Source organism: Arvicola amphibius, chromosome 10, assembly GCF_903992535.2.
Source record: "Arvicola amphibius chromosome 10, mArvAmp1.2, whole genome shotgun sequence".
NCBI lineage: Eukaryota > Metazoa > Chordata > Mammalia > Rodentia > Cricetidae > Arvicola > Arvicola amphibius.
The window spans coordinates 76,252,148-76,323,450 of NC_052056.1; the positions used below are offsets into that span (position 1 = coordinate 76,252,148).

At 52.4% G+C, this 71,303-nt stretch overlaps 1 protein-coding gene across 1 annotated transcript; it reads right to left on the bottom strand.

The window, feature by feature from the left end:
* Positions 1–12,854: 12,854 nt before the first annotated feature.
* On the bottom strand, positions 12,855–38,761 carry Rtn4r (reticulon 4 receptor). Its single transcript, XM_038346685.1, has 2 exons — positions 38,726–38,761; positions 12,855–14,451 (listed from the first exon to the last, which is right to left on the bottom strand). Exons 1-2 carry the CDS (start codon positions 38,745–38,747, stop codon positions 13,052–13,054), a joined length of 1,422 nt encoding a protein of 473 aa, XP_038202613.1. The 5' UTR covers positions 38,748–38,761; the 3' UTR covers positions 12,855–13,051.
* Between the last annotated feature and the right edge of the window lie 32,542 nt (positions 38,762–71,303).

Below are 71,303 nucleotides of genomic sequence, written 5' to 3' on the forward strand. Positions count from 1 at the left end.
CATCCCTCAACACGCTATGGATTTCCTGTCTTGCTGAGGCTGCTGCGCCAGCCAGGCGAAGGAGCTGAGGTACTGGCAAGGCCCGGGTGGGAGTGGAGGCTGCATGGACCCCCCCACCCCACCGACTCCTGTTGGTGGTGTGTTATATGTGGTCTGCTCTACTGCATGGGCATCTGTCTAGCCCAGACCCCACCTTTCACCACAGGCTAGGGTCCTCTATCATCTGCAGGACAGGAGATCGGAGGCCCAGCACCACCTCAGAGCCCTTTCCAAGGCTAGACAAGAAAGTAATCTCTGAGCTGAACTGGTGCGTTAAGCCTGAGTGTCCTCTTTTGGCAGACAGTAGGACAGACATTGAATGCTGGTCATACAGCCAAGTGAGAGGTACACACACTGCTGCTACGGCTTTCCCTGGTATTAACTCAGATGAAGACAGCTGTGTGATTCTCTGGGTGGGAAAGGGGAAGATGCTGGACAAAGAGGGAACGTCGAGACCAGAGACCAATATGGAGACGAAGGTGCTTATGTGAGCTCAGAAGGGTAGACACACGGAATGGCAGGCAATTATGTACACACATGCTCACATGCACACGCACTTACACATTTGAATACAAGGGCAGCATGCTCACGGACACATAAGCAACAAAGAAGTATACATAGTTATGTGTGTGCATACACATATATAAAAGCACTTGTTCACAGATACACTGTATATATGTAAAGTCAAAGCACACACAGGCATGCTATAGTCAGTACACTCACAGACACATACACGCTTAGAACATGCTGTGGCGCCCACAGCAAGGATGGCAGAGCTTTTAGGTGGGGAGCGCTGGCTGTGGAATACTAACAAATTGGTTCCTGGTAGATGACCTGACTCATCTTGTCTGGAGTCAAAGGGCGGCTGCTAGTTCCTGGCTCTGGGAAGGGGTCTGTGAGGTGCCATACCTATGGTGTAGTGGCAGGATCTGTAAGACACAGTGAGGCTCTGCAGCCTGGACCTCAAGGCAGAGCTTGGCTGGGTGAACCCAGATTCTGAAAGCACCCCCACATCCTACAGTGCTGAGACATGGGGCCAGATCCTTGAACCACAAATAGAAGATGGGCCTAAGTGCCCCAGGCCTGGCTGGGGTTCCAGTAAGGGGTTGGGTGGGACCTGTCATGTCCTGGAGGAAATGTGACTCTCTATTTTAAGACTATTACTTCTATGGTCTGGGATCTCTGCAGCTGTCCAGGCTGGCGCAGCTTAGGGCCTTCCAGCATGGTGTGGGAGCTCCTGGGGTGCAGCCTCTAGCTGTACTGAGAATGAAACTGCTCTGCTGTTAAAACAATTTATTTTACTCTTCACGAAGCCACTAGCTGTTTACAGTCAGCATGGGGGAGCTGCCTCTCGGGTTATGGATGCATCTAGCCCTCTGTTGCCAATGAGGAAGGGCTGTCTTGGGCCAGTGTAGGACAAGCAGAGCAGGCTACCGAGGCAGGGCCACAGCCCTCCTAGCCCCCTCCGTGTCCCATCAGCCTCTATGGCTGGTGCTCTGGGAGAGAGCAGCAGTCTTTAGCAGCATTTGCAATAGGTGAGGTTGTGGCAGAGTGAGCGGGGCGGCAGGGTCAGGCCCAGTCAGGAGGAACTGGGTGTGGAGAAGAAGGAGGTTGAGGAGGCCTTGTGGGGATGGACTCAGGGAGCAGGTAGAAAGGTCAGGGAGGAACTAGCAGACGGAGACCCAGAGGGGTGCTGGGGATGCCAAGGGAGGCAGTATTTGGATGCCCTGACCCACCTGGGCCCAGCTCTGTCCTGAGAAGGCAGTATAAAGTCTTCCTCAACTGAATGCATATGCTGTAAGGGCTAAACACTTGCACTGGGGCCGGCAAGATGGATCTGCTAACAGCACTGTTGCAAAGCCTGGCAACCTGGGTTTGATCCCCAGGGCCAACAGGGTGGCAAAAGAGAACCAATTACTGCAAGTTGTCCCCTGACCACACACACACTGTGGCACTTGAGAGACCTGTGAGATTCTCTGTGAGCTCCCACCATTGAGAACTCTCCAGCCACCATGCCGCCTAGAACAGTGGTTCTCAATCAGGGATCGAATGATCCCTTCACAGGGGTTGCCTGAAACCATCAGAAAACACAGACACTTATACTACAATCCGTAACAGTAGCAAAACTACAGTTATGAAGTAGCAATAAACATGATTTCACGGTTGGGGATCACTACAACATGAGGAACTGTGTTAAAGGGTCGCAGCACTAGGAAGGTTGAGAAGCGCTGCTCTAGAAGTCCTGGCCAGGCGATCAAGATGACTTTTAAAGGTTCTAGGGCCTGAACCTGGAGGTTGGAATGACCGAATCAGGGCCTTTAGCTACTCACTGCCTCAGGACCCAACTTTCTGGTAAAAAGAATTCAGGTACTTGTTTTGATGGGAGAAGTCAATACTATGCCAGGCAGGCTGCTGCGGCTCCCTGGCTTGACATCCTCCCTTGTGCATGTGTATGTTATCCCCAGGATGCCCACAGGGTGAGACAGAAGATGGCTGGACTTCTGAAAGGCCATGCTGTCCCCTATACAAGCACCAGACACCTTGTTGATGCTTCTGATGACCACAGCTGGCCCCTTCTGGCCACATCACAAGGTGCCTGTCACCAGGATGACTGTTTCTGGGTGATTTGTGTCCTAATCCTAGCAGGAGTCTTAGCTCTGGGACAGGAGCCTTGCATCTAAACTTTCTCACTGTGTTGTGGGGCTAGCCTGGGGTCACTGCCCACTTCCAGAATCTGACTTGATGTAGATCCTTCTCCAGGCCAGGCCTGCACTCCTCTAAAGTCCACAGCTTGAGGAAGGTCCTGTTCTGTGGGCTGGGACTTGCCGGTTTCAGCAGCAGCTTCTAATTCTAATGTTAGCAGTAACAATCGTCATGCAGTAGGAAAGATATCTGAGGCTGGGGGTGCAGAGATTCTGCTGCCAGAGCCTGGTAACAGGGGACTCCAAGAACAGGCTGTATACTGCCAGAGAAGAAGGCTGAAGTAGCTGAACGCTGCCATGCCTTAGGATGGCTTCCTCATCAGAGCACAACAGGCTGCCAGGATGAAACTGACCCATGTCCCTGTAGATGGGATGCTTCAAAGTGGGCTCTATCATTTCCATCTTTATGACTCAGAGTTGTGAAGGCCAGCAGTATCTAGAAAGGACAGAAATTCTGGCACAAGGTTGCTTTCTGGAACTGGCATGTCAGAGGAGGGCCTTCTCAAGCTGGACCCATGCTGAAAGCTGGGGTCCTAGGGATTGGAACCCATCATAGGGACCCCAGCCAGGAGCTGTGCCTAAGTGAGGGTCCTGGGTTGATGGAGTCTAAGCTGGGTTTAGGACAGGCTGCTTAGCAACAGAAGGAAGTTGTATATTAAGAGGCCTAGATAATAATCAGGTCTGGCCAGGGTACACATGCCAGGGAAAGCCCAAAATATATCAAGTGTGTTGAAATCAAGCTGGTTAGATGGCTTAGTGATTTGCGTGTACTGCTCTCCCAGGGAACATGGGTTAATTTCCCAGCATCCACATCATGTGGCTTAGGACTACTTGTAACTTCTGGCATTCTTGGCCACCTATATTTATGTGTACATAAATACATACATACAGAGAGAGAGAGAGAAAGAGAGAGAGAGAGACATAGAAACATGCACACTGACACAGATACATAGACACAGATATACACACAGACACAGATATACACATATGCACACAGATACACAAATAAAAAAATCTTTAAAACTGTTGAAATCTCAGCCCCAAGATATGGGAAACTTGGCAACAGGAGGCTGGTGCTAGAATTGCCCAAACATGGCATGTGCCTGGCCTTGGCCCAGTCTCCTGGCACTGTGGACACAGGGCCTTAGCATCTAAGTAAGTATATGAGTTTCTCAACCCCGGTGCTTCTATCCTTGTTGATTTCACTGAGACTGTCACTATTACCTCATGTTAAAAGGTAAGAACCAAGTCTCAAGGAGGGGACATGACCATCCAGAATGCCAGCAGCAGATTGCCAGCCAGATGTACCTGTCTATCTGGACTGCACCTCTCCTCTTGGCCTTGACAGTCTCTCTGAGTACTGTTGACTTTGTCTGAAGTCGATGTTCCAATTGTACCCAGCATAGGAGCACCCAGGGCACCAGCTGAGCTCCAGCCTGCTAGCAAAGTCCACTGGACTCGTGTTAACAGGGGACTGACTGTGTGGACCGGGTAGGCAAAGTTGGGAGAAGGCAGTTCTAGAGCAGGAAACCCTCTGGAGCCCAAAGATAGGTTATCTGCGCCCTTCTGATCCCATCACCCAGGCTGGCCCAGTCTGTGTCGACAACACACATGGCTTAGTCTTATGTTGACTAACTAGGGCTGGACTCTGAGTCTGGGGAACTAGAGGGCCTGGCTAAGCCTTGGCCTGAGCTAGTGAGGCCATATCCATCTGCCACCCCATCTGCCTAGAAGCAATCCTTACTGTACCTACTGGAGGGCCCCCAGGGGCTGGGAGCTATTTCAGCTGCTCCAGCCTCTCTATAACCGCTAGGATTCAAAGAGTAGATTGTGCCAACGTCAACAGAATGAGAATGAGAACAAGACAGCCGTGTGGCACTCTGTCAGGGAGAATGCCCAATTAGGAGGGTAGCTGTGGGGGCAGGGCACGCTGGGCCTATGACACAGGGAATTCTTGAGACTAGGAAGGTTGCACATAGCTTGGGTTCACAGCACTGCACAGTGGTGACAATGAGGGGTGGCCCAGGAGGTTCACCTGCAGACATGCTGGTTGCGGAACTCAGCACTTAGAAAGCCTGCCGCCAGCATCCTCAGAGTCACCGGAAGTACTCACTGGAAGCCAGGCCTTACCGCAGGTTCTGAGGAGAAGTACGCGGGAGAGTGTAAGAGAAGACCCACGCAGCGCAGATCATGAAGGCTCTGCCATAGTCCAGGTGACCATGGGGTTCTAACACACAATTTTATCACCTCGAGATTTAGGGCTGGATGCTGTATATGATGTCCTAGGCGAGACCTGGGAGTTCCTCAATTCACAAACCCCAATTACAGGTGCATTTCATTCTCTTTTCAGGCTGAGTGTGCAGAGGAGGGACATATACATCATGCACCTTGGGACCTAGAAGGGAGACTTCAAGGCATCTCTCTCAGTGACTAATCGTCACTTCTGCAAATTCAGGTCTCCAGAACTATCTGGAGATATACAGTAGTGAGCTGCTCAGTCATTGCTTGACCCCAGACTCCGCCTTTCCCTGACAGAGCTTGGTCCCTAGGGTCTGAGAATCTGGCAAGGGTCCCAGGAAGCAGGCTGTGGGGTCCCAACTAACAGGCCAGACCATAGGACCTTGTGGACTTCCTCTTCCCAATGGATTAACATCTGGCCTGGGCCCAGTGTCCCCACGGTGCTAGCACATAGCCAGCTGCTGGGGAGTGGGTTCCTGGAGGACATGGCATATCCCACAGGTGGCGGCTGAGGGCCCATGCAAAGGTCTAACTGTTGAGTGTATGCCTGGGTCTGTCTAGATTGCAGACATATGCAGCGGTGGCGAGCAGGGACAAGGATCAAAGCTAGCATTTATGGACAATAGGGTCTGAGGGGCGGAGGTTTCTGCTGCTCCCAGTCATGGGTCAGGTCTGCGGGTAAGAGCCTGGTGGACACCAGCCTCCTGGGCACTGGGAAGCACCTCCTCAGGTTATCTGCCAGACAGCGTCAGAGAGCTGGGGCTTCCTGCCTCAGAGTAGATGGTAACAGCCTCCAGTCTGAGCTCAGGAGGAAGCACAGGCAGGACACTCGGCTAGGTTCTGCTGACCCCGAGACACAGATGAGCAGAAACAGAAGGAAGAGGGTGGCTGAGACCTCAGGCCAACAAATGTAGACTTCGTTGGTTGTAGGGGGCTGGCTACTCACACAGGTAGACTTATACAGAGGAGACCCCCTCTCAGGAGGGGTCACCTCTACCGTCTTCAGAAGGGCTGGTCCTCACTACCATCTATGTCCCATTGCAGGGTCTGCCCAATGAACTGCGCCCACTCCACTCTTAATGTGACATCCTTTCCATACAATGCCACCCTTGGGCTACCTTACTCCGGAAGTAAGTCCAGCTCCTCCTAGTCCCAGAGTCCTTAGCTGTTTCTGGAGCTTGGGCTACCCTAAGGAGGTGAGGGACTGAAGACCAGCAAAACTTGGAGTCCCTGTAGTCAGGGATAGCCAAGGCAGGAGGGTATGGAAGACAAGGTGGCATTGGTGAGGGTCCAGGTGCCATGAAGGTACACGGGAGGATAGGTGGAACTTTCGAGATTGTCCTAGGCACCCCCATAGCTCTGTGCACTCTCTCAAGGTAAGTGGGGAGGTACCAGGGCCCACGGTGACAGGGTGAGGGTCTCTGAGCACTTTCTCCTTTACTCCTCTTCGTAGAGACCAGCCCAGGTTGTTCTCCCTCCCCAGCGCTGACACAGCTCTACCCCAGCCCTTAGGAGCTGTCCTCAATAGTACCACTGGTTCCCATTGGCTTTGTAAGGCAAATCCTGCATCTCTGAGCTGTTTTTGCTTCATATGTGGTGAGCCAGGGTCAGTGGGAGGTAGAGATGGTGCTATGATGCTGCTGGGGAGGGAGACTCTGAGCCATGGGCATGCAGGATCCTGCCTTTTGGCCCGGCCTAGCACCTGCTTGATGGACAGGTCTTGCTCTGTTCCGCTCTCACCAAGGGCCCACTGGGCTGAGAGTGAATGGTGTCACCATTTGCTCTCCCAGCATGTACAAGGTGCTCTGCCTGATCTACCTCTTGGATCCTCTCCAGTGATGGCCTAGATGCAAAGATTCCCGGTCCCAGCACCTTGGCCTGGCAAGCCTTGCCTTGAAGGCTCAGCTCTCGCAGTACTGAGCCAAGTGATCTAGGACAGCCTCACTCTACCAGCCCTGGGGTGGGGGTGAGCGATCTGCGTCGGCTAAGTACAGCAGCTCCAAGGGAGGCGGCTTGACCTGTCTACTTCCCTCATAGTTGTCTGTCCCTGTAGCCTCTGAGCCAGCTGTGTTTCTGTCCTTCCACTGGCCTAGGAGGGCCTGTGCCTACTATGGGTAGGGAAAGGGGTTAGTGAAGGACCCCTTTAGTTCCTAGGTGGAGATGGGGGTGGGGTGGGGATGATGACCCTGGGTCGGGTCTGCATTGACTCTTCTGAGTTGGCCAAGGTGCCAGGCTGCCTCTGTGTTAGGTGGCAGGCACACTAGGCACGGCCTACTTCTGCTGTGTAGTGCTGGAGTCCAGGGTTTTGTCCCCGAGACTAGCCAGGACAGAGTAAACCAACTGCATTGGTGACAGCTGTCGAGTCAGTCGCTGACCTGAGGTCTTGGAGTGGGCTGGGGGTAACTTCTTCCTCTTGTCCAATCTCCAAGTGCAGCTGCCCTGACTCACCTAGGCAGGTGGGGTGACACCGTCCATGGATCGCATGTGGGTCTCTGAACAGGCCAGACCCAGTGCTGGGGTCAAGAGGGACCCAAGGAGCTACTCTCATAGGCTTTCTGGAGGGTGGCCGTAGGGACCACAGGACACCTTCCTAGGCTGGAGTCCCTACTGTGGTCAAGGACTTACAGCCAACTGTCCCTCTGCAGGTCTGAAGGGCTTCTTGTAAGGGACTGGGAAAGACAGGGTCCTGGAAGGTACTGGCTAGGGATGAGATGGCACAAAGGCCATGGTCACCCCGAGAGTGGAACAGGAAGTGCTGGTGAGTGCAATAAGTGACGGACGGACAGATGGATGAGCCATGATTTACGCACGCTAGTTAGAGGGCCAGCGAGCACAGCTGTAAGCAGGCTGACCGGTGACAGCAGTGACATGGATCCCGGGTGGAGAGGATGGGACAGGAGCTGGGGATGGCTGGCTAGAGACCCTCAAGATAAGGCCACCCCACGGAGGACACCTAAGCGGGTCCCTGTGCACCTGCTGCCCAAACCTTATACCCCCCTGCCTCGCAGCAACCGACTGCTACCCAGAAGCCCACACCTTGCCCAGATGCACAAGGTCTGTCCTCCTACCCATCCCCTCTTCCCTCCCTCCCTTTCTCCTCCATCATTTTTCAAGAATAATTATGAGGCAACTGTAACAGACAGTGGCTGGGCCCTGCCCCAGAACCTGGGCCCCCAATCACTGGCTCAATTCGGTGTCCCCAGCTCCTCCCAGGGTGGCCTGGCTGGCAGCTGGGTGTACAGAGTTTGCCCTGAGAGGTCTTTCTCCTTCTCTAATTGTCCATGTTTACAGCTATCCTTTGTCAGCAGTGCTGCAAAGCCTTGGCGGCATCATTAATGCAACTCTGGTGTGAAGAGGGGGCTGCCTGTCTGCCGCTCCTCTTCCCGCCCTGAGATGGATGTTCCTTTATTGCCCATAAATCTCTGCACAGTTCTCTGTGAAGACAAATCGGAGGCCTCCTAGTCCCTCATGTTTGTTGGGCCGGTCGGTGGTGGGTTTAATTAGGCCTCAGCGCTCACAGGAGCAGCTCTGGAGACTTGAGGGGCAGACCACGCCATGCTGTGTCTGCAAGGGAGCAGTCCTCTGCCCTCTTGCTTTGTCTAGAGGAATCGAGACTGGACCACATGAGAAAATAATATGCTACTCCTCTTCACACACCTGTCTGTGTGGGGACTACATGCTGGACCCTGTAATGTGGCCTGCTCTTGCCCAGGTCCATGCTTGCCTGGGCCACCTCAAGCACTGCCTGTCAGCCCTCAAAAGGCCTTCGTTTCTGTGCTTCTGTTGGAACGTAGTAGGTACCTAATAGATGCATGAACCAGCTAGATGCCTGGGTGAATGGGGCCCTGCCTCTCCCTGCCTGTGCCGAAGCATGAAGGGTATTGCTCCAGGCCCAGCCTCAGTACTGGCCAAGAGGGCAGGGCCCAAATGGGAGTTGGGTGTCTCCTGATGCTGTGCGGCCTGCCAACCCTCATGTGTAATGTCCTATTTGATCCAGGGAGGTAGGTGGGTAGGTGTAGATGTGTGTGTGTGTGTGTGTGTGTGTGTGTGTGTGTGTGTGTGTGTGTGTCAGAATGTCAAGTGCATTGCCCTGCTGGTGTGCCCACAGAAGCCAGCTGGGCCCAGTCCGATTCCCTTCTACCATTCGCTACATGACCTTGGGGACCCTTTGCCCCACCCAAACATAGAGTGTAAGGGCCAAGAAGACAGGCCATGGGTGACTGTGTGGAGAGGGTGCAGGCAGCAGGGAGATGCTGATTTTAAGGCTAAAGTCACAGGGGCTTGAGATGACTTTGGGACCATATAACCAGACCAATAATTATAGGGGTCACTAGTCACCATGGCCTAAAGTGTTGTCTTCCCTCCGAAATGACATCCCAGGCTGCCCGGCACAAAGAGAGAGGCTGATACCTAGAATTTTGTGACATGTCTGTATTCCAAAGTGTCCTGGGGCAAGCTTTAATTCATAGCCAGCTATGCAGATAAGTGTGATCTCAGGTCCATCCCTTTTCAGGCACGTCTCTCCATTCCTCCGGTCTTCACACCAGGGAGAGTACCAGCGTTCCTGTGGAGCCTTGAGTGGAAGGTTCCCACCCACTCCACGCTGAGGAGGCAGAGACCTGGGGTACGGCCTCTGGCTAAGGCACACATCCCACCCCCCAACTATGAGGAGGGGCTCCCCACCTTGCTGCAGCTCTCCTCTGTGCTCAGACGACCTGACACATTCTCTCTTCTCTGCACACCTATCTGGCATGTTCTCAGCCTCACTGGACACTAAGTAGACATTGACTGCTGCATATTCTGCTGTTTATGTTATTTCAGAACTAATTTCAGGATTGCAAAATAATTCTCCCAATTACTGTGCAAAGTTCCACCAGCGAGATAAATGGGGCAGATGCTTCTCTAAGTCTGGCTGTGCAGCCCTGGAGCAGTTTCTGGGATACCTCAGTCTTCTGAGGACCTGTGAGCATGCCTCACCCCCTCTGAGGGTCCTGAGTGACCTTAGGAGATCCCAGCTCTGAGCCCAGCGCCTCAAGGGTGACACACTCTAGATCCATTTCCCAGGGTAGCTGTAGCCCCTGTGAGCCAGGCTCCAGACACCAATCTCCAGAAATGATGCTCAGTGGTGTGGCCTTGGCTTGGCTTGTGAACAGGGTAGGATTCTGTCACAGGGAGCCCTGTGGTTGGCCTAGAAACCTTGGAAGGGGGCCAGGTGTGTCCATGGTAAAGCAGTGGGCACCCAAGGGGGGCTGACACTCTCCATAGTGCTTCACATGACTTTAATTAGGTTCCTGCACCAACCTCAGGGACCCAGAGACCCAGGCTGGACACTAGCCAGTGGCCCAATTGCTGCCCAGAATCTTACCTAAGGGAGCCAGCTGAGCCAAGACTGGGTCGGTAGGGATAAAGAGAAGTTAGGGTGGGCCAGAGTGGAGTCCTGGGGCTTTGGCCCAACCCCCTTCCTTTGTAGGTCCCTCCCCATCACCGGCCGGTGATCTCATCCATTCCTGGGCTGTAAATATCACCCAAATGCTCACGACTCCCAAATGTGTCCTCCAGCCGGGCCCCTCTCCTGAGCTCAGCCTGCACAGCCCACGCGACACCCCCGCCCAGATGTCTCCTGGGCCTCAGCAAGCCGCTCCTCCTGGAACCCCCTCCTCGGGGACAGGCGCCCCTTGCCGGCTGCTTAGGGCAGACGCCTGGGAGCCCTGCCCACCGCCTCCAACCATCCTGTCAAGTCCAACTTAAAACACATCCCCTGCCTTCTGGATCACCCAACCCTCAGGTCTGGCCCCTTCCTGTGTGCAGGCACCACAGTGTATTCCATGGCCAGAAGAGCTGTCTCGGAAAATCAGACACTGCCCACTCCCCCTTGAGACAGTCGAAAGGATGCATGCTGTCACAGATGCACACACCTCTGACCATTGCCTCGCACCCTGTCCCCTGACTTACCCTTAGCCCCCATACCACCATCACTGACAGCCTGGCTAGACCATTGTCCCCACTCCACAACATGTCCCAGATTCCTTCCTCTGGGGAAGGGGAGTGTACAGAACCTCCAGGGACAGCAGGGTCTGTAGAGACAGGACCCAGTGATGCATCTTAGGCTGCTGGCCTGGTTACAATATAGCATGTGGCCCTGTACCCTTCTTTGCCATCACTGGGGGCTGGTTTCTAATGCCCACCTGTGGGCCAGCTGTTGGTAACAGAAACAAAAAAATGGCTTCAGGCCAGATAGCGCCTGTCAGTGCGGAGTGAGCTCAGCATAGGTAGTGAACTGAGATGGGACCCTCTGTCCTGTAAGCCACTGACAGTGCCAATATCTGCTGCAGGTGGCCACCTCAGGGCCCTAAGGTTCTTTGCCAATGGAAGCTTTTTGGTCCTGGCTTACATTTCAGAAAGCATAGCCTTACCTCCCAGCTCTGCCCCTCCCCTGGACTCAGCAGGCTGGGTTGGTCTTCTCAAACAGGCAGGAGCTCCTTTGGGGTGGAGGGAGTCGATGAAGACCCCTCTCCACCAGGTGCAGGCCAGCAGCCTCCCAGGGTACTGGGGAGTGCTGATGGAACCGCCTGGCCGGGGCTGTGTTGGAGGGTGTCAGCTAAGGGGGAGGGGCTAGCAGACCCTAGGCAAGCAGTGATCTCACCTGAGAACCTGCTCAGGTTGCAGCATCCCCAGCCTTGGGGCAATGAGTGATTCCCCTGGGCCTGGAGGTCAGGCCAGAGTGCACTGTGCAGAAGGACAAACTGCAGGTGTAAATGTGGGCACCCTTGTGCTTATGTGTGGTAGCACCAGCAGGCCCAGGCTGAGGGGTTTCTGGAAGAGGCTCCCTGCTGAGGAAGGGCAAAGCCAGACAGGGTCTCAGCACCCCACCTTTGCCCCTAGTCCCTTCTCCGATGGTGACTGCTGAGCACATTTCCCCCACCTCAGCCTCCTCCCCGAGTTTCTGGATGCTTGGCCGCCCCCATGGCCATCTGGTTCCCCCAGTTCTCTCTCCCAGTCCCTGCATTCTTCTCCTCCCTTTCTCCCAGCTCTTGCCCTGTGGGGGAGGCAGACCCCCTTCCTGTTCCCCCCCACCACTACTACTTCGACCCACAGTTTTCTGGCCAGTGCCTCCTTCCCTTTTGTCTCTGAGGCCTTTCCAGTCCAGGTCTCAGGGAGTCACACATGCATCTTGTTGTCTGCGCTGTTTCTAAGCACATGCAGACACACGTGTGTCTGCGTGGCTCTGCTTTGCCATGTGTGTCTGTTATGTGCTCACGTGTATTCACAGGCACGTGGATCCTCAAGGGCTGTGGGGTGATGTGAGGCCCCCGGGCAGGAGGGCTGGGACCTGGGGCAGCGACATGAAGGTGCACAGAGCCCTCGCATGATCTCGAGCTCGCCTTTGGGGCCACTCCATTCCTGGTCATTCTCCAGCAATTGGAGCATGGGCTTTTCATGCCACTCCCAGCCTCCTCCTGGGCTGGACAATCCCAGAGTAGATGTCCCCACAAAGATAGCTTGTTCAGAACCAGAGAGCGGCGAGCAGTGTGAGCCCAGCCTCAGAGAAGTTAGCGGAGACCAAGGATGTCAGCTATGGGACAAACTCACTGGGGCAGCTAGAGGATGGCAAGAATCTCACTTCACTCCTGTAAGTGAGCCTCCCCGTCCCACTTCAGCCCAAACTGCCCCAGCAGCGAGGGTGGGCAGTTCTATCTCCTCTCAGGCCTTCTGTGTTAGTGTCTGAAGGAGATGCTATGCTGGGACCCACCCTCGTTTCTCACCGCCCACAGTACCGCAGCCCAAGAGGCCACAGCTTAAGAAAAAGCTCTTTATTCCACGTCATCCAATATTTTACACAAGTAAAATAAAATTCATATCTCTATATACCGCGATCCGGGTGGGAGGCGGCGTTCTGGAACAAACGCCACCCCCGGAACCCTGTAAACATGATGGGGTGGAGATGGGGGTGGGCTGGTGGGGAGGCATCTGTCAGGGAGGGCCTGGCCTGCCCCACGGAACCTGTCCCTGGCTCTGGCTGGCGGCATGGAGGGAGACCCCATATGTACACACACCTGATGGCCGGTGGCTGGTCAGCAGGGTCCGAGCACTGTCCAAAGTACCAGTGCAAGGCCCAGAGGAGCAAGGCTGCAGGCCATAGCAGGCAGGGCGCCTGAACCCTCTGCTTCCCCAGCTCCGCTGCTTCCACTTCCGGCCTGGCCCAGACGGCAGTGGCTGCGGGTGCGATTCTTTCGGGAACAACCTGGCCTCCTGCGAGGACCAGTGGTGGGCAGTCCCGGTGTCTCAGAACCCCCAGGTCGCAGAGCCGTCAGTGGGGGCTCTGCGGAGCTGGGCAAAGTCCCAAACGGAGAGTCATTGATGTGCCGTGGGCCAGAACCATTGCCTGGTGGAGTGTCACCAGGAGGTACCCGTCCCTTGAGGGCATTTCCAGCAGAAGCTGGCCGCCCGGGTTCCAGCACTGAGGCTTTGTCTGCACCATCTGGCTGGCAGCACTTGGGGAGGCCCAGCAGCTCCTCGTCAGTGAGTTGGGTGGTCTGGATGGGACGGAAGGGCCCTGGAGCCACAACACAGCCCTCTAGGTCACTGGCAGCCAGGCGCTTAAGATCACGACCGGCCAGGCGTGGGGGCAGGCTGCAGGGCACCTCTGATGAGGACCCTCGGAACTTCTGCAGCCAGGCCCAGAGCTGACGTGCTCGGCAGTCACACACCCAAGGGTTGTCATTGAGTCGCAAGTACTGCAGAGACCTCAGGGGCACTAGGACCTCTGCGGGTAGCATGGAGAGGTTGTTGGCAAACAGGTAGAGGGTCATGAGGCGGCCAAGGTCCTGGAAGGCATGTGGATGCACACGAGTCACATGATTCTGGTGTAAGAGGAGGCGGTCAAGACTGTGCAGGCCACGGAAAGCGTGCTCAGGCACGCTGGGGATACGGTTGCCGTGCAGAAAGAGGTGTGTGAGGTTGCCCAGGTCACGGAAGGCATTGTCAGGCAGCGCCTGCAGACTGTTGTCTTGTAGGTAGAGATACTGCAGAGCCGTCAGTCCACGGAACAGGCCGGAACCCAACTCCTGCAGGCCGCATCGGTCTAGGTGCAGCGTGTGCAGGTGGCCCAGGCCGTGGAAGGTGGTGGGGTCCACGGCACGGAGCTGTGCATTGTCACTGAGGTCTAGCTGCTCCAGGAGGGTCAGGCCAGCGAAGGCAGTGGCATCAATGTGGGCCAGGGCGTTAGAGTGCAGCCACAGGATAGTGAGATTTCGGCATGAGTGGAAGCTGGCAGCCGGCACGTGAGAGATGCGGTTGCCGTGCAGGAAGATTCGCTGGCTGGAGGCTGGGATGCCTGTGGGCACAGCCTGCAGGCCCTGTTGGGGGCAGCTTGTTGTCACCTTGGGCTCATTGTAGCACACACAAGCACCAGGACATGGTGCTGCTACCCGCCAAGCTTGTAGCCATAACACCCATACCAGCAGCCGGCTTCCTGTAGGCAGAGGAAAAGGTGATCAGAGATGGGCCCTAAGAAGTGGAGGTTGATGATGAAACCATTTCTTTTTGGGTAGACGTCAGGGAACTGGGCAGTGCCCAAAGGCTGCCAACCCTGGGAATGGGGCTATTGGACCTCTCGGCCTTCCATGGCATACAGACAATATTGGGCTGTAAGTTGCCCTTGGAGGTACATATTCCACACTGGTGGCCATGTCTGCACCCCTAACTGTCACGCCACCCTCACACACCTGCAGGCATGACTGGTGCACTGTAGCTCACCCCCACAGTGTTAGCCCAGCTGGTCATCAAATCATATATCTGAAGGCCTTCTGGGGTAGCTGCACACACCATCTCTGAACTCCAGAGCATACAGCCCCTGGGACCTGGCTGTTGTTTGTCTTCATTGGTCTTAGCTTTATCCTTGGTCTGCTCAAATCAGTCCCACCAGGCTACAGGCTAAGGAAGAAGGAGAATCTGAGAAACTCCACAGGAGCAGTCTGAGACCCATCCGTAGGCCTGCCAGGTCCCTTGGCCCAGGCCGCTGAGGAGGGGCTGAGGCTAGCAACCCATGCCTGCCCAGGCCCCTACAGCTTTTGATAACCTCTGGCAGCTGGAATTATAGGGACCCCAGTCATGCCAAAATGGGAGCTATGCTTGAGTCCCTGAAGGGCTTTGTCTGTAGGGGTCTCCTGAGGCCTGGGGTAGGTCTCCTCACTAGCACCCCTGCTGTCTGAGGAAGAGGAGCCTGATGTGGGGCAGGTGGGGAGAGAGGGCCTCCCCCAGGCCCCCAGGGCAGGCTGCTCCCTCCTCCACATCACCTCCCTTTTAAGCACTTCCTGACTTGGCTCTGAACACCTTCTGCAGCCTCCTCCACCGGCCTCATTCTCCGCTCCATCCCTTCCCAGCCTCCCTGCCCATCCCTGTTGGTTGCCACCCCTACTTCTCTCGGTGGCCCCAAGGCATCAGGCCCCATCCTAGGTCCCTGGGTACATATACCTGGGTGTGGCCAAGGACCTACAAACTGGCAGCAGACGCTAGGGTTGGGGCGCCACATTCCTGGGAGAAAGCTCCTTGGATTGTCACCGGAGCCCATCCCTTTTGAATGCCGAAGGCTCATTCAGGAGTGAGTCTATTAAAATGTGAATACCCCTGGGAGGGTTGTGGCTTATCAGCTAACACCGTCAATGACAGCTAACACCTGTGTTGACAGCTAACACCTTTCTTGGCAGCTAGCTAAGAGCAGGATTCTGCAGCCAGGAGGCCGAAGCTGGCAAACTGCTCGGAGTTGGGAAAAGACCAGGATCCAGCCTTCCCTACCCAGCCTTGACCTCTGAGGACTTCTACTTCACACTGGGCCCTACCACAGAGGGTCCTCTTCTGCATGGTGCAGTCTGTTGCTCAACTCTAGACCCCTCAGGCCAGGCATGCCCAACAGCTGGGCAAGCTTCCAGGCTCTGGGGCCCTCTTCTCAGTGACTTCATTCAGTGAGCGGGTTTGCTGGGCCTGGGGTCATTTGTTGGCAGCTATGGTGGCAAGCCAGGCCCAGGAATCCCTGATCCATGGATGCCTGCCCCTGCCCCTGCCCTGCCCCAGGCTGGACATATGTGGGCTGTACTTGGGCCTGAGGCTCTGTCTAAGCAGCTTCTCACATTCTCTTCTTACATGCTGTTCCTGAGACAGTGGGGTGCAGCTGTATCAGCAGCCCTGATGCCTTAACTGCTCTCACAAAGGCTGGGTAAGTGGGAGGCCTTCATGCACCCAGGGCCAGGCTAGAGATTTTACTGTCATGGATGACTGGGGGGCACATTATCAGCCCTGCCATACCAAAGACCACCTATTACCCACAATACCATGCTGCCAACTGGACCTCACATACACTGAAGGAACCACCAATCTCTGTGCCATCCACCACACCAGCGGTAGACTGTAGCTCCCAGTACTGAGGCTGCCCATTGACAGTTCAGCTGGGGTCACTGGGGGTCCAGGGCTGAGCCACAATAGGGAGGTGGGCAATTGGAGGAGCGGCCATGTGCTCAGTCTTGTCAGGCAGAAGGTAAAAGACACAGCTGTGCTCCTGTTGGAAATCAACTTCTGAGAGGCGGCCCTTCTCACCCACCCTGTCAGCACAGGGGCTGGGGTAGGCTCTTCTGCCGTAGCCACAGTAATTGGCTCCAGCCTGGCCCCCCTTGGGGCCTGCCCGCTGGTCTCCATGGCAACCCCTGCGCTGAGCAAGCATGAGGGGGCATCTTTTTATGAGATAATCAAACCCAACTTTGCAGCATGGCTTGTGTTCACAGCAGGGGTTTGGGGAAACACCGGACACCTGACCAGGCAGCGAGGATGTTCCCTGACCCCACCCCAGGGCTGCCATACTCAGTGTCTCTCCGTCTGCCACCTTACACGGCCTGCTTTGGCTCATTCTTGTGGCTTCCGTGGTGCTTTGAGCCGCAAGATCTGTGAACTTTAGGTCTGGACCCCTCCATACTCACTTTGTTCTCACTCCAAACGTGCCCACATATTCTCATCTGAGACTTCCTTCTGGGGAGCAGCCTGGCCCTCTTGCCTCCCTGTAGCCTCCACCTGCCACCCAGCCAGTCTCTTCCATGTTACCGTCCTCAGAAGGCGCCCAGCATGCACACATGAGCAGAAAGTGGTCCTGGGGGCAGGTCCATCCATCTCACATGGAATCCACATCAAGACCTCTTAGGACCCTGCATCCACTTGAGTCAGCCTTACAAGCTATGTACGAAGTGGTATGTCTCCAGCTATACCCAAGTCAATTTTCATCGGACTTGTGTGTGGATCTCCTCCAGGGCTTTTCCAAGGGGAACACACTGGCTGTTGGAACTGGGTCATGGCTAGTGGCTTCTGGCTTAGCTTAGGTCATCGGTGGGGGGGGGGGCGCACAAGGATATGGGGGAAAGGGAACATGGCTCAGAGATTCCTCAGGGAGGGCAATAACTGAGTACAGACCCTGGGGTCCTCCTCCACCTGGGGCAGCCTGATCAGGCAGGACACAACCACTGGGCTACACTGGGCACTTGGCGTCTGCGCCAACAGCTCTTTGGAGTCAAGAGTGCAGAATCGCATTCACTGAGGAGGAAGTAGGGGAGAGAGATGGGAGAGATGGAAGGAAAGAGGAGCCGGGAGAAAGGAGGCAGAAAGAGGCAGGGGCAGAGGGAAAGAAGCCAGGGAACCAGAGGGTGTGAAGAGGGAAAAAAGGAAAGGGAGGGGCCAGGTGGGTAGAGGCTTCTGGGGCCTTGCCCAGCAGCCACTTGAGCCAGCAGGCAGGCACTGCTGAGGTCAGCAGCTCACCTCAGCAGCCCAGTGAGCTGCTGAGCTGAGATTGCCTTCTTTAGCATCTTCCCAGCCCGCTGCATTCTTGCATTCTCTCCATCACCATCCTAGCCTAGCCTGACATCCCATGGGCACGTCCTCTTGTCCTCACCTGATGAGGTCGAGCACAGTGCAGGCTGACAGCCTCGCACACCCAGGGCATTGACTTTCGTCCTTCTACCAGCTGGGTGCCCTTGGGTCCCAGTGTCTCTCTCAAAGACTACCCCCCACAGACTTTGGAAAAAGCCTCCCGCCGGTACCAGTCAGTGCCACGGAGAATCACATTCTCTTTCTATCACCAGCATCTATTCACAGACGAGGAAACTGAGGCAGTGAGTAGCAAAGCCCAGCTCCTACACTGCAGCAATTTAAAAGTAAGGGGAGGTAAGCATGGGGGTGCGTGCTACCTGGAGAGTTGTCAAGGAAAGTCTAGCCGGCTCATGAGGGACAACTGCTATGTGGCCAGGGCAGCCAGTAGGGGCTGGATAGGCCCTGGGGCACAGGCATCTCCCATGCTATCTGTGGCTGGGAAGACACCTCCATGGGTATACTGAGCTGGGGTCAGAAGGCTGTAGAGAGGCTGGCCTGCTGAGGCAGCCCAGAAGGGACCACAGTTACACGGCAGAACAGCTCAGCATACAAGCCCAGAAATAGCTCTGGGAGAGGGTGGAGGGACCGATGTCATCCCCACTCTGCAGAAAGTCAAGGTACTTTTCCCCGGGCCCCCTCGCGACTCCTGCCAACTCTGTCACTACCAACCCCAACCCATCCGTACCCTCATCTTCACTCAGTGCTCACACACACACTGCCCACCTTCCGCCCATCCTTGGGCCCACAGGCAGGTACAGTGACAGCTTACATACGCACTGTCCCTCCTGGGTCCTCCAGAAAGGGGTAGGGGCAGGAAGACGGCAGTGACTTTCACAGAGGACAGACCACCCTGAGTCCCTGAGGTGTGGCCACCAGCATCTGCAGCCCTGCCCTGGCCCCTTGAGGCCTTGTTCCTTATTGATTTTGACTATAGAGCAAACAAACAGGCCAGGTCAATAATTGGTAAGGTCACTTACCACAGTCGGCAGAGACAAGACCAAAGCTGATATGCCTCAGGCCCAGCCATAAGCTGTGGGGAAACTGAGGCCTTGCGAGTGTACTGGCTGCTTGGCATCACATTGCAACTAGAGCAGAGCTGTTAGAAACGGCTTTCGATTGAGTTAGGTCATCCTCTTGTCCTCAAAGAACTCAGAGACATCCGCCTGCCTCTGCCTTCCAAGTGCTGCAGTTAAAGGCGCTCACCACCATGCCCCATTCTTTCATTTTTATTGAGACACATGGACAAGAAGGCCCATGCCGTCTTTTAACTTGTGATACTTTTATCTCAAGTCTCCCAAGTAACTGGGATTACAGGTGTGTGCTGCCAGTCTCTCCCAGGAATTCAGTTTTGGTCACAGTCCCATTACCTAAAGGGCTTCAGAGTCTCCCCAGGTCCAGCAATATATTCTACTCGTATACTTACCTCCCTGCCCCCTCCCTGTGAACTCTGCTCTGTAGGCCTATGGTGCCCAGCACCTCAAGAGTTTGTCTGGCTGAAGCCTATCCAACCTGGACACTCAGTGTCCCTTCCCTGACAAGAGGCTAGTGGCTCCCATCAGGTGGGAGCCTAATTACCTGCCTCCCACCCCCGGGCCTTTGTGGTCCTGCTGCTAATTTAATCCATCTTTCGGTATAGGCTTCAGTCCTCAGGGACACTAATGAGGAACCAACCAATGACTGCATATCCCTACCATAGGTATCCTATGAAGGAGACCTCCTTAGGCCATAGTCTAAGCCCCAGAACTGTCACACAAATGCCACCCCCCTCCTGTCCATCCCGGTGCTGCCCTGGATGGAGTGCTCAGCTTGGTGAGTCTATAGTTCTGCCTTCTGCCTTCTGTGCCTCATGTCTATTTCTGGGACAAGCATCCCAAACTGAGCCCTGGGTCCCCCACCCTATCTCTGAATCTGTTGCTGACCTGTAAGGCCCAGAATGTCAGCACATGGGGTAAACATGAGACTAGGGTTGCATGTGGTGGTTATTTATACTTGGTCTCAACTGGGAGATAAGAACATATGCTAGGGGACAAGCGGTAGGGGTGGGCAGGGCAGACACAGAAATGTGTTGTGAGCACACGTGGCATGCAAAACAGGATGGATGGCTTATAGAAGCCAGGATCCCTTGGGTGTGGGGCGAAACTGGGTTTGTACGAGGGGGCTGTGTAGACCTCAGCACCTAGACAGGGGTCTGCTACTCTGCCATGGAGGAGGTAGGTGATACCTCCCACACGTTCTTGTACTTGTAAAACATAATCAACCAAGCAGGGAGGTGGCCCTTGCCCAGGCTGAACTTACTTTGCTATTAAAAAAAAGCACATACAGGTCTTGAGATCATCCTCAGCCTGCACCTTCTGGGACAAACCCTCTGGGACCCACCTATTGTGACTCTTGGCCACTCATCAGGAAAGAAGCAGGCAGATAGGATCCACTGGAGAAGGTCGGTGAATGGGCACACCCTCCTAAGCTGGGCTAACCCAGAGACCTCTGTCACAGAGTCAGTGGCAGCAGCAAGAGCGGCAGGGAGTGCCAGCGGAAGAAGGGATCCAAGAGGGAGCATATAACCCTCTTCAGCTAGATGTTCCCACTAGAATTACCCTCCAAAGCCAGAGCACCGAGTCCATGGAGTTAGAAGAAAGGCTGATGGGCCCCAGGCAACCCGGCCCAAGAACTGGCTGCTCCATTAACTGTGTTTTGGCATGCAGCCACATCTATGTGTTCATCCACGATCCGTGGCTGCTTCCTGTCCAGTGACGCCGGCACAGTGCATGGGTGGTCCACGATGCTGGGCCGGCCCTCTTACAGGGCATGCTTTGTGACTGAACGCCTGCTATGTGCAGAGTTGCTATCCCACTCATGGGGGCCCAGCCAAGGCCACTCAACCTCCTGACTAAGGAAAAGGAAGCTGAGGGTCAAAGGACCATTCACTGGTCCTGCCAAGCACACATGGGTGCGCTGAGTGCAGTGTTCTCACACCTTAGTACAGGAGAGCATAGAGGAACACCGGGCAAGATCAGCGTTTGAGGGGACCAGAGGCAGAGTGTGAAAGGGAAGCAGTGAATACTGAAATCCTGTGCAGGACATGGAAAACCAAGTATCTTGCTGAGGACACTGTCAGCAGGCAAGAAATTAAGCATGCATAATAGACTACAACTTAGAAATCAAATAGGGAAGCAGAGGCAGGGGGATCAGGAGTTCAAGATCAATCTGGGCTACAAAGCAAGACCCTGTCTCAAAAACTCTCCAAACAAGAGGGATGTAGTAGGGAACACCTTAATCTTGCAATTGGGAGTTGGAATCAGGAAAATCAGAAGTTCAAGGCCAGCTTCAGCTACATAGTGAGTTCAAGGCTATCCTGTCTTTTCTTTCTTATTTTTTGTTCCAAGACAGAGTTTTCTTGTGTAGCTTTGGAGCCTTTCCTAGAACTCACTCTGTAGACCAGGCTAGCCTCAAACTCACAAAGACCCTCCTGCCTCTGCTGGGATTAAAGACGTGCCTGTTACAACCACTGGAAGGCCACCCTGCCTTAAAAGATTCAAGCAAACGGGCTGGAGAGGTGGCTCAGCAGTTCCCAGCACTTGCTGCCCATTAGAAGTGCCACTTTGGTTCCCAGCACTCACAGAGCAGCCCACAATCATTTTTAAGTCTAGTTTCCAGTGACCTCATGCCCTCTTCTGACCTCTGAGGGCAAGAAGCATGCATATGGTTCACACACATACATGCAGGCAAAACACTCATACACTTCAATTTTCAAAAACTTTTAAAAAAGAACAAGACAAAGGGCCAAAACTGTTCATAAGACAGATCAGCAGCTGTCTCAGGTATCAGGAGGAAGTAGTAATGGTCAGTCCCCATTTGCAAGGGAAGGAATTGGGCAACAAATCTAGGAGAGGTGGGTTTGGGGTTGGCAGTGGCTTAGTTTAGGTGGGGGTCTGCTGGGGTGTTGGTTCTGCTATGCCAGGGCTCTGATGACCTCTTTGCTGCAAACTACCCCCAAAGTTCTGGCCATGTCCAACTGAGGCTTCCCCAACCCACTAACATCAGTCCTTGGACTGGGCAGGACCTGGGAGCTTGAACTTCCAAGACATGAGCACATCAGCACTAATATACTGCCCAAGATATTAGGAGTCTAGCCTTGGCTAACAGACATTCACAGTTAAGAACAAAGGTTTTAGTATGGGTGAGAATACTCATCCCAGGAAAGGTGAAAGCAGTATTTTTGATAAGCAGGAAGGTGTAGACCACTTCTGAAGACCTACCCATGGATCACAAACTGAAAGTGGGCCTCAGGTATCTTCTGTCATCACCATCGTTAGCGTATCCACCACCATCACCTCTATGATCGTCACCACCAGCACCAGTACTGTCACGAACATCACTGCCATCGAAATCGCCATCATCACCGTGCCACGATCATCGCTGTCATTACCACACATCATTATCATCATCGTGGTGTTAGTCAGCTCTCTGTCACTGCCACAAAATCTGAGTCAACTTTTTAAGGACCTAAGGCTTATTTTGGTTCACAGTTTTAGAAGCTGGGCCCACGGCAAGGCAGAACATGGCAGAAGTGCATCGCAGAAGAAGTTGATCATTTCATAGCATCCAGGAAACAGAAAGAACAAGAAGGGGATGGGGTCTTATACACCTTCAAGGGCACACATTCAATAACTTAACTTCTTCCTCTAGGGCCAACCTTCTAAATATTTTACCACTTCCCACCACGGATTAGGGCTAGGTAGTCAGTACAAGAACCTCTGGGGGACATTTAGGATCTAGGCTGTGGAAATTACCACCATCACCACCATCAACAGCAGTATTATCATCACTGCCATCACCACCATGAGCACCATCAGTACAACCATCACCACCATCAGTACCACCATCACCACCATCACTACCATCAGCACCACCATTACTACCATCACCACCATCAGTACCACCATCACCACCATCACTACCACCATCACCACCATCACTACCATCAGCACCACCATTACTACCATCACCACCATCAGTACCACCATCACCACCATCAGTACCACCATCACCACCATCACTTCCATCAGCACCACTATCAGCACCATCAGCACCACTATCACCACCATCACCTCCATCAGCACCACCATTACTACCATCAGCACCACTATCACCGCCATCACCACCATCAGTACCACCATCACCACCATCAGTACCACCATCAGTACCACCATCACTACCATCAGCACCACTATCAGCATCATCAGCACCACTATCAGCACCATCAGCACGACTATCACCGCCATCAGTACCACCATCACTACTATCAGCACCACCATCACCATCAGTACCACCATCACTACTATCAGCACCACCATCACCATCAGTACCACCATCACTGCCATCACTTCCATCACCACCATCGCTACCATTAGCACCACTATCAGAACTACTATCATCAGCACCATCAGCACCATCAGCACCATCAGCACCACCATCAACACCATCAGCACCACTATCAGCATCACCATTATCACTATAAGCACTATACCAGCTACAAAGAACTTGTGTAGAAAACAGCCTGAGACAAGCTTGGAGCACACATGGAGAGCAGCCAGCTTCACACAAAGGCAGGGAACAGTGGCTTTGTCCCAAGGAGGTTCCATTCCAGCATCAGAGGTTTGAAATCATTCAGGAGTGTCTTTGTTGAACAACTGTTTCCTAGAAAGGCACTGTCTTTGCCACCATAACTCCAACCTGGCTGGAGGCTCAGGACAGAAGGATGAAGGGAAGAAGGGAACATTCTTGAACAGCTCTCTCCTGAGGGTTTCCTGACCTCTCTATGGTACAACCCCCATGTGGTGGTTTGAAGAAGAATGACCCCCATAGGCTCATATATTTGAATGCTTGGTAACCAGGGAGAGGCACTATTTGAAAAGATTAGAAGGATTAGGAAGGGTGACCTTGTTGGAGGAAGTGTGTCACTGGGGGTTGACTCTGAGGTTTCAAAAGTCCAACCCAGACTCAGACTCAGTCTCTCTCTCTCTCTCTCTCTCTCTCTCTCTCTCTCTCTCTCTCTCTCTCTCTCTCTCTCTCCCTCCCCCTCCCCTTCCCCCTCCCTCCCTCCCTCCCTGGGAATCAGAATGTAGGTCTCAAATACTTCTTCAGCACCTTTCTGCCTGATGCCATGTTCCCTGCCATAATGATAATGTAATGAAATTGTAATCAAGCCCCCAATTAATTTTTTATACAAGTTGTTTTGTTCATAGTGTCTCTTCATAGTGATAGAACAGTGACCAAGACATCCACTGTACAGTGAGTAGGTGGTCATTACTTCTATTCCATACATAAAGACCCTGAGGCATAACAAAATCCAATAGGGTGCTAGTGAAGCCAGGGGACAAGGCACATAATTTGGGCTTCAGGATCCCTGCAACCTTACCCAAACCCCCAGGGATCACAGGGTAGAAATGGATAGCTACTCTGGCTTCCTTGATCCCCTGCAGCAGATCACTCTTGGCCCAAGCCTTTTCCCTTGGGCTGGTGAGGGTTGAGGCTCAGATGTAGGCTCCACCCACCTTCAGAGTAGCTGGAAAAGAGACCAGGTCCCCTGAGCCTGTCACCACTCCAGCAATGTGAAGATCATGCTGGGCCAGCACCACCTCTCCAGAACCCAGTGCTGCCTCTAGCCTGGAATCCCCACTGAGGTGTCCCTAGCCAGGCCTAGACTGAGGCTAGCCTAGGGTCTGACACCCAAGGGTGTAGCCAGCCTGTATGTCTGGCCCGGGTCACTGTGAGTCAGGTAAGGAACTGGAAAGGTGAGGCATGGTTCAGCACAGGTGTCTTGGAGCCACAGAACCACTTTGGCTTGGCTGAACTGTTGTCCCTGCTGTGTGCAGAGAATGCTGGGTCTGTACCGAAGGACAGCCCAGCAGCAAAGCTATATCTAACACACACCCGGAGTTACCTGTTACCTCTACAACCATCTTAGCAGACGTGTGTCCTCTATAGCCTGCCACACCTTCCAAGAGACCTGCACTCAGGTAGCATCAGCTGCTGCTGCTTCATCTCCAGGGACCACCGTCCTCCCTGCTCTGTCCACATAGCAGACTCAGTGAGCCATATACAGACACGTGTTCACCCCCCTCCAGAATGTTAGTGAGTGAGGGGCACATCCTATGGAAAGCATGGTGCAGAGAAACATCCAGAGAAAGGGTTCTATGCTTGGCATATGGGGAGGCCCAGGGCAGCTCCTGCTTGATGATTCGGAACCTGCCAGTTGGCATGTGCCATCTCAGCAGAACGCTGGACCTGCTTCCCTCGAAAAGGTGACCAGCAGTCATCACACGGGTGAAGATGGCACCAGTTCAGACAACAAAGAAGGTTAATTCAAGAAGCAGCAGACAGAGGGTCACGGATTGCCAGAAAAAATTGGGGAAATTCTAATCAGTGCACCCAGGGATAGAAGAGATTTCAAACAAGAGCAGGGTGCTATGACCAAGGAGTCACCAGAGAACAAGAAAGAGTGTCTAGAAATTAAAAATAGAATTGCTAAAATTAAAAGAATCAATAGAAGGGTTGGAAAACAAGGTCAAGGAAATCTTGCAGAAAGAAAAACAAAAAGAAAAACTGAATGAGAGTCAATGGGCAAATATAGGTCGAATGTGTTTTATGGCAATTCTGTGAAGAGAAAATAAAAAATGGAGGATAAAAAAATTACCCAAGGAATAACACCAGAAAATTTCCTAGAGCCAAGGACCTGGACCTTTGCTGGGTATTCACAGCAAACTTCAGGCTCCCAGTGACCAAAGACAGCTCCATTCCAGGAGGAAGAAGCTGGTCATAAGCAATGCAAGGTAGCACTAGAGCTCCCTAGAGCACGCTGGTGCCAGTCTGCAATGCTGCGAGACTCAGAAGAAACACTTTGGGAACTCTGGTCCCAGCCAGTCCAGCTTGAACACATCTGCAAACAAGGGAGGGCGCGGGTGGCCTTCACAATACCTTCCTTACAGGGGCATCAGCCAAAACAAAAACACACTCTCACAGAAGCTAATGTGCACCCCATGAAAGAAGAAAGTCATGGGGCAGCAAGATAAGGGCCAAGGATGGGACTCTGGAGGAAAATCAAAGACCTTCAACCTTGACCTGCTCTCCTAGAAGATGGAGCAAGAGGAGAAACAAACAACGAAATCAACTGCAACTCGAGGAACAAAGGAAGACGCGTGAGAGTGGAGAGACAGTGCCTCTTCCTGAGCAGAGTCAAACAGATTAGAAAGTAGAGCTGGAGGGGCACGGAGTGCTGGCATCCTGAGCAGGGCCATGCCGATCACTGGTGCAGGCCCCTGCTTAGCAGAGGGTGGCCAAGAATGTGTCTGTGTCTTTGACCCGCTCTACACTCTTTATTATGGGGGCTTTAAGGGGTCCTCACAGGTCCAGCTCTGTAGCCACTCTTCCCCGATGACCCGGATGTCCCCAACAGCCACTGTACTCCGGTTCCACCCAGACACGTCACACGTGCCAGTTTCTTCTCACTGTCACGGTGCTACCTCCCTATGCAGGCTGCAGTCCCCATCTCAGGCTGTCGCGGGGAGTAGGGAGGCAGCCGAAAGTCTGCAAGGGCCACGTTGTGTTGGAAGCAGGACTGCAGCCGTTAGGCCTCATCCTGAACCTGAGCTTCTCTAGTTTTCAGATCCTAAACCTGCAACGAAGCCCACAGCACACAGACAGGGGCAATGTGAATAAGTAATTGCTCTTTTATTAACGAGTGATAAATTATTCCTATATGATTGTGTGTGATAACGCTTGCTTATTTGAAATCAATTTGGGATGAAAATTGTTGGCGGCTTCTCACCTGCGCGGGTGGAAGCCAGGCACTCTTGCCTCCCACAGAAAAGGAGGTCACTGTATTTTGGCTACATCCTGATGCCGCTGAATTTAGGGTGCTGTGCCAGGCATCAGGGGGGAGGGTAGTGGCCCTGAGGCTGTGACATCAGGGAGACCAGGTACCTCTAACCTCACTTCTGGGCAGCACCTCTGTCCGGGGTGCAACACAGGTCAGCTCAGACTCTCGCTTGGGGTGGCTTTCCTGCGGCCTCTGTCTGCAGCTCTAAAAAGCACAAAGCTCTGTTGGTAAAGTGATTGCTGGACAAATGTAAGGACCCGAGTTCGGATGCCCAGCACCCACAGAATAGCCAGACAGCCAGACATGTAGTGTGAACCCGTAAGTCACTTCCCAGTGCTGGGAAGACAGGGACTGGAGGTCCCTGGAGCTCACTGGCCAGCCTGTCTAGACAAATTAGCAGGCTATAGGTTTGTTGAGAGACCCTGTCTAAAAAGTAAGGTGAAAAAAACTCCCGTACTAGTCCAGAACCCAGTCTCCCTTTGGGCTAAGAAAGGACCAGGCTGGGAGAGTCCCCTCCCCAACAGGCCCTAGGCCCTACTGGGGACCTCTCTAGTGACCATAGCATGACCTGCAGTGTCAGTGGTCATCCCCAGACTAGCTGCATCCATCTCTCCCATGTAATCCTTAGGATTACATGTCACCTCACATAGGTCACACCCAGAGCCCAGTGCCCAGCTATAGCATTGCTCAGACCACTCATGGCTATCACTATCAAGCCTCAAAAACCACTTAACTTACCTTTTTCCTGGTCGTTTCCTAATGATTCCACAAAACATGCTTCTATTCCGTTCCCTCCCTGAAGCCCAAGGCAAGAGCATCTGAGATCCTCCGCCTCTGGTGCTCCTATTCTGACATGGAGGCCTATAACCAGGTTCTACTTCAGCACATCTCCCTGGGAATGCATATTTACAACTCAGCATTCACAAGCCAACCACATCCTCCCTCCACGGAGGCCCCACCCACTCCTCAGCTCTTCTGGGTGGTTGCAGCAGACACCAGTGATCATGAGTTGGCCAGTAGGTGTCAGGGGTTAGTCCAGGTCTGACTACACTCATCTCTCCCATGTGACCAGTAAGGATTTGGAAGGCAGCAGTGAGACCAGGTCACCCTTAAGTCCAGTTTGGTCATCACTGATGCCTCCTGAGCTGGGCTTCTTACCTGAGAGGCAGGAGAGCTGGACCCAGGGTGGCACACCCGTAAACCACACTCCAGGGTCCCTACCATCTACCCAGTGCCAAGGTTCCCACTTTGCTCCACAGGCTGACACAGGGCTGGACAGACCTAGCTAGTCTCTATGCGCTCTGTCACCCAGTGCCAAGGTTCCCACTTTGCTCCATGGGCTGACACAGGGCTGGACAGACCTGGACAGACCTAGCTAGTCTCTGTGCACTCTCTTTTTGTCACTGGACCATGGGCACCAAGGAGGCAGAACCATGGCTTGTGACAAGCATGCAGTAGGAGCTCATGTATGTTTGCCAGATGCAGTCACCTGCTCACTACGGGCAAGTGGCAGACTCTGTGTAGTTGTAGAGACAATATTCCCCGAGGATGGCCTGGGCTGGAGGGGTACTGATCCTCTCCTGACTGGGGAGGCTCACGCACCTAAGTACTGAGGTTCTGAGTGGCCCTCAAGAGTGGTTTTACTTCCACTATGGAGAGATGGTTGCACTGTCCCTCCTCACCATCACTTTTATTGATTTATTTATTTTGAGATATTGTATTGCACTGTAGGACATATTAGTTTAGAATTTATGTAACCGAGGCTGGCCTCAAACTCGTGGTAACTCCCTGCCTCAGCCTTCCAAGTAGTGGGATTGTAGCATGAGCTACTATGCTCATCTTCCCCCAAACATATGCTGAAGTCCCAGTCCCCATGTGACTTTGTTTGCTTGCTTGCTTGCTTATTTTGAGAGCACCAGAAGCCTAGGTTCTCAGATGCTCTTGCAAAGGGCTTCAGGGAGGGAACAGAAAGGGGCCATGTTTTGTGGAATCATTAGCATATGACCAGGAAAAGGTAAGTGGCTTTTAAGGCTTCATAGTGACAGCCATGATAGGTTCGAGCCGGGCATTGGGTGTGACCTGTATGAGGTGACAGCCTACAATAGCCTGGGGCTCTTTATTTTATTTTCTTTTTTTAAATGTTTGTGTTTGAGGGTATTTTGCCTACATGTATGTCTGCCTACCACATGGGTACAGTGCCCCTAGAGGCCAGAAGGGGGCGTCAGACCTCCTGGGACCAGAGTTACAGGTGGTTATAAGATGTTATGTGAGTGGGGACCCAAATGTGGGTCCCCTGGAAGAGCAGCCCAGGCCCTTAACTACTGAACATCTCTCCGGCCCCAGCCTGGAACTCTCAATCTTTCTGCCTTGCTTAAAATGTGGGCGCTTTAGGAGCATAACCAGTATTCCCTACCCGTGATGTGATGGTGTTTGAGGAGGTTAGTGGGAGGTGGTTAGGGCTGACACCTCAGGATGAGGTCTGAAGGGCAAGGCTTTGAGATGGATTAGTGGCCTAGAAGAGACCCCCAAAGAGGTCATTGGCTGCGTAAGAAAACCATCAGCCAGTCAGGAGCAAGCAGCTCACTAGAATCTGACAGCGCTGACACTCTGATCTTGGAGTCGTAGCCTCTAGAACTGAGAGAAAATTAATTTCTGCCATTTGTGATGCCCAGTTCACGGTATTTAGTTACGGCAGTATGAGCTAATACAACCTCCTTCTCAAAACTTTGGAGTATCTTTTCAGATTTTCAGCCATGACTGTGATCTGGCAAATCCAAAATGTTCCTGGCATACTCTGTTTGGTCTCGTGCCGATACCAGAGCAAGCAAAAAGAGAAACAGCCCAGCAGCCATGTGTCCTGGGGTCTCTGCGGACCACAGTATTAGAGGGCAGCCCTGAGTCTACCAGGGTTCGAGATCCATTGGAGGGGCAGGGGGGTGCCTCAGGTGGGGTTCCCAACCTCTGAGTTTATTCTTTCATCTGGAAATAGAGGTCAGGAAACCTACCTGGCTCATGCAGGACTGGTGCCCCATGGCTGCACCAGAGATGCCCACCCCACCAGCTCCGAACTGCCAAAGGCACTTGGCCTCTCCCTGAGGAACTATTTTCACCCTGTGGAGGAGAAAGCCCAGTCCCACCCTTCCTTTCCCTCCTGCAGGCTTTGTTCAGCAAATCCCTCTTGGGCAAGCCTACCTTGTTTCCAGGCCCATGGCCTCAGGGATGCTCTTCTCACCTGAGCTTCACCCAGCACTTCAAGGAGGCTGGATCCCGCCCACTCCTTCACCACTCCTGGCCTTGTTCATGCCCATCTTCAGACCTACAGGGGCTTCTGTGGAGCCCTCTGGAGTCAGTGCCCACAAGCTCTGTCCCTGGGGCACTAGGGGCCTGGGCATCAGCTAGGCCAGAGAAGGTCTCCACCACAGGTGTTCCCAGGCAAGGCAAGGACAATGAACCCCTACAACCTGGCCAGAAATGAGGCGCTGGGCTGAATCTCTCCCTCCCTAACTACCTGCCACCTCAGAACCACAGGTAGCAAACCCTACCCTCCCAAGGACTGTTATCAGCTGATAAAGACAGTACTATAATCCCTGGGAAGTCATCTCCTGAGACTTTGGGTCTGGGTAGCTATCTTGGGGTAGGGAGTGCCTTAGCCAGAGGGGCGGGGTTGGGAGCTAAGCTGGTGGTGGAGATGCCGGGACCAACAGGGACTCGAGTGTCTATGCCCCTGGAGTTGCTGGATGGACTGAGACCCTATGGGAGGGTTAGGAGAGCTCTGAAGAGGTCTGAGGCCCCACCGCCACCCACCCACCGTGAGCCACCTCGTCGTCAGGCCATGGCTCTGGTAGTGGATGAAAATGGAGTGCACAGAGCCACCATCTGTCTCGGCCGTGATGGGCTCTCTCTCCTGACATCCAGGGGGTATGTAGATGGAATATCTTTATGGGAAGAGTTTTTCTTTGGCCAATTTCGACCAGGAAGCCAGACACTTGTCACACCTGTCCCCGTGTCAGCCTCTGCCTGACATAAATTGGGGCCGAGGCAGGGAGATGAAAGACAGCCTGGACACGGCCCAGTGTGCAGGGACCATGTGTCAGGCCGCAGAACACACAGAGCCACGAGGATGTCCTGCTGGGGCTGGGAGTACTGAGTTCCTCCTCTGCCTCCTCCCCTGCCCAAAGGCCAGCCTGCCCTGGCACCCCCTGCCTCCCGCAGAGCAGGGAGACATCTGCTCCTACGCAGTCAGCCCCCTGCCCTGGCTGCAGCTCCAGTCCTACTGGAGGGGGGAGGATCCCACACAGAGGGCAGGCCTCAGGGCCCCCGTCGGCTCTGCTGGCACCCACATTACACCTTTTCTCCTTGGTACCCGGGACAGCTTGGGAAGAAAAGATGTTACAAAGATCTTGAGGTCTCCACTGCCCAGCACAGGGCTGGCTTGTACCTGGGGATGCCAGGAAGAAAGGAGAAAGAAAGGTGAGAGAAAGGAGGAGAGGCCAATGCCACCCAAGGCTTTTCTGCAATGGGAACGTGGGCAGCCCAGGGCATTACCAAGGGCAGGGCTAGGGCCATCCCAGAGGTACACCCAGGACCACAGCCCTCATGGCCATACAGGTAGGAAAGGGACAGTCTCAGTGGGGACCATCATGCTACTTCCTCAGACAATGCTGAGTTGATGTCTACGGCCCTCAAGGGAATCTGAGAGGAAAGCCCTGCCAGGCTCCCAAGCCACCTCATGGGGGCGGGGGCACCAGCCCACTCTGCAGTGTCTAAGGATGGGGGTGCCGGACACATCTCAGCCAAGCCAGGTGAAGAGTGAGAGATTCTCAGGGGAACGTGACAGAGATCCATGAAAGGGAGCTAGTTGCTGATCAGGGCAGTGTGGGGGCGGAAGTAGCCATGAGCACTGCAAGTGGCACATTCCGGGTGACCTTGGGCTAGTCTGTAGCCCTCTCTGGATGACCTGTCTGGAGGCTGGCCAGGCTCAGGACAGCAGCTACCTTGTCTTTTATAGAACTTTGTTTGCAGTCACAGTTTTGGGGTCCACTGCCTGGCCTTCTTCCAAGGTAAGAAAGCCTCCAAGCAAAGGAGGTGCTGCTCTCTGGTCAGCCACACTCCTGGGGCCATGCTCCTGCCCAGGGGCCGAGCTGTGCCTCACATTTCTCAAAGGTATGAAGACATGTCCCTACCTCTAGCCCCAGCGGAGAGCCTAGCTTCTCTCTGCGTTCCCCAGCTGCTGGGCCTGCCTGAGGCTAGTGTACCCCACCCTCACTCCATCATGCCCTCTCATCCCAGTGACCATGCTCCCCTCAAGCCAACTGGCGAGGACTCTCTTGGCAGACAGGCTATGGGGGGCAGGGATGCAGATATGGGTTCTCCCTGTACCCTCAGTGCTACACAAGGGCTTCTAATCAGGAGCTCACGAGGCCCACATACCTATTCCCACTTTCGTCTAGGAGTGGGGCAAGTGTAGGTGGGACCAATCCAGAGTCAGAAGAAGTACAGGAATTGGGGACTTGGTCTCCCACCAAGGGCTCCAATGCCATCACCAAGCTGTTTCCACAGCCAGTTCCCTTGGTCTACGCTGGAGGCAAAGGAGTGTCGAAGCCTGCCAGGAGGAGTCCCATCATCCGGATGACCAGCAACTGGCCGGCATGGGCAAAATCAAACTCCTTGTGGCCAGCTGGATTTCACCAGCATGTCCACCTTCACATTGTCCACAGGGAGGTTCAGCAGCCAGCATCCGCCTTTGGGTTCTGGATACCTCTCCTGCAGCCATCTTGGCCAAGTAGCCCGCCCTTGACTGCCAGTCCTGAGGGCCACCAGCTTGGGCATTTCCCAACAGGCACAGGGGCAAGCAAGTGGCCAGGAAGAAAGTTCCTCTTTGCTGATAGCTGGCAGTCTACTGGACCCTCTCTATAGCTACTTGCTTGTGTGGCTGCCCACTGCTTATGCTCCCTAAACTTTCATGCCAGGGTGGGGCTGCTTGGATCATGTGGAGATGGGGAGGCAGGCACCCGAAACCCAGCTGACAGATGGTTTCCCATCAAGGGTGGAAGATCTTCCAGCCCACCCTGAGAACAAATCAGCAAGACTTTGGGTGCAGCCAGGGGAGACTTTAGGTAGGCTCAGAGGCTACACGGTGAACAGAGACCCTGAGTGGAAGGGAGGGCATCTGTGCCTACGGGCCAGGGAGGGGGTGGCTTGCAGTGAGGCCTAGAGGGGACAGGCAGGGGTCAGGCTGGACACTGAGAAGGAGGAGGCGCAGACTCTGGGCTTGGATGTTGGGTGTGGAGGATGTGACACCATCTGGCTGAATCCGGGGAACCTGGAATGCTCAGTGGAACACAGCTGGGGAACTGAGGTATCACTTGGGAGGCAGCTGGGTATTAGCAAAAGTGAGCGGCCTCGCTGGTGTGACCAAGTGCCCAGGCACCTGTCCACCTCTGCATCACACCACATAGATGCTCAAGCTGGCGACCCTAAGGGGCAGCCCAGTTGCCTAAAATGGGTGCAGGCTGAGCAGAATTGGGCACTAAGGACTTCAATTGGCCACACTAAGCTGGTACTTGGCAAGGAGGCAGTTACTGTGCATTAACTACTGCCAGGCTGAGGGGGACCCGACACGGTGGATTTCCAGCCACCGTCACCTTTTTCTCCTGCTTTCCATCCATGTTTCCCTCTTTCTTGTGCACCAGCTGCTCCTGGCCCAGCAGCCGAGTGATGCCACAAGCCAGCTCCACCGTTACCACTCATGGTACCTATGTCAGCCGCCATCTTCCCCAGAGAACAGCACCCCTAATATTGAGGAGGACTCTGTTTTCCTGGTCCATGGGGAACTAGGCTGGAAGCACCACCTCTGGTAAACAACCACAGATACAGATGACACCTCAGTGACCAGCAAAGAGCAGCGAGGGCCAAGGTCACACAGCAAGCCAGCACCACAGGCGCTGATCCTATAGCTGCCTGGACTCGGGGGTGGGGATGGGACACACTCCTGGCAGGTTCCCAAGCAGGACCCAGCTGGGCCCTGGCAGGAGGGTGAATAAAGTCAACATCTTAGCAAGGTCACAATAGCTGGGACAAATCGAGGACACAGTGTATTGCAGGCAGGTCAGGGACAATCTGAGAGGGCTCCCAGGAGGCAGCGAGCACCCTAGAGCCTCATTCTGGTCTGAGACCCTAGGTGCTCTAACATGCTCAGCCCCACCCCCTACCTCAGTGGGCCCCTTACCCAGCTTCAGCCTTTGCCTGACATTTCCCGTGACATTTGCTGCAAAGAAATAGAGTCATAAATCCAAAGGTTAAATTTGCACATTGCCTTACAATGCCAGGAGAAACCTGTCCTTCCATCCACCAGGTGCCCCATGGGTGGAGCTTGGTGTGGGACGGCCTACCCATCCCCCTGACCCCTCCACTCCTGCAAGGAACCCCATCACTATTTCCCAAAATGGCACCTTGCGTACACCAGGCCATGGAGTTTATTGCACGGTTTGCCACTGGAGACGCCTGCCCCATCTGAAACCAAGGCCTAAGATGACCTGTGGGAAAGGTGCTGCCCGGGTGGCCTCCCCCAGCCTTCCCCAGATTCAACTTAACACCTTTGTTTGAAGTCCTACAACATTCCATGAAACTTTAATTCCCAGAAGGGCCAAAGAGCACTCTCGGGCAAGTTGTTCTCAGCGAGGCTGTGTCAGCTCGCAACATTTCTGCATCCCACTCTGCCACCTCCATGTGCCAGCGTGCTGAATGGGGCTTCTGCCTGCCAAGCCCACTGGAGTCAACTAGGGAGGCTCGCTTCTGCCTGCTCAGCACCTCCCCCAAAGACACTTGGGAAGGTGTGTCAACAACCCCCACTTCTTGACTCCACTTGCTGGGGTCTGGCTGCCCTGGGGGAAGATTATGGGGATGCACGGGGACAACCTCAACTGCCTCAATAGCAGATAAGGTACTAGGAGCTGTGTGAACAGGGCTGGGGAGAGGGGGCCCCAAAGGGCCAGCTGAAGAGAGAGCCACCCTTACAGCTGGAATCCTGGTTTACTTACCATGTCACCCACCTAACTCAGATGGTTGGGGGTGGGACGGGGCAGAATTAGGCCCTGGCTGGAAGTTGGCCCAAGTGTGTAGGAAGGGGCACACATCCTGACCCTGATGAGGGCTTGTCAGGATGTATAAGGCGAGTTGCATGGCTGAAGGCTATGCAAAAGGCCAAGGCAGGTTTAAATGAGTACATTTTGGTGCATTCTCAGGAAGGGATTCCACACTCACCATTTCAGCATGATTCACAAGAATAGTTCTCGATGTGCAAAGTGTTTAAAATACAGTGACAAAAGAAGAAACTGCAGTGCCAAACACCGGGTGTGATGGGACCTAGCTAGGCCCACGCACTCCGGGGACAGGCAGGGAGATGGGGGTACATGTCCCCCTACACCCGCTATTTGGCTTCCATTGATGGCTGTGTGGTCACCTGGCCTTCAATACATTTAATCCTGGAATCAGTGAGGTAAGGATTCGCCCTCTTCATCGTGTGATCGGAGTAGGATCTGCAGGCCACAAATGAGCGAGTGAGTGATGGAGGATGGTGAGCAATGCAGCATCTGGGATTTGGCCACGTGGATGGAACAGGTGACCTTGGCTGCATGTAGCCAGGGCACAGGGCAAGCATACTGAAGGGTACAGAGGGTGTCAGGCTCTAAAGAGACAGGCAGAACAGCCACACTGTCTCTTACGGATCTGAGGGTCCAGGCCCTGGCTGGCTGCTAAGAGTCAGGTAGCCCTGCCTAGAGCTGAAAGTCAGGGCTCACAGAATGGGGGAAGCCTAGCATGAACATCACTGACCAGGCACAAGGCAGTGCCAGGAGTCTTAGTAACTTAGGACAGTGTCAAATCCTTCTCATAGACTTCTTCCATCACGTGCACACACACAGCAACGTCCTCCTTTTCCTGACCCCTTTCATGGATGCACAGCTGAGGCTCCCAGGAGACTTTCTAGTCAAAGCCCTCAGAAGGGCTTCCTCTGCCTCCTTTCCCGGCTGAACCCCTCCTCTCCCAAGGAGGCATGGTATCAGAAGGCTGGCAGGCAAAGATGCTAGAAGCCAGAGCTGGTGGCAAGAGGGAGGCATGATCCCACAAACCCTGCCCCTTCCAGACAACTTACCACTTGTTACAAACAGCAGCAAGCCTGGGCTTCTTCACAGCCAACGAGCCAGGCTGAGCCCTCCAAGAGAGCGGGCTAAGACCGCCTTCCAGGGCCCTGGGCCAATCTCGGGGTTCTCCTCCTCTTGCTGTCCCCTTGCTAGATGACCCCTACTAGCATGTCTCTAACCCTGTCACCACATGTCAGCTTGGTAGGGCTACCAGGGCCTGTTGGTATAGGGCAGAGCCCCAGGCTTACCACCATCACGCTGTCTGCTCACAACCTCCCTCAATATCCCAACATATCTTCCAGGAGGAAGGAGGGGCTTAAATTGGCAGGAGTCCCAGGAAAACCCCTGACTAGGAGTTGAAAAAACGTATTTGGGGAATTTTAAAGCAGGATGCTGGGGGCCCAAAACTCCTAGAAAAGCAAGGTTTGGTGGCCGAGACCCAGCCTAGGCTCTATAGTTACACTTGCCTCAGACAAAACAATAAAAACTCCTTGGAGCAGGACATGGTGGCACATGCTGTTAATCCCAGAGATCAGGTAGATATCTGATATAAACGCCATCCTGTTCTACATAGAGTTCAGGCCAACCAGGGCCACAGTGAGACCCTGTCTCAAACCAGGACAGGTCCCATGCCCAGGAGTAACTAACCAACCCAAAATGGACCCTTTGAGCTCTTTTTTTTTTTTTTTGTCATACTGATTTTTCTCTTTCTTTTGTTCATTCTGATTTTCATTTTTTGGTTTTCGTTGTTTTCCTGAGTTTTGTTTTATTTTGCTTGAAAAAAAGAGAACATGAAGGTGGGTTGTTGCAGAGGGCCTGGGAGGACTGGGGGAGGGGAAATAATATTATAAAAATATATGGCATGAAAAATTAAAACAAACAAAGCCACCTCCTTGGGAAATGTGGGTAGACCTCACTGGGCATCAGCTTGGAAATGCATGCCCCCCAACAACCTCAAATTACCAGTAGCTGAGACAGGGAGAAAGCTCTTTAAGAAGATGCATTGGCAGGCCCAGCGAGCTCCTCTTTGCCAGGAGGGACCTTGTGCAGACCACACGTGGTTGGGGTCCTGTCATGGAAGGACACCTTCCTCCCCTGGGCTGGAGTAGGACAAGAGACAGGAAGGCAGGTCTGGGCTTAACAAAGGCAGTGGCTGGTTGTTGCCCACACACCTGAGCTAGGTGAGCACTACAGAGCGAGAAGGTCACCAGGCTGGACCAACAATGTGCTAAAGGCAGAGCCTCCCAGAGGCCATGCTGGGTCAGACTGCCCCAGTTGGCGGAGCTGCAGAGGCAGCCAAGTGTGCCCTGGCTCACACCCCTCCATTGTGGTGTTGACCTCGAGCTAGGAAAAGGATCTTTTTTACCCAGGTAGATTCCAGCCCACCATAGGCCACCACTGCCCCCACCCTGGCTGGTGGGAGAGCGGCTGGAAGACCCAAAACCTCACAGCTTAGGCTGGGGCCACTGAACAAAACCCTTAAACACATTCCCGAGGTCCAGATTCGCGCAGGGTAGAGCCACAGCCCTCCTAGGTACACAAGGGCACCCACACCCAGAGGCAAACTGAAACATGAAGATGCGCTTACAGGCATACATGTGGTCACGCACACAATCACACATGTGCAGATACTTATCATTTTACATACACGTTATTGCACAAACAGACCCACGCACTGTGAAGGAGACTCCAGGACTTGCCCCTCTGTCTGTGGGTCCAGTTGCCCAGAGCCTCCCTACTCAAAACCTCAGCATATCTACATGTGAGTGGGTCCTGCTAAGGGGGCCCAGCATGTGCTAAGCATGAAGATCACAGCAGGCAGACTGCTTAAATGCATATGTGGTCATAGGTATGTAGGTAGGAATGAGGACCCTTAGAATCCCCTCCCTGTGTGTACCCATAGTGTTTACGCATGTGCACACTAGGGCAGATTTAGTATGAGTGTGCACTGGAGGTGTGCAAGACTATATGTATCCCACACAGACACGTGCAAAGAAACGTGTGTGCAGCCTGCGGCACCACGGACATAGCAGGGTAGATAGGGTGGGCACCTGGGGAAGGAAATGTGTTCACTCTACTCCAGATTCTCCAGGTAAGACATGCCCAACCTACACGAAGCCCAACCTCCCTTGCCCCTACTGAGGGGACTTCGCACCCAGATGGAAGGAGGGATCCCACACGGCTACCAGGGAGGGGGTGCTTTAAGCACCAACGCCCCTCAATGGAGCCTCTCACTCAGGAGACCTCCCGATCTCAGAGGAGGAGGCATTGCTCTGTGTGTGTGTGTGTGTGTGTGTGTGTGTGTGTGTGCTCCTCGCTACCTGCCCCAAGAACAGAGCTGGGATTGCCCTGTCCCCCACGCCCTCTGCTGCCGCCGACACCTCTATTCATCCCTATTCCGTTTGACCCTATAGAAACAGCTTCTGAGCGGAGTCCGCTGGGCAGGCGAGATACCCCATCTTGGTCCGGTGCCCACGTTTCTGTAAACCCCTCTTATTAACCCATTCGCCGCCTGCGCGCTTGCAGGTGGGACCCCGCCCTTCCAACCCGCAGCCTCCACCCGGCCCTGGTCCAACATCTGGAACCTCCGACCCGCCATCCTTGGCCCCGCCGTCGCCGTCAACTTTCCCGCAAAGCCGCAACTTTTGCGGCTGCCGCGGGCTCCGCCCTCTCGGGGCCCAGTAGCTAGCGGCCAGCGCGCGGCGTGGCACTGCGGTGGCCCTCAGGAGCGCCCAGCGACCTGTCCCCGGCTCCGGCAGCGCGGGCCGTGCCCTCGCCCCCGCCGCCCCGCTGCAGCCCGGCTCTGGAGCCGCGCGGACACTCACCTCCGGAGGACGCCCTCTTCATCTTCGGGGTCGAGCGGGGCGCGTCGGCACTGGAAGCGGCTTTGGGGCGGGCGCCCGTCTGCGCGCGGCCGGGTCCGCATCCAGGCGCCGCCGCTCCGGCCAGGTCCCGGCCCGGCCGCGGGACGAGGCACGGGCGCTCCGCTCTACCGGGCCGGGCTGGGTTCGCGGGTTGCGGGCGCGCAGGGTGAGGGCGGCGGCGTGGACTGGCGGGGCGCTCGCAGCGCGGGCCGGGAGAGGATGAATGTTTTATGGGATCATGTGGTTTGACGCGCGGAATCCGCCCGGTCTCCCCGCCGGCCCGGGTGGGGCGGGGCTGGGGCGGGGCCTGGAGCCGGGCGGGGCGCTCACCTGGGCGCGCGGCGCGGGCGCAAACCGGTGGGTACCGGGTGCAGGCCCAGCCGGCGAGCGCCGGGAGGGGAGGCGAGGGTGCCTGGCGCGCGGTCCAGGTGGCAGGAGGCACTCAGCCACCCGGTGCACGGGCCACGCGCGGCCCCAGACAAAGACGGCGCATTCCTGAAGAGGCGGCGGCCCCTGCAGGCGACCGCAGGCACCGCGTCCCGGAACGGGCCGTGGGCGCGGGCTTGAGGGCGTGGCGGTCCAGCCAGGCAGAGTCCCGAAGGGAGTCCTGAGCATCGGAGGGGCGCAGCAGGCCTTTGCGTGACCCGTCTCCTGCTTGCCCCTTAAATCCCCTTGCTTGAGGACTGTCCTCGGCGACTCGGTAAGAAAACTGAGAGGCTATGCTAACAGTACAGCAGTGTTCCCCCTCCCCAGCTTTTTAGGCCTCTCTACCCCCATGTCCCAGAGAGGGTACTCAGGCCATGTCTTACCCTGCCTCTGCACGGCTCCCAACTCTTTCCTTTTTGCGATGGAGATTACAGAGTTCGAAGACTCCTCTGGACCCACCCTCCACCAAGCCAGACCAATATAGGGCCAATAATCCTAATGGTCCCCCTCCCCCAACACAACACACACACACACACACACACACACACACACACACACACACACGCCCCATCTCCCATTGCTGCGTGGGTGCTCTACCTGGAGTTCTTAAGTGCATTCTGGGGGACTTCCGCTGGCTGCCAGGCCATTGTCTGTGTCTCTCCTGCACATGATCCAGCCTGGGAGCTAGGTAGGGCTCATGGTCTGCCGGCCTCACTAGAGAAAGCAAACACCAAGTGTGCATAACATAGCCTTCAGGGTGGAAAGCGCTGAAGTTGCTGCAATGGACTGGCCTTCTGGTACATGCGGAGGCTACACTGCTCAGTCCTGCCTGGCTGTTGCCCTGTGTCCCCAGCCACACCTTTGCCTGCCTTGTCCCAGTTGCCTTTGTCCCGGTCTTGGAATTTCAGATCACTGAAAAGTGGGTTCAGTTTCCAGCCACCTGGGAGATAGGGTGGAGCCAGCGCGGGCATCCACACCACTTCTTCATTTCATTGGATAGTGGTCACTGAGTGCCATCAGGTTGGCCCCTGAAGTGGCTCTGTGAATTCTCGTTCCCCTCCCCATCACATGGGAGGTTTGTCACCCGAGGACAGAGGGATAACACAAAGCCAACCTCCGAAAGCCAGCAGAAAGCAATGGCCTATCAACCCGGCCAACACCTTTCTTCCAGCCTCCTTGCTTACAGCAGTGCCCAAACCAAGAGCTGAACTCTCCTTAAAGATCACCTCATGCCCTGTGCCATGGCTGAGAATCTGAGGACCAGGCTAGAATCCTGGGTTACAGTCTGTGCACTGAGGCCTGGAGGAGGCATGTCCCACTGAGTGTTATTATTAGTGGCCAGGCTGCCCGCTGGAGAGGTAAGGATTGTGACCCCCTCCTTCCATTGCTGGGGCATGGGATAAGCGTGGGAGGGGAAGGAGAGTCATTGCTGCCGTAGAGGCTTCTAGTGCCACATGCCTCTCTAGCTCTAAGCTAGTCTGTCCCTGAGTGCTTTGGGCTGAGGTCTGGACACTTGCTCACAGGTCGTGTGTGGTGTCAACTGGGCATCCGTCGTCTGTAGGCAGTGTTTATGTGGTCTGCATACCCAGTCTGCCAGTCAGCACTTTGGTGCTGCTTTCTAGAAGCTGAGTCTCTGGGATACCTAGATGCTGGCTAAGGTGTCTGCCAGCTCTGAAGGGGATCTGATAGGGACCAAGGTGAGGGATGCTGACCATTCTGCCTCTGGGAGGATGTGGCTCACTTCTTAGGCATGGGGATGTGCAAGGTTTGGAGAGACATATTTATCAGGGTGTGGGCCGGTACTGGGTAATTCAAGGAACAGAGCCCTTCCCCAGTGGGCAAGTACTGCACCGTCACCACCCAGGGCCCCAAGAATCAGGGAGGGCAGCTGACAGCTAGTGATGGGTTGGTTGGGGGGGCTTACTAGGGACTGAAGTCCGGTTAAGACACAAAAACAGCCTTAGCTGACCCCTGGGGCAAGAGTCAGAGACCCAGTTGGGGAAGCTGGGCCACTTAGTGTCCTGCTGATGAGGTCTACAAGGATTGATTTCCAGGAAGTTCCAGCAGGGGTGCTGAGATGATGGGCCCATTTGGACTGGAAGATGTGAATTCTTCCAGCCTTGTGCACATGTGACCCTGGGAATCAGAAGAGGATGTGGAGTCTGTAGACGGTTCTCCCTAAAGCTTTGAATGTATTAGTTATTCCCTCTCTGGACTGGACTTGCAGGGCCAGACTGGAGGTCTGTCTGAATTGCCCCCACCCCTAGGGCTAGCTTGCCCAGGCACTCCCTCCCACAATGCCCCAGTACTGCTCACCTTCCTCCCCCGGTCCCAGACTCAGCTCAGTGCTCTGTGTGTGGCATGAAAGTGCCCTGTCTGACTGCGTGACCTCAGCCTAGCCCTCTGCACATCGATAAAGCAGATGTTAATGCTTTGGGGTGTGGTCAGATCGCTGTCCATCCCTTCTTTGTCTGCTTTTCCTGTCCCCTGAGGGAAGTATGTGGGATCCTAGCAGAGATTAGTGAGATGCCTCAAACCTCCAGGTCCACTCAGAGTCGGGCATAGAGGCAGCCAGGGCTGACAGGGATGTGGTGCAGCCTTGGAAGGTAGTCACTGCTGTGAGAGCTTCAGGAGCTCATGGGTGTAGGATAGTTGTGGGGCACCCTTCTAGGACACACCCACACAGCCCCAGACGGTTGGTGTTCTCTAGGAAAAGAGGAAGAAATAAGGGGGCCTGGTTCTTGCTTTACCTTCTCTGGGCACTCTAGGATGGTGCAAGGAGGAACCAGGAATGCACCGAGAAGGTCAAGCTGTACGGCTGCACCTGCTGCCTAAGCATGCCAGGGCCACCAACCTGAGTGGGTGGCTGGGGATGAGATCTCAGTGCCAGGGAGCTGGGGGCCATCTGCTCTCACCACAGAAGGTGGCTTTATGCCCAAGGCATAAAGAGAGGAGTCTGTGCCAGGCCTGCAAAATGCATGGTACTATTGGTCTTGTGGTCGGAACACCACTACCTATTTTTCCAGACAGGAAACAGGGCTGGGGAGTTTAGGAAGACAAACACTGTGACCGCCCCTCTTGGATCACCCACACCTCTGCTCCCTCAGGGGCTTCTTGCCATCACATACCTTGGGTTCCTGACCTTCTGTCATCATCAGCTCTGAACCTCTGAGGAACTCCACCCTGAGTCCCTCTGCCCAACTTTGGTGCATATCAAGCCATAATTAATCAGCTTCCTCATCTCTTATTCATCAAAGGCACACACAGCAGCAACCGGGGCTGGTGCTGGGAAGGGGCCTGGCATGTCCCAGAATCCCACTGGGCCTGCCCATCTCCCAGCACTTCTGGACTCGGCTCTGAGCCAGGGCCTCCTATAGGGCACCGTCCTGGATTCTCCTACACCTTCTGGAACATCATGTGTGTGTCCCACCTCTGAAAGGTTGCTGGGGATACTGGGTAGGATGTGTGCACTGCAGGGTCAGTTCTCAGTGGTCACTGCAGGCCGTATTCAGGAAGAGAGCCTGAGCAGGAAGAGAGGTGGAGCATCAGGCTAGGCAAGATACCAGTGCTGACTCTTAGGCTCAAAGGTTGGGTCTGTCCCTTTTTCTGGCTCCCATAGGGATTAGCGAGTCCCTAGAACTTCCAGGCCTTAGGCGTGCTTGTCCCATGGGGAATGGTGCTGAGCTGGTGACGTTGGAGTGGTCACAGCTAGCCCACTGGAGGGCTGGAGATGAATGCTATGTCCCAGAGGGCCCCAAGTCTGGCATAGGGATAGGCTCGGGGAAGCACAGTCCCAGGGCTATCCCAAGTCACCGCTGTGGCTCCCTGCCCCTCCTCGGCCCCCAAGGGGAATGTCAATTCTTTTCTAGAACCACTCATCTAGCCGTGCTAGCTAGATGGGGAGCTGCTCTTCAGTTAGGAGCCCAGAGGGCAGTCAGAACTGGGTGGGAGGCACTGAGAGGACTCGTGCTCTTGGAGTGAGGAAGGCACAGCTCCCTCATCCAGAATAGCCATAGCTTGCAGTTGCATGAGCTGCGGGTGGAAGGTGTCTCAGAGCCCTTCCTGTGCCCTCAGTGGAGGGTTTCTGGTGCGCCAACTCCACTCCTGCCCATGCTCAGTACAGCTAGCTCTCCCCAGCACTCCCAGGGCCCGAAGCACATGCTTGGGCAACTGCCACCCACAGAGCATGCAAATTTGCTTTATTTTCCAGATGGGGGACTCCAATGGTTAGCCTCAGAGAGCCCATCTTAGGACACATCTGGACTACCTTGACTCATCCTAATGGTCCCATCCAAAGGGCACTAAGGAGGGTCCTTCATCGCATCTTCCCTATCGCCTGCAACATTTAGTTGTCTGGATCTTTGTAGGAGGAAGCCGCTTGCACCATACAGAGGGAAATCCCACATCAGTCCTTTAGGAGGTTCGTTCACACTTCTGCTGGATTTAGACTCTTCTCGTCCCTTCAGGGTACAAATGAAGACCCTGAGCCCGAGGAAGTGGGGGTCTCACTCTAGATTGCTCAGGTAATACAGAACAAAGAATCTATTCATGGGGTGTGCTCAGCTGGAAGTTCAAAGGGACGGGACAGGGATCACCTGGCCCCTGCCTAGCTGCACCCCATATTTTGTTCAACTTTCCACAAGCAGCTTTGTGTCCTGAGAGCCGTGGGACAGCCCTGCTGCCAAGATTGTCCTAGACCAAGCCTTCCCTCTAATTCCCGCCCTGGGTCACCAGACCTGGCTTTCAGATGACACAGAGGCCCCAAAAGCTGGTTCTGGAGGTTAGGACACACTGAGTATAGAGAATGCATTTTTTCACATTCCTAGTGAGGGAGGTCAGGGACTCCTATGGCTCTTATGTGGAGAAGGTTCAGAGAGGTGGAGGCAACAGACAGGCCTGGGAGTCTCGGGTGTTTTTAGCCAGGATTCGTTAACAGTTCAAGATGGCCGAGGTTTGCTATCAGTCTCATATGTAAGTCTCCCAGCTTGTGGTGGATATCCAGGGTCTGCCCATCCCACCTACCCTCGTTCTAAGCCCCACTTCCTGCCTTTCAACCTTGGCCCATCCCATTCATGTGCTGGCTTTACCCTGACAAGTCTCCCGCCACGGGACTGTGCTTGATGAGTCTGTGTGGCTGAAACTGGGTTAGTCAAGGCCTAGGCACAGAGCCTTGAGCTGTTGGTGTCCTGGATCCCAGGATCCCAGCCACCACTCTCAGGTAGCAGAGTGTTAGGATTCCGGAAGACTTTGCTTCCTAGGCTCCCTGGACAGCACCTGCTAGGGTCATCCCTCTGAGGGCCAAGGGGAAAGGCTAATGTGATGAACAAGGTGACAGAGCCCCATGCTGGAGCCGCCCCCCTGAAGTCCTGACTAGATTGTCCCTGGAATGCATGAGCTTCCATCCAGAGCAGTTCTGAAGGTCATAAGGCAAGAAGAACCAGAGGAGAGAGCACGAGGAAGGCTGGATGAAAGTAGTGAGCACAAGCTATGAAAGAACATTTTTATAAAGTTAATTGGTTTTTAAGTTCCAACTCTGACATGGATTTTATTTTTGGTGGTGAAGAAGTGAATAAAAATATATTTGATAGTGAAAGTACAAGATCCAGTGTGAAGCTTCAGTTTCGCTCCAAATGGCTACTCCTAACAGCATAGGACTTCATTCAGTTCTGGAGTCTTTGTGGTATATGATTTTTTGTTTATTTGAGACAGGGTTTATCTGCATATCACTAGCTGTCCTGAAACTCATGATATAGACCAGGCTGGTCTCCAGCTCACAGAGATCCACCTGCCTCTGCCTCCTGAGTGCACACCACGCCCAGCGCAACATTTTATAATAAAGTTTTGCTTGTTTGTTTTAAGAAAGAGCTAGCAAGAGCGATTAAAAGCACTGACTGCTCTTTCAGAGGACCCAAGTTCAGTTTCCAGCACCCACATGACAGTTCACAACCATCTGTAGCTCCAGTCTCAGGGGATATGACACCTTCTGGCCTCCGAGGTCACCAGGAATGTATGTGGTGCACAGACATACATGCAGGCAAAATACCATATACATAAAAATAATTTGTTAAAAGAGAAAGAAACATTAAGAAGAAGGAGTGGGAGAGGGAATGGGGGAGAAGACGAGTGACCGGCTCCTGGAACACATTACATTGTAAGATCACGGCGATTAACACATCATTAACATCAGATGGTAGGGAAGAAAATCCCAGAAAAAACTACGAGTATGAGAAGGAGACAGATAAAATCCAGGAAGGAAGGTAAGTTACTCAAAGGCTATCTCTAGATATACAGTCATAGAGGGGTTTAGGACAACTCAGTTAACAAACCAATTGGGAAGTGTGAGTTCCTATCTCAGTAATTTGAAACCTTGTCTCAAAAACAAAACAAAACAAAACAAGGCACAAAGTCTGGCATAGTGGTGTAGAGGCAGAGGCAAGTGATTCTCTGTGAATTTGGGGGCAGCCTGGTCCCAGCCAGTGAGTTCCAGGACAGCCAGAGTTACATAGTGAGTCCCTGACTCAAACAAACAAAAATACACAAATAAATAACTATAATCTCAAATCACTCTTAAGAATTATAAAAACCGCCAGACGGTGGTGGCACATGCCTTTAATCCCAGCACTCGGGAGGCAGAGGCAGGCGGATCTCTGTGAGTTCGAGACCAGCCTGGTCTACAAGAGCTAGTTCCAGGACAGGCTCTAAAGCTGCAGAGAAACCCTGTCTCGAAAAACCAAAAAAAAAAAAAAAAAAAAAAAAAAAAAAGAATTATAAAAACCTAGAAGCTGTACAATGAGAGATGGGTGTATTCAACCTCATAAAAATAAAAAGTAGCTTCGTGGGAGAAAGAAAATCAACAGATAAACGATAAAATGTGAAAGTATCAGCAATTCATTTCACAAAGGACTGTTCTGGATTATATAAAGAAAAATGGGTATAGACATAAAAGAAACCCATCAATATACATCAAACCTCACCCAAACTAAGCAAGAAGCATGCATGTTCATGGCACAATAGGATGCAGCATCAACCTCTCTAAGCTCCAACTCTTCCCCACACAGGCAGGGGAGCAAGGGCGAGGCTCACTCAGCTGGGCTGTGCCTGGGTTGCGCCATCTAGTGGTTGGCGAGGGACACCTGGAGGTTTGCTGGAGAGATGCGGGAGGGGCTGTCTGCAAAAGGAGAAGCACCTGCTGATCCAATGGCAGGATAGAAAGGTTTCCACCGTGAGCTGGGGCTGTGAGGTGACTGAAGCAGGCTGTGGGAGAGTGTCCATTCACGACAAGAAACATTTAAACAGGAGACGCGGATACTTGGCCCTCGATGCTGCCACCAGTGAAGCTGCAGTGGCAGGGGACCCCTTGGCTGTCCCATCTGCTCAGAGGTCCATGCTAAGCGCTTACAGCTGCCTGCTCAGCCTCTTTGTCTTCATTAGCACCCGGTTAGCAATGGCCTATGTTAATTAATTAGCTCTTGCCCTGCTGTTCAGGAGCAGTGCCAGATTCATCTGGGGCCTCGCCTGGTCCCAGCCCTGACTATGAGCACCTCTGTCCTTCCTGACATAGCCCACATGTGTCATCTGGGACCAGGAAATCCAAAGGCTCCCAAAGACATGCCTGGTTAGTGTCTCTGTATTTCCAGTTTCTGTTTCTCTGATAGTGAAATGAGGTGTATTATTTTTACAGGCTGTGACAAAGATACATACCAACATGTGTGTGTTCATGTGCATGTGTGTGCCTGTGTGTTTGTGTGTGTACGTATGTGTGTGTGCGCGCATGCGTGGTGTGTGTGTGTGTGCCTGAATGCATGCATGGTGTGTGTGGTGTGTGTGTGTGCATGCGTGGTGTGTGGTGTGTGTGTGTGAGTGTGTGTGTGTGTGTGTGTGTGTTGAGACAAGATCTCACTTGGTAGCCCAGGCTGGTTTTGAACTCCCAGCAATCCTCCTTCCTCAGGCCCCCATGTGCTGAGATACAGCACGCACCATCACGTCTGACTCTGGCAATCCAACTTTAGTAACAAGAAGGATCTTGAGGCCTGGCGGGTGGACTGTGTAGAGCCTCTATGAATGCTCTTTATTTTTGTTTTGGAGGTGCTGGGGTTTGAATCCAGATCCTCTGGTGTGATAAACAAATGCTCTATCATTGAGCCACACCCCTAGCCCTACCAGAAGTTAAAGAGTGAAGATTCAATTTGGCTCAGGTTCAGAAGGTTCTTCCTTCCAGGAAGGTGGGAATAGTGATGCAGAACAGGTCATTTTATGAAGGGCAGGAGATGGAGAAAGGAGATACAGGAAGCAGGCAGGGTAAGATACAGCCCCCAAGATCATGCTCCCTGCCCCACTTCCTCCCATCATGCCCCACTTCATACTTTCACCGCCTCCCAGTAATCGTGAATTCATCCCACAGGCGTGTCTAGTTTGTGAATATCACAGCATGATGTCATCTACAAAGTTCACACAAAATAGCAAAACCAAAACAACAAAATAAAACCTTGTAATGTTTTAACTAACTTTACCGATTTTGTTGGCCACATTCCTAGCTGTCCTAGGGTGCGTGCTGGCCCATCAACCACAGGTTAGACACACCTGAGTTAGGCTAGAGTCCTTACGGTTAGCTTCCCTCTGGAGATATTCACAGACACACCCACACACCTCCACAAGTGTCACAGGTGACTAGGAAATCTTCCATTGATCCCTTAGGTGGATTTCAATCCAAAGTGACATTACTGATCGCCACAGAAAGAGACCTACTCCCTGTGAGGGAGAATCTTGAAAATGGAGTGGGCCAGAGTGGGAGTTCAAGAGAGGGGGTCTCAGAGAAGGCAGGGATTCTTAGCACGTAGAGCAGAGGGATGGCTGCCCCACGGTGACTAAGACCATTTGCCCACCTGTGAGGGGACTAAGCCTGCTTATAGCTCAATCCACGTGCTGTCCTGCTGGCTTCCATGTCAGATGGCTTCCACACGGCTGTAGGCATCTGGAGCCTGGCTGAGGTCAGCCCTGACTCCATGGCTGACCTTATGCACAGACAGACTTTACTATGTAAAGACAAGATGCCTGACAGTCCTGAATGCTGGGTTGCTGCCGTCCTGAGTCTGAGACACTGAGCAGGAGGAAGCCAACCTTCCAGACCCGTCATCAGTCCATGGCTCTGCCCATTCTGCACCTTGACTTTCTGGGTAAAGGTCACCTTTTCAGCTGGGGTTGATCTGGAGGCAGGAGGATGACTGTGTGCTTAGGAGGTGACAGCTAGGCATGATAACGTACGGTTCTCACTTGCAGAACTCACCATCCTTGAGGGAGCAGGCCCTGCCCCCCAGCCCCATCCCATCTGGATATAGGAAAAACAGACACCATGGTGGGTCCCTCAGGTCCCCGAGAAGGGGTGCCTGCCCCAGGATCACAGCACAAGTAGGCCCCTCAGGGTGCCAAGGGTGGTAGTGCCACAGTAGCAATCCAGACTCATGTCATAGATGAAGAAACAAGCTTGGAAGGATGTCTCCAGTACCTCCAGAGAAAGGAAAGCACCCTCAGCAGGCCTGACTCCCAGAGATGCCCCTGGAAAACCCAGAGAAAGGGTCACAGTGTCTGTGGGAGGCCCAGCCAGTCAAATATGTATCTGTCTCTGTTCTTGGGGAGTTTGGGACCAACAGTCAGATAGTGGAACAGAAAAAGAGAGAGAGAGTTTGGGTCAGAACTAAGCGAATCTGGAGAAGGGATGATTTTGTTGCTAGGATTCTCAGTGTTGGCTCATCAGAGATGGCAGGAGTGCGGTATTAACAGCAGGAGATTGGCTATGTGGCATATGGGAGCTCTCTGTACTGTCTTTGCTGCAAATCTAGAACTAGTCTCAAAAAAAGCTCATTTTAAAATGATGACTTTATTGCCAATACCAAGCATAGCCTACCCCAGTCTCTGCGTCGGGCAGCTCTTGCCCCCAGCTCAGGCAGTCGGTGACCATTGCCCCTGAGTCCTGTACTCCTCCTGTGGGAGCCACCAACCCTAGCCTGAAGTACTGCAAAGTACTCTCCTTGGTGGTGAGAGACCTGGTGGGTTTAATCCACGTGTCTGTCCTGCTGGGTTCCATGTCAGGTGACTTTCACGCTGCCGCCTGTCCCTGTGTGTCTGGAACCTGGCTGAGGTCAGCCCCATCATGCACAGACAGCAAATGCATGGTATTGGCCTCATCTGAGCTCTTGGCTTCATTCTGTTTCTTCAGCACAAAACAGAGCATGGTGGAAGATGTCTAAAGACCACAAGGCCAGAGTCAGACCCCCTCCCCTAAATGAACCCCTGTCTTGCTACTCTTGGTTGAAGTGTCTTAGATAGACTGCCCACAGGTGTGGGCAGCCATGTGGACAATGGGGGTATATTTAGGCTGACCCAAGGAGAGGCCAGTTAGGGCCCCGTCTATGACAGGATTTCCTCTGCTAAGCTCAGTTAACATCTGGCAGCTTGTTTGTGGAAGTGCAGGAAGGGAGGGCAGTCATGCTGCTCTGCTTCTGAATGGCTGTGGGCTGAACCTCGGGGATTGGCCTATTAGGGCTTAGGGGTAAGTCCCAGTCTCTGGGCCTCCAGATGTGGCCCTGTAGGCCTGCTGGAGTCTCACACAAGAGACAACTGGGCCCATAATTTGGGCTCCAAGGATGCTGCAGAAGCTGGGGAGTGGGTGGTCAATACACTCTACTCCTGGGGGAAGCCGGAGTCTGAGCTAGTCCAGAGGCCACACAGCTCCTTGTTGACTTTCCACGTCTGCTTCTGTGCAGCTGGTCAGAGCACAGCCCGCCCTGGGTCTGGCTGCTCAGGTGTCTAGGATAGGTAAGGACTTGGATAGAGCTCAGATGCTGCAGGACCACTCCCTCTGAGTGAACTTACAGGAAGTCTTTGACTCAGTGGGATGGCAGGCCTGCCTTGGGACTGGGGAACTCCTGGTTTGGAGCAAGACTCAAGATGTCCCTAAAGAGACTTATTGTTCCTGGGCACAGCACAGAGCTCAGTTCCCAAAAACAGCCAAGGGCATTGGCAGGAGGACAGAGACTTCCTTTCATCAGCCCAGGGAGAAAACTGAGACTGGGTGGTCCCAGACCTGTCCTGAGGGCCACTGAGAAAAGGTGACACATCTCTCTTCCTACCTTAGGACGTGAGGGAGGGGCCAGCTGCAATCATAAATTCTGCTGTAGATTTTTCTAGTTCCAAGAGTTGAGATGATTAAAGGGTGGATCGTGGGGAGATAAAACCCATGAGTGGCGCACAGGATGGAAAGGAAGTAGAGGAGCCACAAAGACCCTGCTAGGCTCTCGACGGGTGACTCAGAGACAGTGTCGACATGCGTGACGCGTGGAGGGGGCTAGCAACCAGCTCTGTTGCCAGGTTAGGTGTCCCTAGGCAATGCGGCTGACCCCAACCCACCTGCATGTCAGCTATGTGTTTCTGGGGCCTGGAAGAAGGATGACAAGAGCCCTGGGGCCACCTCCTGGAACTCAGAGTCCCAGAAGGAAGCTGTTTGGGATAGGGATGGCACTTTGGACACAGGGAAGGAAGGGTATCTCCGTCCGGCTGTCTGCCTCTTGGTGTCCTGTGTGTTAAGTACTTTCACAGGCTGCAGGGTGACCAAAGAGCCAGGACCCCTCATAGACTAGATGTTTCTGTTTCCCTCGTTCTGTTCACTTTGGATGTCTCTGGAAAAGCACACCTGTTCCTAAGGTAGGGCTTAGAACCAGCCACTCACACCAGAGTAAGAATTCCTGGGTGTGACACACTTGCCTTGGCGGGGTGTGGCATTCAACTGGACAGAGAGAGGAGGCAGTTTCTGCTGGGAACTCAGGCTATCATCCCAGCTACTCACTCCCTAGCCCACCAGGAGAGGTGGGAAGCCTTGAAGTACCAGGCTTGTGAATGGCCCATCTCCATGGCAACACATAGGCACAAAGGGCTGGGCTGGTGAGCAGGCAGTGTCTGTGCCAGGCTGGGAAGAGGAAGGAAATCTTGTCTATGGGAAGGGAGCATAAGAAAACTGGGTTGTAGTCCAGCCCTGTTCTTCAGGTTGTAGCCCTATGCTATAGCCCAGGGTTCAGAGCCACGCACAGCAGGCACAGCACTGACCCATGGACATAGACAGATATCCAAAGTGAAGGAATCTTCACCAGGCACCACACCAGTGTCTATGCACATGGACCAGGACAGGGGCCATGATGGTTACCTGTGTGACCAGCGGTGAGGAGCAGGCTGGTGCAGAAGCGGAACCCAGTGAAAACCTGAGCGTGTTTCCTAGAACACATGGGGAAGATGATAAGGAATCTGACACCTTCTTCTGGTCTCTGCTAGCATCTATGCACATGTGGTAGACATACATACACTCGAGTACACACATGTGCACACACTTAAAAAAAGAGAATTCTAGAAAAATCTCAAACAAGAGACCACCGTGGGGGAGAGGGTTGGATCCAGGAGTTAGAGGGAAGAGTGGGGCTCTGGGTATAATTAAAATTAAACAAACATTGTATGCATACATGAAGTTCTCAAATATTAATAAAAATATTTTACAAGAGAGACTGAAAAGAGCCAGACAGAGACAGAAAGAACCCCGTGCAAAGGCACAGAGGCAGACAGGGCTGGGAATAGCTGAGGATGGCTGAACTGTGAGAGGCCCAAGGGCAAGGCTCGTCCACTGTAGGCGTCCTGCCTCCTTTTGTCACCCTAGCTATGCACATAGAGGACCTTGAGCATTGGTGGCAAGGTCCCTCCTGTTGGCAGGTGAGTCTACAACCCATCGATTTCTAAACTTTGGTCTCACCTTGCCCCCATGCCCTATTCTCTGAGAATACACCTTCCTCATACCCTATTCTCTGAGAATACACCTCCCCCCATGCCCTATTCTCCGGGAATACACCTCCCCCCATGCCCTATTCTCCGGGAATACACCTCCCCCCATGCCCTATTCTCTGGGAAAACACCTCCCCCCATGCCCTATTCTCTGGGAATACACCTCCCCCCATGCCCTATTCTCTGGGAATACACCTCCCCCCATGCCCTATTCTCTGGGAATACACTTTCCCGCATGCCCTATTCTCTGAGAATACACCTTCCCGCATGCCCTATTCTCTGAGAATACACCTTCCCGCATGCCCTATTCTCTGAGAGTCTACAATGTAGGAACTAACTAACATTCCTGGCACCACACATGAGAGGAGCTCTGACCCAGATACAGGAGGCAATGAGAACTGCCGCCTTGAAGTAGAAATTGCATTTCAGCTTTGTTTGGTTGGCTGGGTTTTGTGTGGGGTCATTGTTGTTGTTATTTTGTTTTGTTTTTGAGAGAGGGTTTCTCTCTGTAATGTCCCTGGCTGTCCTGGAACTCGCTCTATAGATAAGCTGGCCTTGAACTCACAGATTCATCTGCCTCTGCTTCCCAGGTGCTGGAGTTAAAGGTGTGTGCTACCACTGCCCAGGCCTACATTTCAGTTTTTTAAAGGGCCTAATCCAGATTGAAAGGAAGGAGGGGGGAATAGAGAGGAAGAGAGAGGGATGAGGATGGAAGGGAGGGAGAGAGGAAGAGAAAGAGCCCTTTATCCGCCTGCTGTCCACATCCTCATTCCTCTCTCTTCTCCTTAAGCATGGTACTTTGTGAGACAGATCACCAGCCGTACGGCAATTCAAAGCCAGTGCTGCCCTGAGCTGCCGGTTCATTCTGTGTTCTCTGCCACTAGGCAAGGCGGGAGGAAGGGTATTGGAGGTCACCCACTCTCAAAGTTCTCCGACTTGTGAAAAACCCAGTCACGGGATTGAAGGAGCTAATATAAAATAAAATGTCTTCATTTACACCTTAGGCCAGAGCTCTGGAGCCTCAGAAGTCCTCAAACTTTTGGGGGGCCTAGAGCCTGGAGCCTGAGTGCCCAGCTCTCTCGGTGTGCTCACCAGACTATACCCGGCATTGTCCCTCATGCCTGGCCTCACTGGAGTGCAGGCCTCTGTCTCCAGGGCTATGGCTGGGATCACTTTAGTCTTTGACATGATAATATTGGGATCTGAGGGAAGGCTCAGGGAACCAGGGAGGGCTGGGAACACAACAGGTAAGGGCTACCTACACAGAGGAAGCTGGCTAGGCATTCAGAATTCCTTCTGTTGGTCACTGTTCAGGAATGGCCGTGGTCTCTCCATTCCCTGAGAACATTCCCCAGCGGCACACGTATTTTGAATGGGCTCTGGCCACGGCCCACAACTGTGAGCTGCAAGCTCGACAAGGCCCTGGCTTCTTGAGCGCGTGCTTCCTGTTGCTCGCCATCGAAGGCTTTGCCTGCCCTTCTCCCACCTCAACCAAGCCTCCCTCTTGCAGGGGATGTCATTTTCCTTTCAGCTCACTTCAACTCATTCCCAAAATGAGGAAGCCATGAAGCTTGGGGGCCAGTAGGGAGAGGCAGACAGTCCAGCTAGCCTTCAGCTTATCACTGTGGAAGCCCACACCCTGCTCTTCCAAGAAATTATCAGGAGCAGATTGTCTCAGACCTCAGACCCCAGTGCTCCATCTACAGGAGCCTATGAGGCTCTCCCTGAGCTGCAGTGGTGCCCAGCGGGGCTGAGAGCTCTGAGCTTCCTTCCCACCTTCCTGCGGCCTCCTTGCTTCAAGCGGTTCTCCTTGCTGTAGGCAGTGGTTCTATGCATAGGCCAGATAGGAAGTGGACAGAGATGCCCAGAGAGTGCCTTACACTCAAAAGAAGGTGCAGTGGGGTGGGGGTGGGACTCCTTCCAGGACAGTGAGGTCCAGGAAGCCCAGCCCATGCAGGAGTGGAGTTTGCACCACAAACCCCCAATGGAAACAGGGCCAGGACCAGTGTCTTTAAGTCACCAGAAACTCAGCTAAGACCATAAGCCCGGGCATGCCTCCCATCGCTGTGCAGGCCCCTGAGGCCCCACCCAGCCTGCCCGGTGCACCATGTCATAGAGAACTGTGGGTGGTTCATGCAGGCTCCTAGATGCTGAGACAAGGGATCCTGAGAGTGAAGCGGTGGGCAAGGCCGGTGCCTATGGAAGCTTTTATACCAAATGGCGACTGGAGTAGTTGTCTGTCCCCAGGTAGGGGCAGCACATCTGTAGAGGTCTTCCTAGTGTCTGGGCAGAGTTGAGAGCAAGGCAGTCCAGGGCTTGATGACCTCCAGGGAGCACACAGGAGAAGTGGCCTTCTACCAGCTGCCTCTCCAAAAGGTCAACTCTGGCAGCAGGTACAGGGACTTTGGCGGCAGGTACAGGGCTGATCAGCCCTGCTCAGCCGGGTCCCTAACCCCAACCCACTTAGTCTTTCCTCCAGAGGCCCAGAGCTGAGGCAAGCTGCAGGAAGCCAATCCTCTCCTAGACAAAGCCACTGTAGATAATTGGAAAGACAGCTTTTGACTATAGAATTAAGCTCTGGGGTTCCTCTGCTACATGGGATCAGGAGACTTGGTGGCCCACGGAACTGTGGCCTAATTGGGGACCCCTTGTGCTACTGTCGGCTCGGAGTGGTGACTTTTTCCAAGCAATGGAGTGGGGGAGGCCAGAACTTCAGAAGGGAGATCTGGGCTCCTCACCCCTCTGCTGCCTTCTTGCTCAGAAAACCACAATGTACTTTATCACGAGTTCACTGCAGGTGCCCTTCTCAGCAGAGGTGATATCGGCACCTCACCCTGCCAGGGAAGGGCAGTGGCTACACTCCTGTCAAGACTACTGTCTCTGAGAGAGGCAAAGAAACAGGAAACACAGAAGGTTTTTTTTTGGGCAAGGGGGGAGCTGGAGCTCAGCAGTCAAGAGCACCCAGGTTCTGTTCCCAGAGCCCACGGGATGACTCACAAGGATCCAGTGCCCCCGCTTCTGACTTCTGCAGGCCTTGGACACACACTGGGCACAGACACTCATATACATAAAATTAACGTATCTTTTAGAAAACGTGTTTCTTATAAAAACAAGCAGATCCCTCCAGCCATAGTCACTTACATAGTGCCCCAGAATTGCCACCATCCTCTCTACACCCTAGATGTGAGAAAGACAGGCAGAGAGGAATGAAAGCCACCATAGCTATGATCACAGAGCAGGCGGACACTGTTACACTTTCCTCCCAGCCCTGGGTCAGAGGACAGCCACAGCTTGGAGAAAAGATATGCAGGAACCTCTGACTTCAAACTTTGGCCTTTGAAGCAAGCATCCCTATGCAGGTTTCCCTAGCATGGGACATCTAGAGGGAGGCAAAGGCTGTGGCAGGTAGACCCAGCTGGGATCCCCTACCGCTGACTGCATTCCCAGACTGAAAGGCATGGCCTGTGCTTGGCAGGGCCTGTCTAGGGTGGGGAAAAGGGGAGGGGTAAAACCTATCAGGTGGGGTTGTGGCCATACCTGAGACTACCAGGAAAATAACAGTGGTTTTGGGAAGTTGCTTTCAGTGCCTCGTGGGACAGGGGTCGGAAGTGGGATACGACACATAGTGTGTCTCTAAGCAGCAGAGCTGAGTGAGGTAAGGGGACTTGTGGGAAGACTCCTGGTAGGTGGGCTTCGGGAGCGCCTGTTCAGGGGTCATCTCTGCTCTTCTAAGCTTTGTTTCCTTGGCCAGGCTATCCTATGAGTCAGTCGCATGCCCTGGGCAGCCCCCATCTGTCCATCAGCCACCCTTGACTCCAGTAACATTGTACCAACTCAGACTAGTGTGCCATAACCTTCCTGGGTTGGCTTCTATAACAGGTAGAGTTATCCGGCCCAGACAGGTCTGGCCACTGCAGGTTGGGGAGCCTTAATGCAGTACATCTCTGCAGGAGGGTCCTGGTTAGTTTTTGTCAACTTGATAAAACTGGAGTCAGTTGAGGGAACCTCAGTTGAGAAAATGCCCCACTAGCCTGTTGGCAAACCTATAGGGTATTTTGTTTTGCTTTCTCTCTGTCTCTCTTTCCTTCCTTCTTTCTTTTTTTTGTTAATGATTTATCTGGGATGGCACAGCCCACTGAGGACAGTGCTCATGGTCCTGGGTGGGGGGGGGTCTAAGAAAGCAGGCTGAGCAAGCCGTGGGGAGCAAGCCCATAAGTAGCGTTCTTCCCCTGCGTCAGCTCTTGTGTTCAGGCTCCTGCCTTCGGGTCCTGCCCCAGCTCTCTTTGGTAGCACACCATGATGTGGAAGGGTGAACAAAACAAACCCTTTCCTCCCTGAATTGCTTATGGTCGTGGTGTTTCATCACAGCGATAGAAATCCTACCTAAGAAAAGAGGTTTGCGAATAGGACGGTTAGGGACTTCAGGTAGGAGGTTGCTGGGAAAGGCAGAAACCGGCAGAGCCGTGGGAAGCCATGGCTGGTGGTAAGGACTGGGTATGCCAACTCTAGTCAGGATGTGTGGGTCCGGATGAGAGAGCAGGACTGAGGAGTGGCCAGTTTGGAGCAAGGACTCGTCATATGGTCACCAGAGAAAGATGGTCAGTGGCTTAAGGGAGGTCTCTGGCAAATTCTGAGCCCTTGTCTTTGAGGCCAACGGGAAGGAACTAGAACCTTCTATCTTGAATGAGCAAGACCCACATCTCTGGATAATGACAAGAGATTAACCCAGCTCAGGCCACAATACTTATGATCCTGGGTCCAAGGTAACATGGGGGCCACCTCTACAAGGACCCCAGAGCGAAGGTAGCTTGTAAGGGTGTTTATACCTGCTTCAGTGTGTGGCCATAGGCTTGCACAGGACCACCCTGAGGAGCCATGCTGCCTACAGATGTTGGATGTGTTCCCACTGGCTCACTTGCCATCTGGGTCTCAAGCTGCATGCTGCGTGGGGGGCGGGGGGCATATGTTTGGGAAAGTTAAGGGTGAGCTCTGGGGCTCATGTGGTCCTGCCGTGACCTGAGGGGGCTCAGAGGGCGGTGACAAGGTGCAGTTGATATTGGGGTAGATGTGAGACATGAGAATTGATACTCTCCTGCAGAGCTGGGCCAGAGACTATGGCGTCCTAGACAAGGGACAAGGTCCCAGGGTCAGAGACAAAGCTGCTCAGGGATGCAGAAGCTGATGGTTCTGTGGCCTTCTGCTGCCCTCTGCTGGCCACCTTTGTCACTTCGGGTCTGGCCATCTGTGGGATTGGAAGCACAGTTAACTTTGCTAGACCAGGCAAGGATCTAACAGGGCTGATGTTATCTGAAGAGGTCTAGAGCCTAGGCCCATCCCTGTGCTTAGCCTGTCTAGGCCAGCAGGGCCTGGTGGGCAGCTTGGCGGTCTCCAATGGCTGCAGAGAAAGAGGGCCCAGAGACTCAGCTGAGGGTTAGCGGTTGGTGGGAAAAAACTTTATTCCTCTCCCCAGGAGGAGTCACGGAGGCAGGATAGTTTCCGGAATGATGCGTCTACGAGACAGAAAATCCCTTGTTGTAGTTCCCATTGCAGTACTTCAGGAACCTAAGGTGATGCCATCTTCTTTGGCTTCTGCCCTTCAACTGCAGCCTGAACTGGGTCCTCCAGCGTGATTGCTCGGTGTGCCAGAAAGAGAGCAGCATTGGACATAAAAGGGAATTCCCGCCGTCTTCTCACTCAGCACAGTTCAAGATGAGCAGCCCCAGATGCAGGACGCGGGGGTGTGGCTAAAGCGAGGCCAACACCAGGGACGTGGCCATGCTGGACTGGAGCCTCGCTCCAGGGTGTAGCCTCCTGGGCCCCTGGACACACTTGTCACTCCTAGAGCTGGAGGTAGGAAACTCAAGGAGGACACACCCAGAGCAGGGGCGGGATGGGACTGAGGGAGGGAGGAATTTAGGAGAGTGGAAACCCAGAATAGGACAGAGGGGCCTTCTGGAAATTGTAGGGAGGTTGTAAGGAGGACATAGAAAGGCCAAAAGTAAGCTATATGGAGGTTATAGGGAGGCCATTGGGAGGCTGTTGGAAGGCCATAGGGACATGTAGTATAGGGAGGCCATAGGGAGCTTGTAGGGAGGCTATAGAGAGATCAAAAGTAGATTGTGTGGAGGTTGTAGGGAGAACGTAGGGAGGTGTAATGTAGGAAGGCTGTAGGGAAGTCATAGAGCCCTGGAGAAGCTAGAACCTGGAGACCAGGTAGGAGAGAGGCTGCAGACCTGCTGGCACTCTGGCCTCCTCTGGTCCACTGCATACTAGAGAAAGCCCCATGTTCCACGTGCCCACTCCTGCTGTGAACTGAGCAGAACTGAGCCCTCTTTGGAGATTTCCATGGAGACTGCCCTGATGCAAGGGTGGCAGTGCTCAAGAATGGCAGATACTGTCATAAAAATATGAGTGCTGTTCTCCACTACTTTCTGTGGGACTGATGGACCTCAAAGGGTGCCCCCATCTCAACTATGCCAGACTGTCCGCTGAACCCGGCATGCTGCCACCAACAGGGTGTCCTGCTGCCTGCATGGAGCAGTGGCTGAGTCTGGCTGAGGGCTGAGTTGTTCTGTATGGGCAGGAGAGAGCTGCGGGTCAACAGACCCTGCTGGATAGAATCCCTCAGATCTCTAAGCCTGACTACCTGCCTGCCTCCCTCTTCCCTTCCTCCTCTCTGCCCCACCCCCACCCCACCAATCATGTCCCACCAGGACTTCCATCTAGAACATGTGTCAGGGCATCTCCCAACTGGTGTTGCTCCACCCGCCCCCACTAGCGTTAGTGGGCACAGCTGCTAAAGTCTTCTAATTTGCCCAAGGGCCCCTTGGCAAAGGGACAGCCACATCCCTGATGTGGCCTGTCCAGCATCTGCCACTTGAAGCTGTCCCAGGCTTATTCTGGGATGTTTAGGCCCCTGTGGCGATATGGAGACACAATGAGCTGGAACACCAGCAATACAAAAACAGGACAAATGAGGTATTCAGCATATCAGAAGGGAAGGAGGACAGGCAGGTGACAGACAGGTAAGGCCCGAGGCGAATGCATCGGAGAGAGTACTTAGTGACCTTAGGGTCACGCAGAAGGTGGCCTCTATTGTGTGCACATGGCTCTTTCTTCTAAAGGTGGATGTGCACACGCTTCACCCATATGGCCTGGGACAACTGTCCTCCCTGTGTACTCACAGACACGTGAACACGTGTGCTCAGGAAAAGAGACTGGATAGAAATGTACCCAGCATCCTCTCTGACATGATGGTGTTGGGATCTTAGAGCAGCCATCCATGCTGTCCTTCTTCCTCTCCTCGGTGTCTACTGAAGCCTGCTGCCACTTGACAGCCAAAGAGGAGACAATGGTGTGTGGAGCAGACCAGCAGTGAACTGGAGGGTGAGAGGAGCCCAGGGCTGGGGGCTGGAGGATGAGAGGAGCCCAGGGCTGGGGGCTGGAGCAATGTTCTGCTTACTTGTCTTTAAGGCTTTATTTGTAAGCAACACATAATTATTGTGCATAAAGGATGTTTAGGTATGTGGTGTAATGGTCAAATCAGGGTATTCGGCATACCCATCACCTCAAACAGTTACTGTGGTTTTGCAGTGAAAACATCCAGACTCCTTTCTTGCAGCTCTTTGGAAAGCTGTGTCCTGGTCTTATTGACCATGGTAATCCTGCTGCGAAACAGAAGCCACAACGTCTTCTAATCTGGCTGCCACTGATACCCACTGACCACCTGTAGCCACGATTCTACTCTCGGCGGCAAGGGGTATGTTTCTTGGCCTCCACATGTGAGTAAGAACAGTGTTTGCCTTTCCACGTCTGGCTTATCTCATTCAATAGACCATCCTCCAGGTCATCCGAGTTGTTGCAAATGACAGGATTTCAATGTTAATGTCCAGATAGTATTACAAACTCCATGTACCTTATCCATTCATCTGGAATGGACAAGTAGATTGACTATACGCTTCGGCTGCCGTCAACAGGAACGAGCTGGTGTCATTTCTTCCAGATCCAGATCCCGTAGTGGGTGGATCTAGACTTTAAATTCCTGTGCAACCACAAAAGACACAGAGCAAAAGATCAAAACTGCAGGCACCACACTGTTTGATATATATATATATATATATATATATAAATAAATCAAAGTCACTGTAGCCAACACAACATGGATCTGACCTCAAAATAAGCACATAGGCCAATGGAGCAGAATCGAGAGCCCAGAAATAGGCTCACATCTGCAGCCAAGGGTCTCAGGTGAACAGAGATTTGGAGTCCGGGGCACACTCTATTGCGTGTTTGTGTTTGACACACCTACACAGGTACCTATGGCCTACGTGAGCCGCCTGGCTGACTTCCTCAGTGCTGTACAGCAGACTGGGTGTCCTGTTACATCCTTCGACACCTCCAACATGTCTAGATCTACTGAGGCTTCCAATTCTCATGGGCTTGTCTGGGGTGGGCACCCCACATACAACAATCCAGGATCCCTGGGAAGGGCTGTTGTGTGAGAGACTTCCTAGGGAGACATGACACACACATTTAGTCACCCCAGAACAGGAACCCATGATAGACTAAAATAATGGTAGCACCAAAGTCCAACCGTGGTGAACTATTGAGTTTTTATTGGGACTACTGATGGGGTCGTGCCTGAGGGGTATTTAGGTACTGATGGGGTCGTGCCTGAGGGGTATTTAGGAACTGATGGGGTCGTGCCTGAGGGGTATTTAGGTACTGATGGGGTCGTGCCTGAGGGGTATTTAGATACTGATGGGGTCGTGCCTGAGGGGTATTTAGGTACTGATGGGGTCGTGCCTGAGGGGTATTTAGGAACTGGTGCCGACTCTAAAGCAGCCCTGTCACTGTAAAGCCCATCCACGTGTGGTGATAACTCCCAAAGCCTACCAACCCTGGAGCTCTCTGCACAGCTTGCAGGCCTGAAAATCTCTTCTTTTCTCAGCTGGTCAGAGTCCCCTCCCATATCAGCTGTTCATTCCTATAACGCTAGAGGGGTCTTCTGGGATCTCCCCAAGTTTCTAATCTCCCAGAAATGGGACTTTTTGTCTAGCTGGAGTCTCATGAGCCTCTCTCAGGAGGCATTTCAATTCTGTCTTAGTTACTGTTCCATTGCTGTGAAGAGACACTATGACCAAGGCAAGCATTATAAAGGAAAACATTTAATTGGGGCCTTGCTTACAGTTCCAGAGGGTTAGTGCATGATCATCACGGCGAGGAGCAAGGCAGCATGCAGGCAGACATGGTGCCGGGGCAATAACTGTGAGCTACATCCTATCCACAGGTGGAAAGAGAGACAGAGACAGAGACAGAGACAGAGAGAGACACACACACACACACACACACAGACAGACAGACACACACACAGACAGAAAGAGACACAGAGAGAGAGACATACAGACACACACACAGACAGAGAGACAGACAGACACACACATACAGAGAGAGAGAGACAGACACAGACAGACAGGCTGGGCTTTTGAAACCTCACTCTTAGCAAAAAGCCTCCTTCAACACCTCCTAATCCTTCCCAACAGTTCAACTGGAGACTAAGTATGCAAACATAAGAGCCTATGTAGGACGTTCTCATTCAAACCCCCCAGAGTTCAACAACACTGCCATGCAACCAGGGCTCAGACACCCCAACACTCCATTGCTCTGTTTCTGTTAGCTCTCCTAGCTGCAGTATTAGGAGGTCAGGTTTGACTCCCCACCCTCCTGCCACCATGCTTGCTGCTGCTGGGTGTAGGAGCAGGAGCAGCCTCTTGATTAACTCCGTGTTTCCTGTGGCAGCTCAACATTAGCCAGTCTTCTCAAGAGAGGACACCCTCCACCAGCTACCCATGCCAGCCCATGCCACTTCTTACCCTATTCCTTCAAGACATTGTTCTCTGTAGCTCAGGGGAGCCCTGTAGGCTTAGATATTTGAATGTCTGGCTTCCAGCTGAACGGCTGTTTAGAAAGTACTAGGAGGTATGTCACTGGGGATGGGCTTTGAACTTTCAGAAATCCATGTCAGAAACAGGCTTGTGTTCTCTCCGCTTCCATTTGTGCATCAGATGTGAGCTCGGCTATTGCTCCAGCCCCACGACTGCCTGCCTGCCACTGTGATCCCTGCCTTGATGAGCATGGACACACTTTGAGAAACTGTGAGCAAGACCCCAATTAAATGCTGCCTTTTATAAGTTGCCTTGGTAATGGTGTCTCTTCACAGCAATAGAATGGTGACTAAGACAGTAGTTGGTACCAGGGACTCGGGGACTACTGTGACAGACCTGAACATGCTGCTTGTTGGAGAAACATGGAAGACTTGGGACCTTTGACTGGAAAATCTGTTGAATGCTTTAAGTAGAGCTTAATGGGCCCTTTTAGGAGGATCTTGGGAGACAGTGTTGCTGATGTGGTCTGTGGAGGCACAATTAAAGAGGTTTCAGAGGGAAAGCAATATTAGCCATTAACCTAGAGACCATTCTTGTGATATTTGTGCAAAAAATGTGGCTGCTTCCTGCCCTTGGTAAAAAAAAAAAAATTCAGCCAGAGGCTGTAGTGAGAAGCGGCAGCTGTGTCCCGCCACCCGGCTAGCTTTACCCAAAATAATTACACGGAAACTGTATTCTTTTAAATACTGCCTGGCCCATAGTTTCAGCCTCTTATTGGCTAATTCTCACATCTTCCTTTAACCCATATTTAGTAATCTGGGTAGCACCACAAGGTGTGGCTTACCAGGAGAGATCTTAACCTGCGTCCATCTCGGAGAGGAGCAGCATGGAGACTCACTATGGTCACTGCCTGAAGCGTCTCTCCAACTCTACTTCCTTGTTCCCACAATTCTGTTCTGTCTACTCCACCTACCTAATTTTCTGTTCTTAAAGGGCCAAGGCAGTTTTCTTTATTAATTAACCAATGAAAGAAACATAGACAGATAACTCTCCTCCATCATTTCCCCCCTTTTTCTGTTTAAACAAAAAAGAAAGGCTTCAACTTTAACATAGCAAAATTACATATAACAAAACAGTTATCAAGCAAGTATTACAGTTACAATATTTAAATCTATTTTATCTTTTATCATAACTAAGGAAATCTATAACTATCTATTTATTCTTCAACTCCATCAAAGACTCCAGAAGGATACAATATTACCTAAGTAAACAAGTCATTTGTAACTTTCAAACTCTAGAAATGACAGAGACAACTCGCTGCCTAGACAGTCACCCAAAGTTCCTCTGTACCGTTGGGGCATCCATCTTCAGCCTTCAGGCCCATAGTGTCCAGCATACTTTTTCATGAAGCAGGAAATTCCAAAGGCAGTTCAGTCACTTTCTGCTGTGTCCTGCAGAATGTCTCGCAGACTCTTTCATGAATCAGGAACCCCGAAAGACCATCTCACCTTTAGGCAAGTTCAGCAGTCCTCTCTCTGCGGGTTCTTTGTGTCCAGTTTATGGAACAGTCCAGCCAAGAGCAGTTTCTTGCCCAAATGGCTAACAAACTCCATAAGTAGCCTCTTCGATGCCCATCTTCCTCTCGAAATAGATTGGTGCTGCCAGGAGCAGACGTGTCTCATTGTCATGAAAAACCCTAAGTTATTAAAACATTAAATGCCATATTCTGCAGTCTTTGAAAGATATGAAGAATGTCTATCTAACTGAAATATATCTCTACATATCTAGAAAATCTAATAACATGACTACAAGCTTAACTATTATCAATGATTATCCATTAACAACCTATATTTCCTAATTATACATTACAGTTTTTAAAATGAACTACAATCACAATAGCTTAATCAAGATCAGAAATACATGTACATATAACAAAATTGACCTTAAAATCTATACCAATGCAAATTCATATCATCTCCCCCTTTAAATGTAAAAGAACATTTATAAACAATATTTGGGAAAATGGGCGCAGTTTTTTCTCTCCAAACTGCTTCCTGCTGAATGGGGGCGCTGTTATTTAGGTCTTTCATGGTGTAACCTGTGTGCTAGGTTCCTCTCAGTTGGCAGTTGAGTGAAGTAATTTTTTGAAGATGTTCACAGCAACCTTTCAGGAGGGCGTGGTCTATCATACCATATTGGGATAGAAGCAATCCACAGAGTCTCGTCCTCTGTGAAAACAAAAGAAGAAACTCTTTTCCAAAGCATCATGTTCTTAGATCCAAATCCTGAAGTCATACCGTTAAGATGTCCATTCTGATCTAGCCTGGCAGCCCATATAATGAAATGTCTCTCTGTACTTAGCTTCTTTACAGTCAAAAAAATCAAAGAAAACACAACAAAATACATAATCCAGACTCTCTGTGAATTTTCCATTTTTACGTGGCTTATTTTTACTCTATCACTTTACTTCTTTTAATCTATAACTATCTGTACTCTGTCTCTTTAAAGACTTTAACCTTTTCTTTTTAAGGCATTAACTTTATTCTCTATATTTTCTTTTTCTCTCTTTTAAGCCTACGTGAGCCATTTAAAGGCCTTCTATGTCTGAATCTTTTCTATTGTGAATCTGTAATTTTTTACTATCCAGGAGCATTTCTTAAAAGGTTAACCACTTCTTAAAATCTTAAGTTGCGCCAGGTAGAGGTAATACGGTACTGCCTGTTTACAGCCAAGTCTAAACCTTAACTGCGCTGTTATTATGGTAATTGCGATAGACCTGTCTGAGCTCAGCACAATTCAGCATGGCGGAGCAGAGCCAGAGCTGCTACTGCCTCAGTCATTTGGTGTCCCTGAGCTGCACACAGTTACAGGTACACAGCAGTCCACATTGGAGCTGCACTCAGCAGTTTAATTTTGATACTGAGCGTGCAGCACAGAAACTCTTTTAATCCAAGTCACAGCTGAATCTGACGCGCAGAGCACCTCGCAGTCTGAAAACACCTCTCTCTCTATGGCGGCAGGAATCCGCAAATGCTGTCCCGCTCGCCTAAGCCTGATTCCGCCATCTGCCCAGGTGCAGGCAGGGAGCAGTGAGCCATCGGCATGGTCTCAGAGTACTTCCCCCCCCCCCCCCCCGATCCCAAGCGGGCACACAAACATCCAGTCCATAAAAGCCACTGAAATGGTTTATAGCCAGAATTTGCACTGGCAGCACAGCACCAGGAAGCCGCGTTTTAAAATGACTCAGCTTTTCTCTGCCGCTATTGCAGAAACAGAAAATCTCTCTACGGCACGTCCAGGCAAACAGCAGAAAGCTGTGTTAAACTCTCTCTCCTTTATTTAAAGCCCTCTCAGGTTAAAAACCTGAGTGGATTTAGTCACCACGTTGGAGCGCCAATCTGTAGTGTGAAGCGGCAGCTGTGTCCCACCACCCGGCTAGCTTTACCCAAAATAATTACACGGAAACTGTATTCTTTTAAATACTGCCTGGCCCATAGTTTCAGCCTCTTATTGGCTAATTCTCACATCTTCCTTTAACCCATATTTAGTAATCTGGGTAGCACCACGAGGTGTGGCTTACCAGGAGAGATCTTAACCTGCGTCCATCTCGGAGAGGAGCAGCATGGAGACTCACTATGGTCACTGCCTGAAGCGTCTCTCCAACTCTACTTCCTTGTTCCCACAATTCTGTTCTGTCTACTCCACCTACCTAATTTTCTGTTCTTAAAGGGCCAAGGCAGTTTTCTTTATTAATTAACCAATGAAAGAAACATAGACAGATAACTCTCCTCCATCAAGAGGCTAAATTGAAAAGTTTTGGATTAGTATCTTTAGCAGAGGAGATTTCAAGACAGCCTAGTACTGACTGTGTCACGTGGTTACCAATCCCTTACACAGATCTACGGTGAAAACGAACAGGCAGTGCAAAGAGAAATACAAACCTTACAGCTTGAGCAAAAGACATAGGAAATGTAATGTTGGAGCAAGTCCTGTGCTCACGGAGATGAGATGTTTAAATGAGTCTGCTGTAAAATAGAATAAAGGGAGTGAGCCCCACCCAGCTAATCCTGCAACGTGTGAAAAGAACAGGCCTAAGAATAGTCTGTTCCTAAAGAGAAGCAGCAAAAGAAAGCTGTGCAAATGTCACTCAAGAGGGGCCAGGTTCCTTCAGAGCAGGCGAAGAGCTTGGCAGCATCAGCTCCATGGTTCTGGATTGAGAGTCATGAAGGATATAGGAGCAAATGGGTTGTCGAACCTTCCTCAAGATGTTGTAGATGCCAGAGCCAGGATACCTGCCAAAGAGAGCTACAGACAGGGCGTGGAACTAGCTCAAGAAAGGGAAGTAAGTGTGTTACAGTCAGCAAAGCTGGAGGGAGTTAGAGATGTGAAGAGCCATCTAAGCCCTTGGACATCAGATATGGAGGGTTTGGAGTTTGCCCTGCTGGGTTGCAGCCTTGCTTTGGTCCAGTGTTTCCTCAGTGTGTCCCCTTTCCTCCATTTTGGAATATTGATGTATAGTCTGTGCCATTGTGTGTTGGAAGTATGTAATTTACCTTTTGATTTTGCTTTTACAGGGGATTATAGTTAAAAGATTGTCCTGAGTCTCAGAAGAGACTTTGAAGCAGTGTCGGGACTGTGAAAGACTACGGGACCTTGAAGTTGGACTGAATGCATGTTGCAGTGTGTTATGGCTCCAAGCCTATGGGGGCCATGGAATGTGTGGTGTGGAGCTGCGGGCCGGCTTCCCACCGCCCGGCTCCCGGCCACTGGCTAGCTTATGCCCCGAAATAACAACACACAAATTGTATTCTTTTAAACACTGCCTGGCCATTAGTTTCAGCCTCTTACTCACATCTTGACTAACCCATATCGAATAATCTATGTAACACCACGAATGGTGTCTTACCGGGAAAGATTCAGCACATGTGACCTGGTGGGTGGCTTCATCGCATCTCTCTCTCTGAGGAGAGGCATGGCAGTCTGACTAACTTAGGAGAGGCGTGGCATCTGACTGAGCCATCTACCTCACTTCCTTCTTCCTGTTCTGTCTACTCCACCCACCTAAGGGCTGGCCAAGACAGTTTCTTTATTAAAACAGAAGACCCTCCCACATCAGGAATGGAATCTGGTGGTTTGACTGAGAACTGTCCCCATGGCTCATATATTTGAATGTTTGGTTCCCAGTTGGTAGACTGTTTAGGATTAGGAGGTGTAGTCTTGCTGGAGGAGGCATGCCATTGGGTGGGCTTTGAGGTTTCAAACACTCCAGGCCCAGTCCCTCTCTTTCTGCCTCTTTCTCTCGGATAAGAGGTGAGCGCTCAGCTCTGTCTCAGTCTCCAGCACCATAGCTGCCTGCTGCCATGCTCCCTGCCATGATAATATGGACTGAGCCTCTGACGGTGTAAGAGAAATGTTTCCTTTTATAAACTGCCCTAGCCATAGCATCTCTTCACACTAAGACACAGTGTCATAGCCAAGGTTACACTTAAGTTTCAATTAATTACTATGCTTGAGAAATCCATGAAAAAAAAATGCACGGGATCTGCAAGCCCCTTGCCCAAGGGCAAATAGTTCCTGAAATGCTGAAGGCTATTTTTGTTTTGTCTGTCCTAAAATTTGCTCCGTAGACACAGAGACCTGGCTGCCACTGCCTTCCTAGTGCTGGGATTGTGGGATTTTCACTTCCCTAAACAAGCTTGTTTGACCCAAATATATCATAGAGCTTGATCACATGTGGGCAGGTTCGCAGGCAGGACATACATCAGAATGTATGCTTGCCCCTGATTGGACCTTTTGAGAAACATTTTAAGCCCCTGCAAACTATGACTTAGGGCCGTTTCCTGGGAAGCCAGGTATGAACCTGGCCAGCCCATCCACCTGACTAGTATTTAATTAAAGCTTGCTTCAAATTTGGCTTTAGACTGTGTTAGTGGTCTTATTTTTCAACTGATGGGGTTAAAAATAGGAGGTGAAGAGAGGGCTGAGTGCTTAAGAAACCTGACTTAGTTCCCAGCACCTCCATCAGGGGGTTGACGATTACCTGTGAGTCCAGGTCCAGCGACCCTGCTGTCCTCTTTCTGCCTCTGTGGACACCTATATGCACAGGGCATATGGACATACATACGTACACATATGTGAACATAAAAGCAAATATTAAAACAATTCAAAGTATACAGAAGGATGTGGAATGGCACTGCCTGTTCTGGGCCAGCAGACCCGGTGCCCTTACTAAGGCAGCCTGCAGCCAATGTCCCACCCTAGGGAGAGCTAGACGGGTCTTGTGGGAGGCCAGCTCTGCTCTTCTGAGAGTTCTCCAGGTATTGCATGGCTCATCCAGAGGGACATGATGCCTCAGGTGGGCTGAATCAGACAGGAGTGAGCCAGATAAGGGGACAGGCCATCCTGGGCTGCTAACGCCAGTTCCTCATGTAGGATTCCAGAAGTCCATGTGAAATGATCTCAGACATCCTGAATGTGTGTATGCGTGTGTGTGTGCACGCGTGTGCGTGCGTGTGTGCATGTGTGCGTATGGTGGAGGTGATTCAGGGAGATTAAAATACTGGCATTTTGGAATGGTCTCACTCCTTCAGTTCTGCCTAGGACTTGTCAACTCTCTCGGTGAGATCCCTGCAAACATCACAGTTCCAGGGTGCTGTGGGATAATGCTCTTGTACAATGTAAAGATTTGTCACTCATATTGGTTAATAAAATGCTGGTTGCCAGTAGCCAGACAGGAAGTATAGGTGGAGAGACCAGACTAGGAGAATCCTGGGAGGAGAGTCAGTACCGCTGTCATTGTGGTGCCATTCAGGGCTGCTCCTGCCAATGAAGGCAGCTTGTACCTCAGGGCCTCCTCCTTCACACTCACAGAGAGACGCATTTGTCCAGCGTCCACTTCACTCTCATTCCCACGCTCCCATTCTTGTCAGCCCAGCTGCTTTCATAGTCCTGCCTCCTGGGCCCGCGTACCTCTGGGAAGGTGCTGCCTACCTGAGGAGGCCCACGGACTGGGAAAAAGCAAGAGACTCTCCTGATGGGACCTTTGCCTCTAATCTAAGCCATGAAGTCTCTCTGAGCCTCGGTTTCCCTCTACAAATGGGGAAGCAACCATAAAGCCTGTGTGGAAAGGCTGGGAGTGTAGCGCACGTCGACGGTGTATACAATTTTACAAGGAAAGAACTGGAAGTTAAGAGACTTTCCTGAAGGTCTGGCAGGCAGAGTGACTACCGTGCTGACATGTGACCACATTCGCACAGACACAGACCGTCCCAACCCAATCATATTTTACTACTGAAAAAAAAAAAAAGAACCAAATGACACAGCTAAATGGATTTGGAGCAGGGTTTCTGGATGGGTAAGGGGATAATGTGTAATGCAGGATTTACGTGCAGGGGTAGCAAATACAGGTCCAAGTTTGGTGAGGGCTGATATCAAGAAAAGACAATCCCCAAATTAAGTAAATGTGAATGGATGACCCTACCTGCAGACAGAGGCATCTACCAGGAGAAGGGGGTAGAGAGCAAGAAGCAGAAGTTCACACATCAGAATGAGCATAGGGAGCCGGTAGACAAATATTTCAGCAATGTAGGAATGCAAGGGATACAAGGCAGAAATATAACTTGGATGGAGCTCTGTGGTGGTTTGAATGAGAACAGCCCCTACAGGCTGATGCTTGGATGTATGGTCCACAGTGGAATGCTTTGGGAAGGATTAGAGGGTGTGACTTCATTAGAATAAGCGTGGCCTTGTTAGAAGATATCTATATCTACATCTATATCTATCTATCTATCTGTCTGTCTGTCTGTCTGTCTGTCTGTCTGTCTGTCTATCAATCTATCTAATCTATCTTCATTTTACCTGTTTCCCTAGAGAACCCTGACTAACACAAGAATGGTTGGGGTGAGATCCCCCCACACACCAGAAAAGCTGTCAACCTGTCAAAAGGAATAAAAGGAAATCTTACACAGAAAGAGGAAATATCAACAAAGGAAGGCTCATGCAACTGTAATTCAAGGAGGGGCCAGGCTCCAGCCCCAGCAGGCAGAACTTGGCAGCTTCAGTCAAGTGGCTCTGGATTTAGAGTTAAGAAGGATACGGGAGTAAAAGTGTTGTGAAATCTTCCTCTGAGGTCACAGAGAGCCACCGAGGCCAGACGTGTAACAGGGGAGTCCCTGCATGGAGGCTTGAGAGGCCACTATGCAAAGCTGTGAAGGTGAAGCCTGGATTGCACTGGAGACCCCAAGTGGTTGGAGATGCCAGCGCTGTGGGACACCTGCCAAGGAAAGCTGCTAGCAGGGAGTGGAACCAGCCCAAGAGAGAAGCATGTTGTAATAAACAAAGCTAGAAAGAAGTTGGCAATCTGAATAATGCTGAAGACACAGAGATGCAGAATTTAGAGTTCGCCCTGCTGGTTTCTGGTTTTGTTTAGTCCACTGTTTCCTCACACGTCCCCCTTCTCCCTTTAGGAATGGTCATGTGTAGTGTGCCATTACATGCCAGAAGTGTGCAGTCTGCTTTTTGACTTGGCTTTCTTAGGTGGTTACAGTTAAGAGTTTGCCATGAGTTTCGGAAGAGACTCTGGACTTTTAAACAGTTTTAAAGACTATGGGGACTTTTGAAGTTGTATCGAATGCATTTTCCATGATGAAACAGCTTCACACCTGGGGGGGGGGGTCAGGGAATTGAATGCTGTGCTTTGGATGAGAGGGGCTCCCATGGTTTATTTATTTGAATGCATGGTCCACAATTAATGGAACTGTTTGAGAAGGATTAGGAGGTATACTGCTGAAGGACTTTGAGGTTTCAAAAACACACACCAGGCACAGCCTCTCTCTCTCTCTCTCTCCTCTCTCTCTCTGCTACTGCTTCAGCACCATGCCTGTCTGCTTCCCATGATTTTGATAATGGACTAAGCTTCTGAAATAACTGTAAACAAGCCTCCAATCAATACTTTCTTTTATAAGAGTTGCCATGGTCATGGTGTCTCTTTACAGCAATAGAGCAGTAACTAAGACAAGCTCTGATGTCATACTCAAAGCTGAAGGAGAAATTGTTGGAATATTCCTTTACACTGTGTGAAGGCCAGGCGGTGCTGGTGCACGCCTTTAATCCAAGCACTTAGGAGGCAGAGGCAGGCAGATCTCTGTGAGTTCAAGGTCACCCTGGTCTACAATGGCTAGTTCCAGGACAGGCTCCAAAGCTACAGAAAAACCCTGTCTCAAACAAACAAACAAACAAAACCAAAAAAACAAACAAATACACTGTGTGAAGATGTGTCACTCTGATTGGTTTAGTGAAAAGCTAAATGGCCAATAGCTAGGCAGAAGGTATAGGTGGGATGTCTGGAAAGAGGCTCTGGGAAGAAGAAAGGGGGAATCACCAGTCAGATGCAGAGGGAGCAAGAGATGCAGGAA

What these genes read in the sequence shown, in the direction of transcription:
- Rtn4r (XM_038346685.1), bottom strand. Translation starts at nt 38,747, where the DNA reads ATGAAGAGGGCGTCCTCCGGAG. An exon ending in GAAGAGGGCGTCCTCCGGAG is followed by an intron (nt 14,452 to 38,725) that starts GTGAGTGTCCGC and finishes CTCTGCCTACAG; the next exon opens with GAAGCCGGCTGCTGGTATGG.